This window comes from Gossypium arboreum, chromosome 9 (genome assembly GCF_025698485.1).
Source record: "Gossypium arboreum isolate Shixiya-1 chromosome 9, ASM2569848v2, whole genome shotgun sequence".
Lineage (NCBI taxonomy): Eukaryota > Viridiplantae > Streptophyta > Magnoliopsida > Malvales > Malvaceae > Gossypium > Gossypium arboreum.
This window is the reverse complement of record NC_069078.1, coordinates 4,816,221-4,888,309: the sequence shown is the minus strand read 5'-3', so window position 1 is coordinate 4,888,309 and position 72,089 is coordinate 4,816,221. Positions and strand designations below refer to the sequence as shown.

The 72,089-nt window shown below is 32.5% G+C and overlaps 2 protein-coding genes, 1 long non-coding RNA gene and 2 pseudogenes across 3 annotated transcripts; 1 reads left to right on the top strand and 4 right to left on the bottom strand.

Annotated features, from left to right (window-relative positions):
- The first annotated feature begins 10,653 nt into the window (after positions 1-10,653).
- LOC108459273 (wall-associated receptor kinase-like 6) lies at positions 10,654-17,163 on the top strand. The gene is made up of 4 exons (XM_053019248.1): positions 10,654-11,508; positions 13,066-13,818; positions 15,373-15,537; positions 15,819-17,163. Exons 1-4 carry the CDS (start codon positions 10,815-10,817, stop codon positions 17,018-17,020), a joined length of 2,814 nt encoding a protein of 937 aa, XP_052875208.1. The 5' UTR covers positions 10,654-10,814; the 3' UTR covers positions 17,021-17,163.
- A 5,804-nt stretch (positions 17,164-22,967) lies between these two features.
- LOC108459601 (uncharacterized) lies at positions 22,968-24,074 on the bottom strand. The gene is made up of 2 exons (XR_001867386.2): positions 23,743-24,074; positions 22,968-23,338 (listed from the first exon to the last, which is right to left on the bottom strand). It is a non-coding gene; the product is annotated as an uncharacterized LOC108459601 (long non-coding RNA).
- Positions 24,075-28,808: 4,734 nt separating this feature from the next.
- LOC108459272 (MDIS1-interacting receptor like kinase 2-like) lies at positions 28,809-29,817 on the bottom strand (annotated as a pseudogene).
- A 4,296-nt stretch (positions 29,818-34,113) lies between these two features.
- On the bottom strand, positions 34,114-57,366 carry LOC108459271 (MDIS1-interacting receptor like kinase 2-like; annotated as a pseudogene).
- A 524-nt stretch (positions 57,367-57,890) lies between these two features.
- Positions 57,891-58,658, bottom strand: LOC128280403 (probable leucine-rich repeat receptor-like protein kinase At1g35710). The gene has a single exon (XM_053018548.1). The coding sequence runs from the start codon at positions 58,644-58,646 to the stop codon at positions 57,891-57,893; it is 756 nt and encodes a 251-aa protein (XP_052874508.1). The 5' UTR covers positions 58,647-58,658.
- Between the last annotated feature and the right edge of the window lie 13,431 nt (positions 58,659-72,089).

Below are 72,089 nucleotides of genomic sequence, written 5' to 3'. Positions count from 1 at the left end.
AATTTGTGGACCATAACCCTAATATTTATAACATTGGCATATTAGTTCTAATCAAATTCTAATTAGCCCATCATTAATCAGAATTTGATTAGAATTTAATTACTAGAGTATCTGCACATATTTGACCCATACTTTATTTAATAATTAAATCCAATAAAATTTTAACCAAATTAGATCACTTTTAATTTGGGCTAACCTATTATGATAGTAAATAATAACATGTAATTACCCTTATTATATATGTGATGTCCATATTTTCCAACAGTTAAATGTAATGTTTTATAGCGGCGTTTTCCCAAATAAACGATGCGAAATTTAGTGGAGTTATCTATAACGGTGTTTTTTGCGACGCTTATAGAGCCAAAAAAAAAAGTGCCATTAAAAATCTATTTTCCTGTAGTGAAAAGTTTAAGAGAAAGAGAAGAACAAATTTGTGCCATTTCTAGGTTAGGGGTGGTGCCAGATGGCAGTGATAAGTGGGATAGTGACGAAGAAAAGAAATAGGGAAGAAGCATTTTAGAGTTTTGAAGGAAAAATAAATAAATAAAATCTCGAGTAAAAAGAAAAAGAAAACAAAAATATAGAAGATTGGTTATAATTGTTGTATAACTAATTATAAAGGAATAAAAATCCTAAGTAAAAGATTTTCAAATAGATTTATTATAATTTTTAATAAAAGTTTATAATTTTTTATAGTTTTAAATAATTGTTTTTATTTTTAAATATTTTAAATTTAAATAAATTTTAAAGTGATAACATGGCACAAATCTTAAAATGTATGTCAACATAATTTAATATTGATACTAAAATGAGCAAAATGTTACCTAAATTATAAGTTTAAGTACCAACTTAGATCCAAAAACATTAGGTATCAACTTAAGAAAAACAACTAAGTTTAAGGGTTAAAAAATGATTTATATTTTAATTTATATTAATTAATTTAATTTTTATAATATAAAAATAATATTTTATTTTTAAAATAATGTAAATAACTTAAAATTATATATATTTAAAAAATTATTGAATATTTTTATTTTAAAAATATTTATAAAAATAATTTGAAATTTTGTTAAATAATATTTAAAATTCATAAAATTAAAATAAGTGCCAAACTTAACCTTAGTATAAAAATAATAAACCAAAACGAATGAAATTATTAAAGACAATTTAAGAGTTTTAAACACCCAGAATAAAACTCAGGCCATGAGCATCAGTCCCTCCTTTCTAAATGGTTTGGCTTAGTTTTTTCTTTATGCAAATTGATGAAAGAGACATTGGTTTTTTTTAATTACATTAACAAGGTAAAATCTGAATAACCAACATGATTCAAATTTAGATTACTCCTGAGACTATGAATACCCTTAATCATCAGACCATCATATGGGGTTCTAAAAGAGACATTATTTTTATATTTGATAAGTTTACTTCACACATAAATATTGAATGTATTAAGCATAAATTACATATATTTAAGCTTTGAATTCAAAATTACGCACTTCTAAAATATCTTCCTTTTTCTTTGGACCAAATTGGAAATATACTATATGCAAATGTGGAACACCTTGTAAATAATGATTGTATGTGATGATTATTCAAATGTCAATTTTTCCACGAAAGGTTCTTAATTGGAAAACTTAGGCTCTGAAATTGTCCATAACATTTTTTTGTTCTTTCTTCGAAATTTCTAAGCATATAGTGGATTTGAAGAGATATAATGAGAGTCAGTGAACCCAATTTAATTAAATGAAGATATAAATTTACTAATATTAACTATTTAAATTAAAACTTTAGAATAGTTTAAAAATTATTTTGTAATTTTTTAAAGTTAAGTGACCAAAATATAAATTTACCAATAGTTTAATCACGAATTGCATATCCTCCCACCTTAATAAATTATGGTTTTTTGTCCCAACCTAGTGTCCGCATATTGCAACAAAATTACATCAAGAAAGGGAAAGGAGGACCAACACCATGGCTGACTGACTTTGTCATTCACGTTGCAGAAGGACCTAATGTTTGCTAGACCAAAGGAATTTGAAGAGCAGATTTTTTTCTAAAATTTCCCCTTAAATTTATGGTTCTGGTTCATATATGATTATTCTTACATTTCTGATGCAATATGGAAAACAAAATGGAGTTCAAAATTGTAGCTCATTCAACAATGTTGGGCGCAACCTCAATGTTGTTTTGTTTTGCTGGTTCTGGTTCCCAAATCTATATGCAACCTCAATGTCGGGCCCATCAGATAAGTTAATTTTGGTAATGCTTTCAGCAGTGTTGCAGGTTATAGCAGGACAGTGGCAACGTTGTTAAGTATTGCTGCTATGGTTACTCCACCACCCGCTTTCTAGCAGCGATATGGCTTTGGACTCCAATGGCGATGGATCTGCTATTGACACAGTTGTATCAAAGGAAATTAGAAGGATGGTAGCCTGCAGTATCCCTAGAATAAGGGAAATGGTTAAGGATGAGGCCATAGTTTCAGGACTAACGAATTTATACAAGTTGATTGTAGGACTAAAGTTGATGTTTTTCTTTCTTTCTTGTTCTTATTTTTAAAGAAGCAGAAAATTCATGGAAGAAACCAGGGCACATTGATTAATGTTCTTCCCATAGAAACAAAACACAATAGTGGATCAAATTGGAAATTCCTGTGTTAGTTTTTCTTGCTAAAGATATATACTTGAGTACCTGCCTTGCTAATTTCTTGCTTGTTTCTTTTAATACATAGAAAATCTCAGGCAACCATCTCACTGTTCAATGTTGCAACAGATGGGGGATTTTTTTTATATATAATTTTAATCTGAAATTGCAATTTGTCGTTAAATCAAAACTTTCATTCAAGAATCATTGGAAAATCATTAGTCGTAGAAACGGAACACCCCGAACATGGTGTAGGGGGTACTAAGTACTAATTTAAAAATAATTAGCAAAATTATCCATAATTAGAGTAGTAATTAATTAACAAAATTCCTTTAGAGTATAAAATAATAAGATGTTGATGTCTTGACAATGACGATTCCATCTTTAATTTGGTATAACATTTTAAATATGTTGTTTTAGTTGTGGCCCAAAGCCTTTTCTATCATTTCGTGGATATATTTTTCTATTGAGAATACCTTTCCACAAAAGAATAATACTTGGAAATTTTTTGTTCAGTTGTGTTGGAATTTCTTCTTGTACTTGTGATACTAATTCTCCTTACACGTTGAATGGCTATAAATAAAAATGTGGAACCTCTTGTCATTGGACAGGGTCAAGAGTGGCATTCTTGAAAATTTCTTCTCAAAGAACAATCACCTTTGCTATCACTCATTAGGGATAATGCCTTTTATTTTGGGCAAGAGGCTAACACCCTTTGCTATCTCCTACCTTCTAGCTTTATCCACAATCAAGATTGTATATACTTAGCAATTAATATAAATATACCTATATACCTATTTGATTGATTAAAAAATTAATTTAAATTAACAAGTATCTTCATCTATTGTATAATTTAAATTTAATTTTGTTCAATTAGACCTAAAATTTAGATAAAAATTTTTAATAAAGAAATTTAATTTTGCAGGTCAATATAAATACCTTTTATATATTATGGGTGAAATATTTGTTACGTTTAATTTAAGTCTAGATGATATTATTTTATTATCTCACATTTTCATTTTTTATTATAGAAAGAAAAGACATCACTTTTATATATTAGAAGTGAAAATAAAAAGTGCCATATGGCCACTCTTGTAAAATTAATTGTTTTAATTTGGTTTCAGTAAGTGATTGAGTTAGCATGACTTCAAACATGAGTATCATACCCTTTCACATTTATAAATGTTCAAAAAGAATTATTTTAAAATATATTAGTAAATTTTTAAGGAATTATTTTTATGCATCATCAATAAATTGGATAGACAGAATTTTCTTTCAAAACATTAATAAATACATGGGATGATTATTCTTTTTCAAAGTAAATAGTAAAATGAACATCTAAAATGGGTCGGGTGGGCACATGATGAACCAAAGGGTAGCCAATACAATCTTTGCTAAGCAATGGATAAGTTATATAATAATTCAATTTAAGCAGGTGGCGGACATATTCCAATCATTTTTAAAACATCGCCCGAGTTGTAAGGCTACACCATAGATAAAACAAAGTCATACGTATTCGATTCACTTTTTCATAGTTTACGGTTCCGACTTGTAATTCAATATTCTCAATAAATTCATTTTTGCAATTATTCTGGAGTGATTTGAACATGTTAAAATTGAGTGACCCGAATTATTATTTAAATAAAGTACAATGGTAAAATAAAATAAAAGTAAAATACCTATAGAACTACACTTCTTTTATTTTATTGTAGAATAAGGTTTTTTAAACCTTATTAAACTCCATCTATTTGATATTAATTAGAATAAGGTATTTCAATCTTAGTACACTCTTATTAGAATATGGTTTTACAAGCCTGTAAATAGACATAGTCTACTCCTCTTGTAATTATTCGAATTCGACATAGTGAATTTTCTTCTCCTCTGCTCATGGTTTTTTCTGAAAGGGTTTCCACATAAAAATATGTATGTTCTTTATTTTTTTATTTCTCTTTTATTCGCGATATATTGTCATTACCGATGTTCTGTTTTTACAAATTGGTATCAAAGCTTCTGGTTTTTCATCTTGATCACGGTAATGACGTTTTTGAAGTATGAAATTCCGCTGTTGGATCGCAACACCAGATTTGCGTTGTGGTAGATTAAGATGCAAGCAGTTCTTGCGCAGATGGATCTGGAGGATGCCCTGCTAGGGATAGATAAGATGCCTTCGACATTAACAAATAAAGAGAAGAAGCGTAAGGATCGAAAGGCGTTAACACAATTACATCTGCATTTGTCTAGCAAAATTTTGCAGGATGTGATGAAGGAGAAGACCACCGCTGCATTATAGAAGAGGTTGGAACAAATATGTATGTCGAAAACTCTAACCAGCAAGTTGCATATAAAGCAGCGTCTTTATGCTCATTGTTTGGAGGAAGGTGTTTCTGTGCACGAACACTTAACTGTGTTTAAAGAAATTCTCTCAATGTTGGAGGCCATGGAGGTTCAGTATGACAAGGAAGATCTAGGGTTGATTCTATTTTGTTCATTGCCTCCATCTTATTCAACCTCTAGAGATACGATTTTATATAGCCACGAGTCTTTCACAGTTGATGAGGTTTATGGTTCTTTGACCTCGTATGATATGATGAAGCATCTTATGGTTAAAATTAACTCTCAGAAAGGTTCTCATTGTTCATGGGAGACAAGAACGGAATGCTGATGATGATTGTGGAAGGACACAGGAACGGAATCCTCGTGGTAAATCTAAGGGTAGATCGAAGTCTTCAAAAAAAGGTAAAACTTGTAACTTCTGCAAGAAGAAAGGACATGCTAAATCTGAGTGCTATAAGATACAGAACAAGATCAAAAGAAAGGCTGCGAATGAAAAGGGAAAACAACCAAAAAATTCTGTTGAAGCTGATGTTGTAGAAGAATACAATGATGGTGAACTTCTAGTAGCTTCTGTCAACAATTCTAAAGTGAGCAAAGAGTGGATCCTTAATTCGGGCTGTACCTTTCATAGGAGTCCCAATCGGGATTGGTTTACAACTTACAAAACAATGTCTGAAGGTGTTGTTTTGATGGGAAATAATGCTTCGTGTAAAACTGCAAGTGTTGGAACGATTAAAGTTAAGATGTTTGACAGAGTTGTTAAAACACTTAGTGATGTACGACATGTTCTAGAATTAAAGAGAAATTTAATTTCGTTGAGTACTCTTGATTTAAAAGGGTATACATGCATACCTAAAAGTAGGGTTTTGAAAATTTCCAAGGGTTCCCTCGTTGTGATGAAAAGGCAAAGAAAGACTGTCAAGTTATATGTTTTGCAAGGTTTTACTGTTACTAGTGATGCAGTTGTCGCTTCCTCTTCCTTGTTAGATGATGATATTACTAAAATTTTTCATATGCGCCTAAGGCATATAAGTGAGAATGGCATGACAGAATTGAGCAAAAGAGGACTTCTTGATGGGCAAGGAATTTGCAAACTAAAGTTCTGTGAGCACTGCATTTTTGGGAAGCAAAAGAGAGTACAATTCACTAGAGTGATCCATAACTCGAAAAGAACGTTGGAGTATATTCATTCTGATCTGTAGGGACCATCCAGAGTGCCTTTGAGAGGTATAGCTAATTATATGCTAACTTTTATTGATGATTTTTCCAGAAAAGTTTAGGCGTTCTTCCTGAAGCAGAAAAGAGATGCGTTTTTTGCATTTAAGTCTTGGAAAACTATGACTGAAAAACATATAGGAAAACAAATAAAATACTTCCGTACAGACAATGGCTTAGATTTCTATTCTGATGAGTTTTATAAACTATGCAAGTCAGAAGGGATCGCGAGCACTTGACAGTTCGTCATACTCAATAGTAAAACGGCATTGTAGAATGAATGAACAGAACGATCATGGAGAAAGTTCAATGTATGTTGTCAAATGCCAACTTACCAAAGTTGTTTTGGGCCGAAGCAGCCTCTACTGCATGTTTTTTTATCAATCTATCTTCATCCGTTTCCATTGAGAAAAAGACTCCACAAGAGGTATGGTCTGGCAATCCTGCTGACTATTCTGATTCAAAGATCTTTGGGTGTCTTGCATATGCTCATGTTGATAATGGAAAATTGGAACTGAGATCCATTAAATGTGTTTTTCTTAGTTATAAAGCTGGTGTAAAAGGTATAAGTTATGGTGTCCTAAAAATTGAAAAGTTGTGATTAGCATAGATGTTGTTTTTTATGAAACTGCTATGCTACCTAACTTATCTCTTAAAAACTCTTCTAATAAAGAAAATCAAAAGTAGGTGGAGCATCAGATTAATCCAAAATCTACAACAGAGTTGACTCCTCAAGCTAATACAAAAATTCAGAATAGAGTTGCTTCTTTACCATAATGCTCTATCACCAAAAATAGAACTAGAAGAGAAATTAAACCTCCAAAGAAGTATGCCGAGACTGATTTAGTTACTTATACTTAAATTTGACTGAAGATATAGATGTAAACTAATAGCCATCTAATTATTCTGAGGCGGTTAGCTGTGAAGACTCAGAAAAGTGGATGAAATGGGAGATGGAATCACTCCATAAAAATAGAACATAGGATATTTTGAAACTTCCTAAAGGTTAAAAGGTTGTTCGTTGTAAATGGGTGTTTAAAAAGAAAGAATAGACTCCATGAGTTGAAGAACCCAAATATAAAGCAAGACTTGTTGCAAAAAGTTATAGTCAAATTGTGAGAGTGGACTTCACAGATGTGTTCTCCCCAATTGTGAAGCATAGGTCGATTTGAGCTTTGCTTGGTATTGTGGCCGTGCATGATTTGGAGCTTGAGTAGTTAGATGTAAAAATTGCATTTTTGCATGGAGAACTTGAGAAGGATGTTTACATGCAACAACCAGAGGGTTTTATAGTATCAGAAAAAAAGGACTATGTTTGCTTGTTGAGAAAGTCCCTTTTACGGTTTGAAATAGTCACCAAGACAGTGGTACAAGAGGTTTGATTCCTTTATGACTTCTCATGATTTCAAAAGAAGTAGTTTTGATTGTTGTGTTTACTTTAAGAAAAATAGTGATGGTTCTTTTGTGTATCTACTCCTTTATGTTGATGAGATAAGAAGGTCAAAGCCCAACTAAGTGAAGAATTTGAGATGAAAGATTTGGGACCAGCAAAGAAGATACTTGGTATGGAGATTCTCAGAGATAGAAAAGTAAGTAAATTGTACCTAAGTCAGAAAGGGTACATTGAAAAAGTTCTTTGCAGGTTCTATATACAGAGTGCTAAGCCTGTTAGTACTCCTTTAACAGCCCATTTCCAACTTTCATCAGCTTTGTCTCCACAATCAGATGATGAGATTGAGTACATGTCAAATGTTTCATACTCTAGTGCAGTGAGATCTCTCATGTATACTATGCTTTGTTCATGTCCAGATTTATCATATGCAGTCAATGCAGTTAGTAGATACATGGCAAATCTAGGTAAAGAACATTGGAAAGCAATTCAATGGATTTTAAGATACTTACGAGGTACTACTGATGTTTGCTTACAGTTTGGAAGAACTAGAGATGGAGTCATTGGGTATGTTGATGCTGATTTTGCTAGAGACCTTGATAGAAGATCTCTCACAGGTTATGTCTTTACAATCGGAGGTTGTGCAATTAGTTGGAAAGCCACTTTGCAAACTACTGTCGCTTTGTCTACCATTGAAGTTGAGTACATGGCGATTACTGTCTCGTAAAGAAGTTATTTGGTTGAAGGGACTCTTTAGTGAACTCAATAAAGACCTTCAAATCAATACAATATTTAGTGACAGTCAGAGTGCCATCTTCCTTACAAAAGATCAAATGTTTCATGAGAGAACAAAACACAATGATGTTTGGTATCATTTTGTTCATGAAATTATTGCTCGTGGTGATATTGTTGTGAGCAAAATTAGTACTCATGAAAATCCTGCAGATATGATGACTAAGTCACTTCCTATAACCAAGTTTGAGCATTGTTTAGACTTGGTTGGTGTTCATTGTTGAAGTTAAACCCTTAAGGGGTTTTATGGAAGAGGTGGAGAACTTGTTCATTGAGAGTTCGCAATAAAGAACTTGTTCATTGAAAATTCATGTCAATGTGGAGATTGTTAGAATTGAGTGACCCGAATTGTTATTTAAATAAAGTACAATGGTAAAATAAAATAAAAGTAAAATCCATATAGAACTACACTTCTTTTATTTTATTCTAGAATAAGGTTTTTTAAACTTTATTAAACTCCATCTATTTGATATTGATTAGAATAAGGTATTTCAACCTTACTACACTCCTATTAGAATATGGTTTTACAAGCCTATAAATAGACATAGTCTATTCCTCTTGTAATTATTCGAATTCGACATAGTGAATTTTCTTCTCCTCTGCCCGTAGTTTTTTCTTGAAAGAGTTTCCACGTAAAAATTTGTGTGCTTTATTTTTTTTATTTCTCTTTTCTTTACTATATATTGTCATAATCGACGTTCTATTTTTACAGAACAATATTAATTGTTAACATGGTTTACGAAATTCATGAGAAATTGACATATAATATGTATGTGAGATTCATAAGAAGTTATGTGAACGTATACTAATGTGGCATACCAAATTATCAAAAAATATTTTTGAATCCAAATTAATTATACAAATTTAAAGTAATTTCCTTTTCTTTGAACCGAATTCATATTGAAAAACCGGGAAATATACATAAAAGTGGAACACCATATAGATAAAAGATCCTAAATTGTTAAACTTTAGCTTGACTGTGACGAAATTGCCCATTAAGTTCAGATTGCATTTTCTCGTCTCCTATGCAAATTTCTTATGCATAAATATGATTTGGATATTAAGGATTTCAAGGGTTATCATTTCTTTTTCTATATGTTGGAGTTTTGTTTATACAAGGACGAAATTGAAGATGAACAAAGATGACTTTGGAGAGCAGATATTTCTAAAATGTTTATCTGGTTGTAGCATAAACGTTCTAGTTTCCAAACTGATGGATTTCTAGAGGAGTCAAGGTGTTTTTGCAATTGTTATAGGGGCCAATTGTTGTCATTGCTTCAGTGGATGTCATGGAACTTACTTTTTCATGGAAATTTCTATTTTGTTAGTATGAATAATATATAATAAAAGGAATGAATCTTCTTATGGTCCATATTTCTTGATAATGATACCTCCTTGGTTTTAATTTAATTTCCACAAAACAAATGCATGCATGTTGGCTGCTATTTTACTTTCTCACCAAAAACAAGATGAGCCAATCACCTTCTTGTTTTTATTTCCAAACAATTGCAAACAAAATTTATGAAATTATGATAATTTCAGAGGTTTAATTTAAGACAAAGACCATTCCCTCTTTAATTTGGTATAACAATTTAAAGATGTTGATTTAATTGTTGCCCAAAGCCTTTTCGATTATTTTGTTGATATATTTTTCCATTCCACAAAAGATTATGACTCGGAAATTTACATGATTTATGGAAGTCATGACAAGTTGGCATATGGTATGCCATGTGAAAGCATGTTGATGTGACATGTCAAATTATTAAAAATATTTTAAAAAATGTAAAATTTACTCAAGCTTATAAAAAATATAAAAAAATATTAACGATTATTAAAAAATTGAAAAAATTATAAAATATAACTTGACTTGAGAGTTTTATTTAGTATTTCACTTAAATGTCTAAAAATACCCATATATATGAGTAACATAAATAATTCTTAGACTTATGATACTATGTATGTTGAATGGCTATAAATAAAAATATGAAACCTCTAATCATAGGACCAGCATCAAAAGTGACATTCCTCGGAATTTATTCTCAAGTTGTTGTAAAAAAACAATCACCAATTTGCTATTACTCATTAAGGATAGTGCTCACCCTTTGTTATCTCCTCCCTTCTAGCTTTATAGACAACTAGGATTGTATAAACTTAATAATTAATATAAATATATCTATATAAAAATAAAGTACAAAATTAATTAAAATTGATTTTAATCACATATATCTTCATTTGATGACAGTTTAAATTAAGTTTTTTTTATCACTTCTTTCATCCACTTGGTAATATAATTAAATTAATGAATTAATCTCAAATCAAATGCACTTATACTGGAACTTCAAGGAAGGTGTGAGCAAATACTTTTCATTTGCTTCTCACTCAAACATCCTTTGTTTCTTTAAATCTTCATTCATTTCCCTCAAACAAAATAACAACGCAAATGGGTTTTCACTTACCACTTTACTCCATCCTCCTACTCCTCTTCCTGTTGTGCCCAGTATTACAAGCAGCAGAATCTCAAGAACCTGCCTGTGGAGAAGAAGTTTGTGGAAATATTACAATTCCATCCCCTTTTGGGATCCATAGAACCTGCTATACTAATCCTTGGTTTAGAGTGACTTGCAACCCAACCCTCAATGGGGTAAAGCCATTCATAAACGTAAATGGCATCGTTCTGGAGGTACTTGGAAAAGCCTCATATTCAAACGCCATTCTCATCAGCTATCCAGTTACTTACATTAATTGTGATCGTATAAACGAGGATAGTGTGAGGGTCAATCTCTCAGGCACTCCATTTTTCTTCTCAAGTGATATGAATTATTTCGGGTCAGTAGGTTGCGGAAATTTGGCTACTATTTTAAGTAACGAATCTGATTCACTTGGAGGCTGCATTCAATCAAGTTGTGACGATGGTGCTTCTGAATCTGGCTGCTTTACGCAAATTACTGCAAATCTCACTTCCTATACCGTAAACATGACAGCCATGTATCGTGACAGCAAAAGATGCGCATCTGCTTTCATCTTTAGCCAGTACTCTTTCCGTAGTGCTTACCCATTGCCCAGTGGCATCAATAATGGAACCACGCATGTTCCTGCGGTGCTCAACTGGAATTCCAGCTATTGCGGTGAGGGAGGTCAGTCACTTCAATTGCTTGGCTTTCATTTTTCTTCTTTTAATTCAGCTAATATAATGATGATTTTGCTAATTGTTTAAGGTCAGTGTTTAGGATCATTCATTTTGTATATTAATACTTTTGGCTTTCAAAAATTTATACCTAAAATTTTTGTATTCCAAAAACTTGAATTTATACTTAAATGAGATTAAATTAAATTAAATTAAATTATTAGAGGAGTTAAAATGTAATTATATATTTATTGAAGGGTTAAAGTGTTTATATTAAATTATTATTTCTTTTGAGAGGGGCAGAAAGGTGTAGTTTACTAATTTGTTCGACGAAGGACACCGCTGGCTTCATGCTCGTTTTATCCATTTTTATTTTTTTAGTACTTTTTATTATGTTTCCATTCTACACAAATTTGTTTTAAATGAAGTTCATTTATTTTAAAATTTGAATCATTAGTTAGTTCCATAAAAAATTTGAAATCATAAGTTCAATTATACACTACTATAAGAATTTAATATTTATAATATTATTATGTAAAAAGAGGATGGTGTAAAAAAATCCAGCAGTAAATATCTTCGGAATTTATTTATTTTTTAGGAAAAGGAGGTATTTTTAAAGTTTAAAGGTGTAAAAAGTATTTAAAACTTTTTCAAGAAAAGTAATTAAGTTTTTAAAATGTCAAAATGGATCAGAAAGGCCTTTTGACAGTTAACTTTAATCGTTGACCGTTAAAGTTAATAACCTCCAATTTTTTCTTTTTTTTCAGTTAAAACTATGATGTGTTACAACATGGCGTGACATGTGGCAAAAATGATAAAAAAATAAATATCAATAAAAGAAATAAAAACTATTAAAATTTAATGCTATAAAATCAAGATACAATAATTTTCATTATCTTTTTTAAATTTTATATTTCATTACATTTTATAATTTTCTTACGACTTTATAAAATTTTATAATTTTTCTATTTTCTATATATTTTATAATTTTTTTATAATTTTTATAAAATTGTACAATTTTTATAATTTTTTAACTTTTTCTAACTTTTAAATATTTTTATTAAAATTTAATAATTTTATATCTTTAATTAACTTTTATTTTTATCATTTTTGTCACATAACACGCCATGGTTGTGACACGTGATGGCTTTAATTGAAACAAAATTAGGGCGATTAACTTTAATGGTTAAAGGACATTTTGATGTATTTTGATAGTTCAAGTATCTAATTGAGTAAAAAAAAAGTAAAAGCTTAATTACTTTTTTTAAAAAGTTTGAGGGCTTTTACACCCTTAAACCTATTTTTAATTAGAAATATTGTATGGCATCAAATTCAACCATAAGATTTATATTGATAATAAGATAATCTTTATTGAATTTAATGTGACAAATAACACATAAACTTAATTAAAAATTTAGTTAAGAGTAACACTTTTCATATGTAACTTCTTTTTAGATAATTATATATATATATTTTGAATAACACATTGCTTTTATTTCCCACAAACATTGGATGTACATAAATTTAGTAGATTTTGCAATTTACTTCCTTTTTGCTAAGCCCGCAGGATGCGTATCTACCAACTTCTACACCTACAAGGTAGAGTCATGTGGGAATGTTACTTTTCACTACCCCTTTACAGTGAAGGGCCAAGATGATCCCAAAGACTGGTTTAAAGTAATTTGCGACAAAACCACCAATGGAAAAAAAGGGCCTTTCTTAAACATAAGTGGCACGAATCTAAAAATATTGAACTTTGATTTTTGGCACGGCACTGTCACAATCAACCATCCAATAATTCACTTTAACTGTCGCAAAAATCATTATAATGGGATGAGTCTCAACTTAACAGGCACCCGCTTTTACTACTCAAATTACTACAACAATTTTTGGTCTTCAGGTTGCGGTAATTTGGTTACTATTTTCGACAAAGGAACATATAATCTTATAGGAGGATGTTTGCAACCAAGTTGTAGGATTAATAACGAGACTTCCTCTATTGATGGTTGTCTTGTTAATATTCCTCAGGGTCTCAATTCTTTCTACGTAAACATGAGTAGTAGTGATTATAGGAGAAAAAGATCATGCGGGTTTGCTTCCATGATTTCTTATGACTATGATCTGAAGTTTGATATAAGTAATAGGGCGTATGTTCCAACACGACTGCAATGGGGCACACCAATATTTGGAGAGTGCCATTTGAATGATAGCTCGGACACTTATTGTACATCCGATGGTGAATATTGTTGGTCGAGGTTGAGCCCTAAGCATCTATGTATATGCTACAGCAATGATTACGGTTATTCGAGTTCATGCCAAGGTACGAATTAATGTTTTTTTAGGGAACTTTTTTTTATATCTATATTATCTTTGCTTATAGGTATATTTCAATCGAAAAATTATTAAAATATTTTTATATACAAATTAAGTTATATCATTTTAAGTGTATTCTATTTTTTATATATGTATTTTATATAAAATTCATAATGAATCTAACATGGTGACATTTGAATCTTTCACACAATAAATTTTAAAATTTAACTTTATCATTTCAATCAAGGATTCATTTGATTCTTATATAAGCTTTAATTCAATATGCTTATTACATAATGTTTTTCACTCACATCATGGGTGTGCCTTAAAATAGTACTATTCTTTAAAAGGTTAATTGAGTTAGTGTTACCCATCAATTGAGTCTCAACTCGATTGAGAAACTATGAAAATCCATTACTCTTATACAAAAACAAATATTATTATGAGAGTATTTTTGTCATTTTATACTTTATGTAAAATCTAGAAAAGTAAGTGTAATGAAATTTGAACAAAGGCACCATGATAGCTAATATCTTAACTTTACCATTTCAATCAAACTCCTATTTTTATATCATTTTTAATAAATAAATTGTTACATAATTTTTTAAAAACAACTTCAATTTTACAATCTTTCATATCTTTTTATACAATTAATATTTTAACAATCCAACCGTTGAGTTTCTCGATATAATTGTATTTGTCATGCATGTAAATTTTCGAACCTATCGATATCTCTATCATATTGATCTACAATACTCAATATATTTATAGACTGAATTTTATTTACATAAAACAAAAAGTTGGAAAATTTTAATTTACATCAAATTTGACATACACGATCTATATTAATAAAATATTAAATTCAACAGTTGAATTGTCAAAATATTAACCGTCAATATATATATATTAAAAATTATCCTTCCTCTTAAGCAAAACTACTATACTTATTTGTTTTATGTTTTTAATGTTACAATAATTAAGAGTAATGCTAATTCAACTAAATCTCAATCAACTAAATAATGGGTCTGTGTACATATTGCTAGAATACTCGTAAGCATAATTTGAACGAACAAAAGGAAAATGAAATTAGATATCAAAATAACTTCTATTTTGGCTTGCATTACTAAATTAATATCTATTGAATTATATGAATGTATGCGTACATGAGAGTCTCACTGCAGACTTAATTAAATTAATCCTTTTACTATTAAAATAAATAAATAAGGCTGAATGGAATATATTTAACATTTACTATTTAAAAATTTATTTACTTTTTAATATAGTTAATTATTTTAAAGTTTTTATAGTTTGTAAATGAAATATGTTGTTTGAAATTGAACAAAAATTGAAAAAAATAAATTTCAAGATTTTTTTAAAAATGTTAACGTTGTTATAATTTAAACTTATTTGATTCTTTTTAATGGTAAAGAAATTAAATTGATCTATTTAATTAATAATATAAAAACTAATTTAACTAAATCCGTATAGTATAAGGACCTCTCAAATACTTTAACGAATTATATGATTATAACCTTTTTTTTATTCAATTCATAAATGACAGATGGGAAATGTGAGAATTATAAGTATTGCCACATGCTTTGTTTGAATACTCCTAGTAAATATTGCTCCTCAAATTCTTGCCCTCCTCGTTATCAATTCAATAGTACGGGATTTCGTTGCGAACGACAGACTCAAAATAAGCATAGCTTGACAAGTATTATTGTAGGTGAGTATTTGTTTTTAAAGTGGAATCATTATGGTTATTGAATTATGTTAGTTTAAGTAATTATATATTTAGTTTTGAATGTGTGATGCAGTAATAGTTATTTATCATTAAATTTGTAAAAGTTCAATATCAAAACAATGGATGGTGCAATAAGGTTCATATTCATTGTTCATTGGGCTATCAAATATGAATAAAACTTTATCGAAACATTTTCATGGTTTTTTAACATGTACTTTATTTTTCAAATTTACCTTTTAACTATGTTTCTTATATCTACATAGGTTGCAGCACTAGTATTGGGACACTATTTCTACTACTCGCAACATGGAGTATGTACAAAGTCCTCAAAAGAAAACAAAAAATCATGCTGAAGCAGAAATACTTCAAAAGGAATGGAGGTTTGTTACTGCAACAACATTTGTCTAGCAATGAAGGTAATGTTGAAAAAATTAAGTTGTTTACTTCAAAAGAGATGGAAAAGGCAACCAATCATTATAATGATAATCGAATCCTTGGTCAAGGAGGCCAAGGGACTGTTTATAAAGGAATGCTAATAGATGGAAGCATTGTGGCTATTAAGAAATCCAAAATGGTGGAAGGAAAGAAATTTGATGAAAAGAAGGCTGAACAGTTCATTAACGAGGTGATAATTTTATCTCAAATTAATCACAGGAATGTCGTTAAGCTATTAGGGTGTTGTTTAGAAGCTGAAGTTCCTCTATTGGTGTATGAGTTCATCCCAAATGGTACATTATACGATCTCATTCATAACCAAAATGAAGAATTACCATTGACATGGGAAATGCGTTTACGAATTGCGATTGAAATTGCCAATGCCTTGTTCTATTTGCATTCAGCTGCTTCTGCTCCTATTTATCATCGAGACATCAAATCTAGTAACATACTTTTGGATGATAAATATAGGGCAAAAGTATCAGATTTTGGAACTTCAAGATCAGTTGCACTTGAACAAACACATCTAACCACTCGGGTGCAAGGAACTTTTGGATACATGGATCCGGAATATTTTCGATCAAGTCAATTTACGGAGAAGAGTGATGTTTATAGCTTTGGAGTTGTTCTTATTGAGCTTTTAACAGGACAAAAACCCATTTCTGCAGAACAATCAGAGCCAGTGAGGAGCTTGGTATCTTATTTTTTGCATTCAATGCAGGAGAATTCCTTATTTAACATTCTCGATCCAATGGTAGTAAAGGTTGGTCCAGAGCAGGAGATTATAGTTGTGGCTCTTCTAGCAAAAAGATGCTTGAATCTTAATGGAAAGAAAAGACCCACCATGAAACAAGTAGCAATGGAGCTAGACTTAATTAAAGCTTCAGGTGGAAATGTTATTGAAGACCATGGTGATGAAGAATATGAAATAGATGACATAATCCATTCATGGGAGACCAATCCTAGTTGTTCAAAGTCTAGGACAATTACAACCAACAGTGAAACTTTTCCATTAAATTCATCTTTCTAGTTTCCAACACCTCTGAAACTATTTCTCTTGATTGATAGCCTTTAGCTTCTCTATTTGTCACATTGGTGGTCTTGTGGTTGCCCAAGAATTCATACTTGTTTCACTCAATGCTATTTGACCTCTTGAAGGTATTTATTATACAAGTTCAGAGTTCTGGATATGTTTTTTTTTTTTTTTTCCTTTTGCTAAGAAAGGTAACCCTAATTATCCACATCTCGTTTTGCTCTTCTTCATCCTTCTTTTGTTGAACTTCTTCCTCTTCATATATCTGAAGATACCCTTATCGCCATTTTTCTCTGACGCCATTACTACTCTATCAACAACTCTCGAACCTTCAATTTCAACTCCTGTCGGAACCCCTCTGATTGATCACATTCTTTTTCAGATTTTCCCTACAAATAAACAAATTATTTGAAACATACAAAAACACAAATCCAATCAAGGCTGCATATTGACAGATAATTGAGCATCCATTACTTCCAGCATATATATATATAGAACTGTGTAACATTAACAAAAAATAATTTAAGAAATATATATATTTGTAATAAGTTAATATATTTTAATTATATCCAATAAATTAAATAAAAATGTTATTTTATGTTAATTAATGTAATTAAAAATAAAATTTTAAAAATTTAATTAAATATTAAATACATAAAATCACACGCAATACTTGTAACATTAAAAGTTAGTAATATCAAATACTAGAGTTATAAACTATTTGGATTTAGCTTAAATTAAGCAAGTGAATTCTAGAGCAGCAACATGAACAAGATTTTATGTAATTAGTTGGCTTGTCAGAAGTGGTAAACGGTTATCTAACACATCAATCAGCTTCATATTTACCAAATAAGTTGGTGCTGACAACTATGGTAACACTTCTTCAGGATGCTTTCCCATTAATGTTTCCAATGCGATTATTCTAAAACTATAGACATCGTATTTTTTGGTGATAACCATTGTATAGGTAAGTTTTGCATATGATGAACCAGATAAAAAGAAACCAATTATATATTCAATTAATTTTATAAATTCAAAAGAAAATATCAGTAAATAAAATCACCTTGAGCTACATACCCCCAATAATGGTCTGATTGGATGACTCAAGATCCATCATTTTAGCAGTTCCAAAGTCAGTAAATGAAGCAAATGATTTTATATTATCACGGCTTGGTGAATTTGTGAGTTAGACTTATCCTGTAGTTAATGGAATGTTTAAGAAAATTTAATAGAAATATTAAGTCCGCAGGATGAATTTGAATAAATGTTTATTTTGCTTTTATAAATAAGTAGACGGCAAGACCCACGTTATAAAATTTTGTAGTGATATTGGTGCTTTTTAAGAAGGATTAATGTTTTGTTTAAACATAAAAATTTTAAATTTTAAAGTAAATTTAACTCAAGGTCATTAAATTATTAATAAATTTTATTTTAATCACTCAACTTTAAAAGATTATAGAATGGTTATTAAACTATTTAAAAGTTTTACTTTAAGTTCTTGAAATATATTTTTTTTTATTTAAGTCATCGAACTATTAAGGTTTTTTCTTTAAAAAAAGTTCGGCTAGTGAGCTTTAAGCAACATTTTGACAATTGGTACCGAGGGTTAGTAACCATCAAAGAGTAGAAAACATATCTCAAATTCAAATCGATCTGACAGTCAATGTTGGATATCAAAGAAGAAAGCTATTTAGATTTTGATTCACAGATTTGTTGTATTTAAAGTTGTTTTATGAAAAAAATTAAATTGTAGAAGAGAAGGGGAATGAGAACTTTCAATTGGTGCCGCGGTGCGAACAAAGAAGGCCATACAACAATGTTTTTAACATCCCAATGACTTAAATGAAAACTTTTGAATAGTTCGTTGACTATTTGGTAACTTTTTGAGCTCAGTGACCAAAACGTAAACTTACTAATAATTTAATGACATTGAGTGTAGTTTACTCTAAATTCTATTTTAAAGAGAAAATTCACTAATTCATTCCATGAATAGGACCATACAATTCGGGTAAAAGAGAAAATGAAAAACACCTCTTGTCATCACTGAAGGACAAGCTCCATCAACACGACAAAGGCTTTAACCTCAGCATCAATAGAACATTATGGCACGCTGACAACCAACTTTTTCACAACTCAAACACGACATATCTAGAGTGACTGTAAGTAAATATCACGATAAGAAAATCAACCCCGGATAATCCAAAGCGGCGGGCAAAATCAACAAAAGAACCAAGCATCTACCAAACTGGAGAGGACGATGACAAAACCATCCCTAAGATCACTTGCAAAAGCAAGACTAAAAAACATGCTATAAAAGTAGACAAAAACTTCTAAAAGTGAATTCTTATCAAACAATGGAAAACAAACAAAAAAATATATAAAACTCAAGGCAATATAGGTCCAAACCAACTTGTGAAAGCATTTATTATTCTGAAATACTCTTAAAATAGAAATAAATTAAGAAACTGATAAAGAGTCACCTACTTTCCAAGAAAAACTGTTGATAGTCAATAGAGTTTTAGCGACAACAAGCATTGTCAACTGTCCATCACAATTTGTGAAGACAATAAAGATACCTACAAAATAAATTTGCAAATTGAAAGAGAAAGAAGGCACATGGAGTGAATGAGGAGAAAAAGAAAGAGAGGGTGAAAAAGGTAGGCGATAAAATCTAAGTGAATACAAAGTAACTAATTGAAAATAACTAATACAATCACAATAATCAAATTAATCGAAGATATGCTCTCCAAAACTAGCAACACTATCCTGATCAAGTCTCCATATTCCAATGACTGAATTTATTCACATGTATCCAATCCAATCTTCAAATGAGAAGGATTGATTTCTATAGATGAGATCAAAGTATCTTCAATAAAACAACATATCAACAATTCCAAATATTTTATTTATTAAATTGCCAAACCAAATATTTAACCGCCTCAGTGATGTCTATAGTTGACACGACCAATATCTAAAATTTAAAGTTGATTTGAGTATGATTTTTTTTTATTTCATATGCTGCCATTTAAAATTGACTTGTGGACGATTGTTGTCATTTTTTATTTGTTTTAAAGTATTAATGACTTAGAAAGTGCCCAAGTTGAAGCAACAAATATTTCGGTAATTTAAACCTTAGAAAACTTTTTGTTTAATATTAAGTAAATATAAGCTTATCTAACAATATGTAAATTTGTTTTTTCTTGTTGGAGAGGAGGAATCAACCAAAAAATGTTAGGTCAGCTTCCACAACTAAGCCTTCCACAAGTATGAAAACTCGAAGGTCACTAGGTTAGGCTTCTACACAAATATGAAAATTGGAGAGCAGACATTCTATGTAAGTTTTAATTTAGCAATATTTAACTTTTTGCTAATTTATAACTACTTACTTCGCTATAATTTTACAACTTTCAGTCTGGATTGAGATAAAATACAACACAGTCAGGTTGGGTGTAACGCCCCAAAAAAATTTGATTGTTAAACTAGAGAATTTTGTAGTAATTAAGTCTTTGTATTTGTGGCTTTATGCTCTATTTACACGTTAGAAGTCAAAGGTTTGAGTCATGTCTTTGGAAAATTTTTCTATTTTATTTTAAGTTAACCTCTATCATTCAACTATCGACTTAAGTTTAATTCTGTGTGAATTTATGTTAAGAACGAACTTATTGGTTCATTGGTAAAGCTTTTGTATGCTTCTCGATCCTGTGTCTGAGCCTTGATGTATACGTTAAGAAATATTTCTGATTGGTAGTTAAAATAAAAATTTAATGTTCTTCCTCTCCCTTTCTCTTTTACATTTTCCTTCTCTTCTTTTCTTCCTTTTTTTTCCTTTTTGTGTTCTCTTTTCCTCTTCTTTTCTTTTTCCACTTTATCGCCGCCTGATTCTCGTCCTTTTCTGCTGCTATTGTTGGATAAGCTCGTTTCTGTTAATTTCGTAAGTTCTGGTATTCAATTTACGTTATGTTCTTAGTTGTGTGTTTGGTCGAAAATCATCATCTAATTAAATTACTTATTTCTCTGCCTAAGCACTCAATTAATGCTCACTAGGAGGAAGTCTCGAAGAAATTATTTCCCTAACGCGTTAGGTTTGTGAATTGTTGCATCATATGGAGGTAATGGTTGTTTTAGTGTCGGGGGTTTTTGTCAAAGATTTGATTTAGTTAGTCGATTGTGGTTTTGAATGAATTGGTTCATAATTGTCATGTTTTGAACTTTTTTCTATCATTTTTAGTGTTTAGGATCGATTTCTGTCGTTCCTACTTCGAATAGCTGCTAGGTGCGTACCAAAAACCTGACTTTTTAAAAATTTTAGACGTTGGAAAACATGGTCATCAACACCTGTGTGCCAGGCTGTGTAACTCACTATTTACGAATTAGAGACACATAGGCTAGGGACACGTGCGTGTGCTTGGACCTCATGTGAGAATGTTTTATGCAAGATTCACGCGGGCCAAGGACACGGGCGTGTGTCCAGGCCGTGTAACTCACTGTTTGTAAATTAGGGCCACACGGGCAGGTGACACGGGCATCTGTTAGGCCGTGTGAAACACACGAGCTAAAACATAGGCGTGTGTCAGGCTGTGTGGAGCCACACAGACCAGCTATCCAGGTCGTGTGAAACCATACATGCGTGTAGACCAAAATTTGAAATTTTCTCCCTGGCCACAAGCATAGTTTGAAACGAGTATAGGCCTTTTGTAATGTTTGTATGAATTGAATTAATATGTATAATCTGCTATTTTAGGATCTGAAACTGAGTATTGAATATCTGTATGTGTATTGATTATCAAACTTGTTAGTGATATTAACATATGTCGTATGAGCATGGACTGTATCTAAAAGGTCATTTATGAACTGTATCTAAAAGGTCATATATGACTTTGTATTAACTATCAATTGAAATATGCATCTGCATGGGGTGGGAAATTGTGTAAAAGAGGAAATATTATGTTCTGAGGCAATGGCTAAACCATTAGTATCTGTAATATGATCTAGCAGCTAGTTTGCAACTATTGGAACGTGTCATATCGACACTATGTGGTGCGTATGGTTGGATGGATATTAAATACTTAAAATTGGTGTGTTGGGATGGTCAGAGATGGGGTGTAGTAGATAAGGGTAAGAAAATTACATCTGTTTTGTTCTATATTAGAGAATGATTCGATTCGTTATCTGTCAGACATGTTCTGACATGTTAAATTGTACTAACTATCGTTTGGATCTGGTTCCGAGTTTGAATTTGGGACTTTACAATTTTTATCTTAACTCTGTGGGAATATGTAAATATACCATCGTTGAATTATTAATTCTTTTGATTGTTGACTGAATTGTAGGTAGCCCACAGACTTGATCAGGTCAGCAGATCAAGAGCTCGGTTATGTTATTTTTATCACGTTATTGTTATTAGTAGTATTAGTTAATTTTTGTATTTTCAACTTTGTAAGATGATGAACCTCGAATTACTATTTATGTTCTTTTTAAATCCTTTGTGACTCTGGAAGATTTCCAAAGCTAAGTTTCGAAAGTTATGTTTTGAAAAATGTTCGATGTGATTCTCTAGACTTAACCTTATCAACTAGGTCGAGTTCGAGGTATTACATCGGACATTAGCTGCGATCTCTTTAGTGAAGTTGAAATCCCCATATAAGAAATGCTAGGTGGAGATCCTATAAGTACACAAGAATCAGTTGCAAAAAAGCAAGTGAAAAGCTTTGGTATTTTGTTTGTTTGATATTAGATATTTGATTTGGTTGGTGTTAGTACAGAGTTTTTGCTGGTATCGCCACTGTTTTGTTTTCGGTAAAGGCACTATTTTGGCGTTGGTTGATATTGATATAAGCACTTCGTTATAGTTGGGTTCTTTTTGCTTGTGCAAATGTTGGATTGGTTAATAAACGCCTACAATATTTCCACTCAATAAAAGACATATAAGGATTAATCATGGTACTTGTATAATTGACTTTGTGATAGGCCCAATTCGCCCGGCCTATTATAAATCAAAATAAATAAATAAAATACAATAAATAGCCCAAAACAATGTCCATTTACAAAATTCTGGGCCCAGAAAAGAACCCAAAACCAAAATAAAACAAAAAATAAAAAAACAATTCAATAAAAGGTTCATTAGTTTAAAATAGCCCATGACCAAACATTAAATCTAAATTCTAGCCCAAATAAACTAACACTCTAGTGGGCCCAATCCCGAAATTAATCCAAACTGTCCGGATGGTTGAAGACTCTGGAAATTCTAGGTCACTGAACTGCTACTCGCGCGCATCACAGCCTCCCCATGAATGGCCTTCCTCCGTACAGACGAACCTGCGAGAAGAAACGGATTCACAAAATATGCAGCAATTTACAGCAAAGCAATCGGATTTTTTTATTTATTTTATTCTCATTTTTAGGCTATAAAAGGCCACTGAATGTACCTTGTAAATTTACGCACACTAAAGAAAAAAGAGAGAATAAAAAATTATTAGAAGGTGATTTCTTATCTTGCTTGTTTTTTTTTTTTTGAAGTTATTTGCAATTTTTATTTTATTTTTTTTATTTTATATAAAAAATAAGAGGAATACCTGAAATGATGCCCATGAGAGCCCAAATATCTCAAAAATATTGAGATATGGGCGAGGATCAATTGTGTTCTTCAAGTTTTGCTACATTTTTCTTGAAAAATAGTATTAGATCTAAAGTTTTTTTTTAAAAAAGATAGAATAACTTACCAGATTTCTTTGAGCATGGCATTCGTCGGCAGAATCTAGTCGCCGTTGGGGCACCATCAAACACCAAATAAAATGGTGGATTCGACAGATGATAGAAACCCTCACAAATTGATTTTAGGGTTATTGTTTTCGCTAAAAGAGTAGCTGCATTTGGAAGGAAAAAAGACTTCACATTTATTAAAAAACGGCGCCATTTCACAGGGAAAGGGATCCGCGCCTAAGACCGATTCGCTGCCCGAAAATGGTCAATTTGCGCATGCGGTCCTTTCACTTTATTAACCCATTCAATCGCGCCTTAATGTCTTCTTTGATTCTTCTAAATTATCCCCGAAATCTGCGCGTTTACTCATTTTAGTCCGCATTTTAAACGTTTCGTTTGGAATATTGGTCTATTTTCATTTTAAATCCTCGATTGTTTGCATACGTTTAATTTTGGTCCTTGATTCTGTTGCAATAATTTGATTTATTTATAAATTATTATTTTAACTTTGTTTTTATTCCAATTAAGCTTTTTAGTTAATATCTTGTGTTCTTTATAAATTATGTGTTATTTTTTTTAATATGTTGTTCTTAATGTATTATTTTATTGATCTCACATTGTTTTAGTTTTTTATATGTTCTTTTGTATATTTTTGAATTGTTTTATGATATAATTCATTATGTTAAAATTTTCTCTATGTAATCTTATGTTTAGAAGGATTTATAATATTTATCCTCGTACATTGATATTTATATATACACATACATAATTTATATCGAATTATTTATTTAAATCCCTTTCAAACATGTTCATATACTTTTCTTTTAGTTTTATTTATATATTATTCATTTTTTAAATCCAATTATATATTTTATTTGATTTGATCTTACATATTTTATTAATTCCGTGTTATTTTTATGTTTCTAAATTTATCTATATATATATATATATATGATTTGTATGTCTATTATTGGTATAATTTATTTCCAAAGATTATATTTCATTAATATATTTGTACTATCTTTTCATATTTTCTATACATAATTTAAATTTCCTTTTATTGTATGTAAATTGTCAATTTTAAACCAATATTCTTTAATCTTATGTATTTATTTGATTTAAAATATTCATTTTATAGCTTATTTTAACTATTATGTAATGTCTCATTTAAATATTTTTGTGTATCATATAACATTTTAATGACTAAATCATTGTTCTAGAATTCATATTTTTGTTTATAAAATTAGTGTTTTGAAATTATTTTTATCATATTCTTTTAATATATTATATAGTATCTCATTTAAATATTTTTTTATATATCTGTACATTTATAACAAAATTAATTAAATCTTGTATGCACTTTTATGTTATTTTTATAAACAATTATTTCTATTCATATATACATGTTTTGTGAATTTATTATGTACATTATATCTTATCATGAATTTTAATTATTTTTCTCTTATATATTTTTAAGTTATCGTGTATATTGTCAATTTTAAATAAATTTGCGTTTAAAATATTTTGCATATAATTTGATTCAAACTTTTATTCTATAATATCTATTTCAATAATTATATGTCCATTTTATTTTGTGCATGTTTTGTGGATCTTTTTATATTGTGCCATATTTATTATTGTTGTATATTATTTAGTCATTGTTTCATCAATTGTTCTCCAACCATGGCTAAAAATTTGGTTACATTTCACTTAGAATAATTGTACTCAATTGTTGAATTATTAGTTGTGGTTTATTATACTTTATGTCTGCACATGATCTCATGTTTATTCATTTCTTTTTACAAATGTTTCCTTGTAGTACCTCAAATATTCCATCTCATTTTAAAACAAATAAATGTGTTTTAAGCTAATTCTTAATTACCCTTATCACTCAAAGATTTTAAAATAAGGCAATATTCGATATTTAGGAATTCGGGGAATCGTGCCCTACTGTGCTGGGTATGATTTTTTCGTCGGACTAGGTATTGGGATATCCTTTTATATTTTTTTGGCGAACAAGCTCTTAAAAGTCAAAAATCAATCGTATTTTTGAAGGTATAAAGGATCGTGTCCAATCATGCTGGATATGATACTGCATACTTTCAAAACGAGAGAATTTTGACGATTAATTTGAACTATTCCAATGTTTTAAAAAGAAGTAGTCATGTTTCAAAATATAGTTTTTTTTTTCCTTCCCTAGACTTAAGGATAACACTTGATCAATCTGGTACCAATTTTGGGCGTAGTGAGGGTGCTAACCCTTCCTCATATGCAACTGACTCCCGAACCCATTTTTGAACTCGCGTAGACCAAAATTGATTTAAATGTTTATTAGGTGCTCCAATCACACCTAAACAAAAAGATTGGTGGCGACTCCACATTTTGGTTTTAAAATGTCGATCCCCATTGTTTGTTTTAAAAAAAATAAAAATGGTTTCGACAGACTTATTAGCTCGATGTGGAAATATATGAATTAACCCATACTACTGATCATTACTATTGTATAATTGACATATTAGCACGATTTTATTGCTTTGAAGATGAAAATTGTTCTTCTGGAGATTATTAGTGATTTTTGAAAAAATTTCAATTGGACTTTTTTACCAAGTTAAAAATGTTGTTGCAATTGAATGTAATTACTGACGGATGATTAAGGCACATAGCATAAAATCGAACAAATACTCTTCAAGAAAAATATATAAATTTCTTTTTTCAAGCTTTTGATCTAAAATTAAGAAAAATATGCAATTTTGTTTTTCAGGCTTTTGATCTAAATGCTTAAATGAAAAGTTCAAATAAAATTGTTAGATAGAAAAAAGACCCCTATTTGTTTCTTTCTTCAAAAGTCCCTTTGCTATTATCCAACAGTAGAATTAGGGACAAATTCAGCTTGTTGGTCCATTATAGCCGACACAAAACACGTATGTGGCCAAATTCAAGGATAGAAAACAAGGTTTTACAGATTAACATGGGATTGCATCAAATTCATGAATCATGATGATACAAGATAAAAAAAAAAAAAAAGAACAAAAAGCTCTTGGGTATCCATATTGGAGAAATCAAAGAAGTCATCCGCATCGAAGCTGATATTCAACTCCTCAAATCCAGTACATGTACTCTCTTCTCTCACTTGTTCCTTGGCATTTGCGACCAATCGCTTTTGAGCAAACTTAATTCTATGCAGAAACTGAAAATTTTTATAATTTGGTGACAAAAAACAAAAACACACTACTAATTAAGTGATTAATACTATAGTTTACCTTGTTTTTATCATTTTTAGTTTTGCAAACATTTTGAATAGATAATGAAACAACTTTTTATTGTTTTCTATTTTTCACCTATATTTATTTTAATTTTCAAAAATCAATTTTAAAAATTTCACCAAATCAGATTTATGCATGGAATACCAATTTTCTTTCCCAATAAATTTATATGTATCAGACAATAACTTTATTTTCAAACATAAGTTTATAAGCAAGTTCTTCAACGTCAGGATAAGCATTGTGGCCAAGCAAAGGGAGTCCCTAAAAAGAAGATCTAGAAATCATCCTACTACTTTGAGTTGTTCTAACTCCACCCACTACTTTAACCTTATTCCTAAGTCTTTGATTTATCAAAATCTTTCATTAGATTCAAGTTTGTTACTCTTAGCACCAAACATTTTACTATTTTTAAGTTAACATTGTAGCTTTCCTTTAATGCTAATCTCCTCAATCATATTTTGAAGCTTTGTTAATAAATATCTTCCAACTATATCTTAAATTTTATATTAATCTTTAAAGTTTTTTTTTATTAGAAACGATATGGAAACTATAAATTTTATCCTAGTTTACTAAAAAACAATGTAAGCCAATAAAAACATGTCACATAACACACTTTTATTGGATGTTGTATACTGTTTAGGGTAAATTACTTAGTTGGAAGCCCAACTTTTAAGGCGTTTTTATTTTGGCCACCCAAATAAAATCCTTACAATTTGTCACCCAGCTTTTAAGTAACTTTCATTTTAGTCACCCAAGCATTAAATCTCTAACGTTAATTAATTGTGCATGTCATATCATGTTTAAAATTTTAAAATTTAACGTTTAGGTGAGTAAAATGAAAATGCCCTAAAAGTTGGGTGACCAACTATGTAATTTACCCTATTTTTTAAGCAAAATAAGAAAAATATAATTTATGTACCACTTTTGAAAAAAAAAACCCACATTAAAAACCAATTTAGAAATTCGAGTATAATTCAAAGATCAATTATCAATTATCAATATTATTTATTAAGTCTTTTATTAAGTTGGTGCTAATCATCAACTGGATCCCAATTAGGGAATTATAAAAAAAAATATTATATTTGCAAAGTATGTTATATGATTACGTGAGTATTTTTGTCTTTATATAATTTTATAAATCAATAAAATCTATCCATAATGATATTTGAACTAGTAACATTGTGCATATAAAATCAACAAACAAGACAGAGAGTGAGGATCATGAAAGATAGGCATGTATTGTATCATATAACATTATTTTTGAGGTCACGATTTCTTTTCCGAGTCAAATATCCTAGTACAAATTTGCAAAAAATCATATCAAATATCCTTCTTCTCGAGAATTTATTTTTATTGTTACTTTTATTTTATATATTATCTTTATGTTGTTTCGAAGAAGGAAAAATTTGATGTTGTATGAGGATTTGAATCAAATTACATAATTTATTTCTTCCGTAGCCACCAAATAAACAAGTGTATTGAACATTACAATTCATTACGTCATATATAACACAAGAGCTAGTTTAGAAACAAATCATGACAGCATGATAAATAATATCTAATAAGCGCATGGAATTTGAACATCACAATTTTCAGTTTTGCCTCCAATATAGATTTCACAGTTCACAAGTTGTAACAAAGAGATCATCCGAAGGGAAATTTCCAAGGATTTTTGGTCACAAAGAAACTCTTCACATTCTTCTTTCATTGTTGGTCAAGACTTCGGTCGCGAATTTAAGCAAGTGAATGTTGGTGTAGCAACGTGATCAAGATTTTGTGCAACTAGTTGGCTTGTCGGAAGTGATAAACGATTGTCTAACACATCAATCAGCTTCATATTTTCCAAATAAGTTCGTGATGACAACTATGGTAACACTTCTTCTAGATGCTTTCCCATTAATGTTTCCAATGCCACCATTCCAAAAACTATAGGCATCGTATTTTTCGGTGACAACATTTGTATAGGCAAGTTCTACATATGGCAAACTAGATAAAAAGAAAATTAATTATATATTCATTTAATTTTATAAATTCAAAATAAAATATCAGTAAATGAAGAAAAAAAAATCACCTAGAGCTACATAACTACATGTGCCCACAATAATGGTCTGATTGGATGAGTCAAGATCCAACATTTTAGTAGTTTCTAAAGTCAGCTACAAAGGCCTCAAAGCTCGAGTTTAAAACAACATTATTACTTGATATGTCTCGATGAACTATTGGAGGACTACAATCATAGTGCAAGTAAGACAAAGCATGTGCTACGCCTTTGATGATCGCCACTCTTTTCGTCCAATCCATTTCCATAGCTTCCACTTCGTATCTTAAATTGCAAAGCAAATTCCTTTTTTCCATGTATTCGTAGATCAAAAAAATAGACCGTCCGTGTAGACAAAGCCCATAAAGCTTTACCATGTTTTGATGTCGTATTTTTGTTAGAAACTTGATCTCATTCTTGAAACTCTTATCAAAAGTTGGATTCTCGGCTTCTAAATGATGAAGTTTCTTCAAAGCAACTTCTTTACCACAAGGGAGTTTTGCTCTGTAAACACTTCCATAACCACCAACTCCGATACAGTATCAGAAGTCAAAATCCTTCGTTGTTGCAACAATATCCTCATATGCTATCTTTCCATCATAGTTCCATGTGGAACACAAATCCCCATTCTTTGTTGGTTGTACATTGAGACAGTTGTTCTTGAGCTTAAACCGTGAAAATGTAAAACATCCCAAAATGGATAATGTGGATAAGATGGCAATAGGAAGGAATATTTTGATACAGTAAGGAATTTTACTATTGTTGGCTTTGTTGGTTACTGGCGAAGGACACATATAGGGTGATAAACCGCTATTACCTTCAAATGGATCAGGAGAAATCTTCTTACAACCATTTCCAGCATCGATAATGTAGAGACCAGTGGTAGACAAGATAGGGAAAGGACCTAGGAGTTGGTTGAAGCTAAGGTTTAGATATGATAGATCAAAAGGCTTGCCAATTTGATTGGAGAATAGGACCTTTTAATAGATTAGAACCAAGGCTTACGTATTGCATCTTTGATAAACTACCAATACAAGAAGGGATTGAACCAGTCAATTTGTTTTGAGAGAGGTACAGTGAAGTTAAATTTGCTATATTATAAATTTCTTTGGGAATAGGACCTTTTAATAGATTAGAACCAAGGCTTAAGTATTGCATCTTTGATAAACTACCAATATAAGAAGGGATTGAACCACTCAATTTGTTTTGGGAGAGGTACAATGAAGTCAAGTTGAATAAATTACCAATGCAAGAAGGGCCTGAACCACTTATTTGATTTTGGTCAAGATAGATTTCTTCCATAGTGGGCAAACGACATAAAGCTAGGGGAATATGACCAGTAAATCTATTATTAGTGATGCTTAAAAAGCTTTTTTTCTTGAAATTTTCAATATTTATAGAGATCGATCCTTCTAAGCAATTAAAGATTGCATATAATTTCTAAGGGTTCATATATAATCTCTACGTGCTCACGTTACAATCCCTATAGTGTTCGCATTATATTTCCTTCTAGGTTCGCATATTATACAATTCACATAACAACTCTTTTAATTTCTTAACACTATAATTAATCACACATAATGTTTTAAGTTTAGATCCCACACCTGATTTGAAGACTTAAAAACTTAGCTTTGGAGAGACTGATGATCTACTTGAGAAAATATGGATGATTTTGAAGATTTTAAATTCCTAAATTGAAAACTGATTTAACAATAGAAGAGAAAAGATAGAACGCAAGAATTTGAGAGAATTTTGCAGTATGAGTTTTGAGGGAAAAATAAAGAATAAATAGAAGGAAAAGAATAAATTCTATTAGGATTAGAAGATAAAAAATATGAATTTTTATTTCTATTTGAATTTATTAAAAAGATATAATTTTAAATTATAATAAAAATATTAAAATATATATCAAATTTTAATTCTATTAAAATTTTAAAATAGGATTTGAACTTAAGATCACAAGAGAATAGGAAAGAGTGCTTTACAACTTAAACCATACCTTATTTCTTGTTTATTTTAGTCAATTAATTGTACATATCTATTTTGGGCTCAACTTACCTATTCTCCATTAGTTTATATAATTACTTATATTTTTAATTTGTTAACTTATTTCACTATTATAGTTTTTTTAATACTCCCTATTTTAGTTCATATATAATTATTAATACACATAGCCGGACTCACTATTAATACTTTAATTCACTTTTACCTTTTTTTTTCCAATTACGTCTTAACTCAATTAAAACTCACTGTTTCTAAATTAAACCTCGTAATCAAAGTTTTGTTCTAATAAAACTTGATTATATTGTCTTATTAATTTGATTATTTTTTTTACCCTAATCTTAATATTTGTTTCAACCTCGTAATTTTGTAACCCAATTAATCTAACTCCCTATATTTTGGGATGTGACAACATGCACAAATTGGATCATTGTTATAACATTCTTTCAACAAATATTCACTAAGACGATTGTACCACATACATCCACTTTTTTTTAGTCTGATCAAACAATTTTCCCAAGAAACTCTATATCCTTCTAGGATTTTAAATCCTTCAGGGATTTTCATATAAATTTCACTATCAAGTGTACCATACAAATAATATGTAACAACATCCATTAGATGCATGTCAAGTTTTTCATGTACTACCAAACTAATATGGTATCTAAACATGATTGCATTCACCACAGAAGAATATGTTTCTTTGTAATCAATGTCGAGTCTTTGTGAAAATCCTTGTGCTATAAGTCATGCTTTATGTCTTACAACTTCATCAATTTCATTTCGTTTTCACACAAATACTCATTTATATCCTATCGGCTTTACATCTTTAGGTGTTTGGACTATATGTCCAAAAACCTCACATTTAGAAAGTGAATTCAGTTATGCTCAAATTGGATCTTTCCATTTGACCAATCTTTTCTATTTTTACATTCCTAAATAGATTTAGGCTCAGGATCCTCATTTTCTTTTGTTATTTCAATAGCAACATTATAACCAATTTTTTGTCGACAACTACTTTTTTTATCCTCTTTTTTTCTTGTATTGACATAACTTATTGAGATCTCTTTATTTTTATCATTTTCATTTTCACTTTTAGGTAGTTGAATCTCTTTTTGAGTTTTATAATTAGTTATGTCATGGATCTCTTTAAGAACCCCCGCCTCCCTATATGACCATCTTGAATGTTTGCTCATTTTCTTTTATGAGGATTTTTTTTGGAACCAACCGGTCTTCCATGCTTCAAGCATGGATTACTTTCTTTTGCACTAATAGTTTTCCTTATTAGTACATCAATTCGTATTGGAGCATTTTCAGCTTGTATGTGAGATTTAATGACTCTGGTAGTGGATTTGTAAAATGAATTATCTGTTGAACTTCTGGTTCACATTGCTTCGTACAAGGATCTTACACATTTATAATTCATTTCAAGTACTTTATTGATCCAAATTTTTATTCTCTCCCCCTAATGTTGGGAAATTTGACAACTCATGTTATAAAAGCCCTTTTTAGTTAAATCGGAACAGTAGTTTCGGGACCATAAATCCAATGTCATAAAATTATTTTAATATTATTGTAAGTGTTTATAGCATGATCGTATGCGTGTGTGAAAATTTCGTGAACCTTTTTGGGGAATTTTGACAACCTTCGGCTAGATTGGTTTAGTGGCTCATGATTTTTGGGAAAGAAATAAAAATAATGGAAAAGGGAATTTTTATTGAAGAAAATATGGAGAGAACAAAAGACAGAGTTTTTGGGAGAGGGAGTGTTTACAGAAAAAAAGAGATGTCAAATATGTGCCACTCCGTCCCCTATTTATAGTACTAGAAAACCTAGTCTATTTCTAATGAAATTCTAAAAGATAAATACAATAAATAAAAATAATTAAAGATAAATAAATATAAATGAAAATAAATCCTAAAATTTAAATCTAAATAAAAATCCTTAATAATTACCCTAATATAATTGAAATTAAAATAGAGTCTTGTGCTATAAAATCTCTTCTTTTGCATTTCAGTCCTTCGGTCTTCCATGTTTGCATTTTTGGTACCACTTCTCTCCTTCTTTGCATGTTGGCCCATTATATCTTCAAATTGGCACTTTTTACCCTTAAATTTCCTCCTGCCTCCAATTTAGTCACTAAAAGATAAAAGACCATAAAAAGCCCAAATTAGTAGCATTATACTCAAAATAAATATATAATTAGCACATAAAAATATGACGTTCTAGAGTATTATCAATAATTCAAACTGGATTCCAATTAGGGAATTAACAAAAAACCATTTTATTTGCAAAGTATGTTATACAACTATGTGAGTGTTTTTGTCTTTTTATATTTTTATAAATCAATAAAAATTTATCTATAATTAGATTTCAACTACAGAAACCATGCATATAAAATCAATAAACTAGGCAGAGAGTGAGTATCTTGAAAGCTAGGCATGTGTTGGACCATAATAACATTGTTTCTGAGGTCACAAAACAATTACAATCACGAATTCTTTTTTAGGTTAAAAATCCTAGTTCAAATTTGAAAAAAATCATATCAAATATCCTTCTTCTTCAGAATTTATTTTTATCATTACTTTTATTTTATATATTATCTTTATGTTGTTTGGAAGAAGAAAAAACTTGATGATGAATGAAGATTTGAATCAAATTGCAGAATTTATTTCTTCCATAGCCACCAAATAAACAAGTGTATTCAACATTACAATTCATTACATCATATATAGCACAAGAGCTAGTTTAGAAACAAATCATGATAGCAGGACAAATAGTATCTAACAAGCACAAGGACTTTGAACATCACAATTATCAGTTTTGCCTCTAATATGGATTTTATGGTTCAAAAGTTGTAACAAAGAGATCATCTGAAAGGGAATTCTCAAGGATTTTTGGTTACAAAGGAACTCTTCACACACTTATTTCATTGTTGGTCAAGACTTCGGTTGCAGATTTAAGCAAGTGAATGCTAGTGTAGCAACGTGAACAAGATTTTGTGCAACTAGTTGGCTTGTTGGAAGTGGTAAACGGTTGTCTAACACATCAATCAGCTTCATATTTAACAAATAAGTTGGTGATGACAATCATGGTAACACTTCTTCATGATGCTTTCCCATTAATGTTTCCAATGCCACCATTCCAAAATTATAGACATCGCATTTTTTGGTGACAATCATTGTATAGGCAAGTTCTGCAAATGGCAAACCAAATAAAAAGAAGATCAATTATATATTCAATTAATTCTATAAATTCAAAAGAAAATATCAGTAAATGAAGTAAAGAAAATCACCTGGAGCTAAATAACCACATGTGCCCACAATAATGGTCTGATATCACCTGGAGCTAAATAACCACATGTGCCCACAATAATGGTCTGATTGGATAAGTGCAGTTCCAACATTTTAGCAGTTACAAAGTCAGCTACAAAGGCCTCAAAGCTCGAGTTTAAAAGAACATTGTTACTTGATATGTCTATGTAACACCCCAAACCCGGCCTAGACGTTATGGCCAAATCTGGTGATGTCACATGATAGGGTGTTTGAAAAATTGTGTTGTCGCGATAAAACCATTTCTGTTTGTTTACTATTCTTTACCTCTTATTAGTTCCAAAAACCTTTTACTTATTTAATCAGTGGATTCAAAATGTAACTTGTTGAGGAAGCTTTAAAAAAAAACAGTTTAAGTAATCGTACGTTTTAGAGAAACGATTTGTTCTTTTGAAAATCGAGATTTCCTACGACTAGCAGTTACTAATCCATGAAGTAAGGAAAATAAAAACCAAAACAAATCCAAAAGTTCAAAAGTCCAAATTACAACAAAAAACTTAACCAAATAAAAAAAAGCTAATACTCATAGATTAAAACCATGAAAGTCAAAAATCGTGATCACTGCCGAGTCCTTCGCCGCTCTGATCCGTCCAGGTTTGGGGATTACCTGTGCACATTAAGCAGAGGGGGGTGAGTTTACGTAAACTTAGTGTGTAATCCTACAGAAAACAAACAACAGTAAACATAGTGCACAATTAAAAGCAGTCTGGGCCTAAGCCCCTTTCAGTATCAATAGCAATTTGACCTTAGCCTAATTTAGTATCAGTATCAGTAATGCACAAGGGCCTTAGCCTATCACAGTATCTGTGACAGCCCTAAATTGACCCTAGTCGAAAAGTGGTTTCGGGACCACGAAACTGAGTCTTATAAATAATTAATTGTTATATTCTATGTTTATGATGTTAGTAAATGCATGTATGAAAGTTTCATGCATTAATTTGATCATTTCTATGTGAATTTATAAAAATGGACTTATATGAAATATTGTAGAAATGTGATAGGTTAATCTATGAGGACCTATTAAAGCATGTAGTGAAAATAATGGTTTTGCATGTCAAATTAGCCAAATTGGAGCATGATGGCCGGCCATGCTATGGGTGGAAACATGTCTCCAACATGTTAGGCTAGTGATGTATGTAGGAAACAATAAAATAAGAAAGCTAGTATTAAAGAAATGGAAAAAGAAAATGATGATAACAAAAAAATAATATGTGTGGATGCCCCCCTTTTTGCCGTGACAAAAACAAAGAAAGAAAGAAAAAAAAAAGTGGTTGTTCATCATTTGGTTGTCTTGGCCGAATAGAAGAAATGGAAGAAGGGGGAAGAACTTGATAAAAATCGGCTATGGTGGTTGCTAGACTAAGGTATGTTTGATGATATTCCATGAGATGCATGCATGTTTTAGTTGTTAGTTTAAGTGCTACCTAGCCCATGGTTTAGATTTCTTTTGCTATTTGATGGAGATGAAATTCGGCCATGGATGTTGTCTTTCTTGGTTGGTGTTTTGATGTTGTTGTAATGAAGCATGAAGAGGAGTGAGTTCGAATGTTTAATAAAAGGAGATTTTTAGGTCATTGAGTTCTTGTTGTTGTGTGTGTATGTGCATGAGTATTCGGCCATGCTATAGAATTCATGTTGCAAAATGATAAATGCTTGGTACATTCGGCTATAATGGGCATTAAGAGGGTGAAGTTTGAATTAGTTAAATGTTCATATAGGTTGTCTTGATGAAAAGAGAAAGAGAAGAATTAGATATCATATTTGGTGCTAGTATGGTATATAAGGGTGTTGAACTTAAATAAGTAATATTCGGCTAGTATGATAAGTATGAAATATTAAGTAGATGAGATAATTGATGGTGAAGTGGCTAATAGGGACTTTTAATGAAATCTATGCTAAGGCCGAATGTATCAAATGCTAAATGTGCTTATGTATATTCGCCACCTAATTAAGCACATAGGTGGTGTTGAATTTAATCTTGCACATTCGGCCATATGGGTGTACACACTTGTGATACTATCCTTGATTAGGATAGTTGGCAATAGGGTGATAGCCTAAGGTTGTGAACCAAATAGTTCAAAAGCATGGGGTAGAAGGATAATAATTTGTCATGTGTATCCTATGAAATGAAATTTTAATGTGTGATACAAATATTTTACAAAGTGGTTGAATGGGTTAATTTAATTGTTTAAGCTCAAGATCCTAAAGGAGAGGCGTCCAACAAGGGGAAATCGAAGGTCATCGAGTAGCCGACTTGGGATTATTTACCCAACACAAGGTAAGTCATTAAGCATATATCTGGTATTGATTTAAATGATCATATTATCTATGCAACTGTGTTTAATGAGATGATATGTAAATGAAAATGTATGTGTATGGAATGATGACATTGTTGAATGTATAAAGGTAGTAAAATGCGTAGAGTGTTTGGTCTCGGCACTAAGTGTGCGGGCAATAAATGGGCACGGTGACAAGATTGGCACTAAGTGTGCAAGCTTGAAAAGTATGGCACTAAGTGTGCGAATTTAAATTATATGGCACTATGTGTGCGAGCTTAAATCACATGGCACTAAGTGTGCGTGATCGATTATTAAGCACTACGTGTGCGAATTTAATATATATGTTCGATCGGTTACTCACATGGAGGGTGTGACCTTATCGAGTTGATCATGGACAGCGGAAAGAGTAAGTACCTTGAGCTCATGGCGAATAGGCGCTATGTTCATGCTCGGGGTTGAGCTTGGTAAGCTTTAAATCTATGTGATGATTAAACTTGCAGTCACGTAAATAAGGTATCATGGGATAGATGAAAGTTCGTTTGTTTGCATGATTGTGGTGAAAATGAGTTGATATATGGAAATTGCCTCAAATATCTTATTGAATAGAATAAGAAATGTGAATGTATGACTTGGTATGAGATTGAACTAAAAGGTCTAAGGAACTATGGTATAGTTCGATATGGATGGAACACTTAACCTCGTTTCATTGTTTCACTTTGTGATAAATTTTGCTAATGGATAATTGTGGAGTGCTTATGACTTCTTGAGTTATAAACTCACTCGGTGTTTTCTTGTCACCCATTTTAGGTCTCTTGGACTCGTCTCTTTTTGTGTGCTCGGAACCATCAACGAAGTCATCACACCGGCTAGCAATCTTTTGGTATTGTCTTCTTAGTCGATCTAGGAGAACATTTGGCATGTATAGGCTCTTTTGTTTTGTTGAACTTTGGGTTGTAAACTTTAAGCCGTGCGAAAATGGCATAAACATTAAGTCAATTCGGCCTTGTGGTACTTAGTTATAAGTCTTAGAGAATTCGGTTCTGGTTGAGAAATAGTTGAGGTTTGATTGATCATTAGGCCATACGCCATGGCTGATTACTTTCGGTGCTAAATTCATGATATGGTAAAAATGTAGTAGGGAGATGCTCGGTGATGATTAGCCTTTGGCATGGCTAGTCATGGTCACAAATTGTGATATGCATGATGAAGTACTAGTCAGATAAAGGAGGAATCATGAAATAGGCATAATTTGTTTTAGTAATGATCTTGACAAAGAAGGTGGACGTGAGTTTTAAAAATCACTAAAAATAGTAGAGGTGGAATTAAATGGTGAATAAATTATGTAATTGAACCTTGATGAATCTATTTTCATATGGAAGAAACGAAACGGTCACATGAGTCGGATTTTAAGAGATATTCAAGTTTCCGCGAAACAGGCTAGAACGGTTTCGGATCCCTGTTCAATTTGAAAATTCACTATAAATTAACCGAGAGAATTAGAAGTTATGCTCTATATGTACAGATTTCTTTGTGAGTCTAGTTTCTTTAGAAACAAATGGTATAAGTGTTGGAGCCCTGTAATGCACAAAGGTCAAGTGTAGTGAACCACAAAGCAGGGGAGACTTTAACTAATAAACTTTACTAATTGGCTCAACCAAAAATTCTAGAAAAAAATGTGTAGATGGAATTATGAGTCTAGTTTCAGGAAAAATTTACGGAACTGGTTTTCAAGTTCTGAAACTCGAGATATGATTTTTAAGGTGACAATGACGCAGCTTAGCTAGCCCGCCAGAGCAGAAAAAAAAAAGGAGAAAGATAAAGGGGGAAATAAGTGAAGTAAGCCCGGTAACACCTCGTGTTCAACTCTGGTAACGGTCACGGGTTCGGGGTGTTACATTTTATTGGTATCAGAGCTATGGTTTAGTCGGTTCTAGGACTACCATAGCGCGTATGAGTCTAGCTATACATGCCAAAATGTTAGTGCTTAATAATGTGATGACTTCTGACGGTTAAAATTTTTGTTTAGCAAATGGAACCCGGGTTAGAGAGACCCTTAGCGGATGATGTTGAAAGTGTAGCGGCTGCTCCTGCGCAAGGGACACCGCCTGTTGAACCTCAGTCATCTGCGAATAATCAAGATGAAGGGGCGAAACAAGCCTTCTTCACCATGATGAATGAATGTGTCGCGCAATATGCCCGAACCAATCTGGCTGTCCAACCATTCCCGAATATAAATAATCCACCCCAAGAGCCCGTAATACCATCAGTTGCTGATCCTGTGAGGCTGAGTAAACCACCTGTGGACTTGATTAGGAAGCGCGGGGTCGAAGAGTTCAAGGCCATAGTTACTGATGATGCCGAAAGGGCCAAGTTCTGGCTTGATAACACCATTCGGGTGTTTGATGAACTGTCATGCACACCCGATGAATGTCTAAAGTGTGCTATATCCTTGTTGCGAGACTCAGCCTACTATTAGTAGAGGACCTTGATTTCCATAGTCCCAAAGGAACAAGTTACTTGGGATTTCTTTCAAACGGAATTTCGAAAGAAATATATGAGTCAACGGTTCATCGATCAAAAGCGTAAGGAATTCTTGGAGCTCAAGCAAGGCCGTATGACAGTATCTGAATACAAACATGAGTTCGTAAGTCTTAGTCGGTATGCTCGGGAGTGTGTGGCTGATGAGGTTGCTATGTGCAAAAGATTTGAAGAAGGATTGAATGAAGATTTAAAGCTACTGGTGGGTATTTTGGAGATAAAAGAATTTGTAACACTAGTTGAACTAGCCTGCAAGGCGGAAGAACTTGGAAGGGAGAAGAAGAGGCTGAATTTGAAGCTAGAGACTGTCGTAAAAGATTGATGGGTAAAGCTCCATTTTTGGCTGTAAAGAAATTCAGGGAGGACACAAATAAGTCAAGGACGACTGCGGGGATTTTCGTTAGAGCACGACCATCGATGGACTCACGAGCTACTTCAGTTGCTAGTGTGGGCAATAATCGTCAAGAAAAGCCTGAATGCCCCCAATGTGGAAGACGACACATAGGTGAATGTTGGGGTAAGTCTGCTAACAGAGCCTGTTACGGATGCGGTTCGAAAGACCACTTCATTAGAGATTGCACGGAGCTAGATGAGAAGAATAAGATGCAAGGTGCGAGACCTAGTGGAACAACGGCTAGAGGTAGACCCCCGAGAATTTCAGGAGGTAGGGGTGGTAATCGAGAGGGCCTCGATCGGGTTGTTCGATCCGAGACCCGTGCTCCTGCTAGAGCATATGCCATCCGCGCACGAGAGGAGGCATCCTCCCCTGACGTTATCACTGGTACTTTCACTCTCTTTGATACTAGCGTGATTGCATTGATTGACCCTGGCTCTACTCATTCATATGTATGTGAAACCTTAGCATCCAGTAAGACTCTACCTGTTGAGTCTACTGAGTTCGTAATTCGAGTGTCAAACCCTTTGGGTCAATACGTACTTGTTGATAAAGTGTGTAAGAGATGTCCCCTAATAATTCGAGAATCTTATTTTCCGGCCGATCTGATGCTTTTGCCGTTTGACGAATTTGATGTTATTCTTGGTATGGATTGGTGACAGTACATGAGGCAAGGTGAATGAACAAAAAAAAACCATTGATTTGAGGAGTGCAAATAATGAGATAGTCCGAGTTGAGTCTACCGATTTAAAGGGAGCGCCAGTGATAATATCTTCAATGACCGCCCAGAGATATGTGAAAAAGGGGTGTAAAACATACCTTGCGTATGTGTTTGATAGCAAAGAGACGGAAAGGAAACTTGAATCGCATCAGTGGTTTGTGAATATTCGGATGTTTTTCCCGAGGAGTTACCGAGATTGCCACCGGTTCGAGAAGTGGAATTCGCATCGGTTGTACACGGTACTACGCCAATCTCAATAGCCCGTATCGTATGGCATTAACGAATTAAAGGAATTGAAGGTTCAATTGCAAGAATTGACGGATAGAGGTTTCGCTCGATCGAGCTTTTCTCCATGGGCGCACCGGTGTTGTTTGTGAAGAAGAAGGATGGAACCATGAGATTGTGCATCGACTATCGTCCGCTTGAATAAAGTGACGATAAAGAATAAATATCCGTTGCCACGTATTGACGATTTGTTTGATCAATTAAAGGGAGCCTCAGTGTTTTCAAAGATAGATTTGAGATCGGGTTACTATCAGTTGAGGGTTCGAGACTCGGACATACCCAAAACTACTTTTAGAACGAGGTACGGTCACTACGAATTCTTAGTGATGCCATTTGGGCTCACTAATGCACCTGCAGTATTTATGGATTTAATGAATCGAGTTTTCAGCCATACTTGGATCGGTTTGTGGTCGTGTTTATTGATGACATTTTGGTCTATTCGAGAGATGAAACTGAACATGCTGAACACCTGAGATTAGTGCTGCAAATTTTACGAGATAAGCAGTTATACGCAAAATTCAGTAAATGTGAATTTTGGTTGAGAGAGGTTAGCTTTTTGGGGCACGTGGTGTCCGTATCAGGTGTCAGAGTGGACCCGAACAAAATTTTGTCCATAGTCGATTGGAACCCTCCAAGGAATGTTACTGAAGTTAGGAGCTTTTTGGGGCTTGCCGGATACTATCGGCGGTTTGTAAAGGGTTTTTCGATGATAGCTGCACCGTTGACAAAACTACTTCAAAAAGATGTTAAGTTCGAGTGGTCGGAACGCTGTAAAGAAAGTTTCGATCGACTACAAAAAAAAACCTGTTTAACCGAGGCCCCAGTGCTAGTACAACTGTGAGTCCCAGAAAGAGTTTGTCATTCTGATGGACGCATCCTTGCTTGGGCTAGGTTGTGTATTGATGCAAGAAGGTCGAGTTGTGGCTTACGCGTCGAGACAATTAAAGCCGCATGAGAGAAACTATCCGACCCATGACCTTGAATTAGTAGCCATAGTGTTCGCCTTGAAAATATGGCGACATTACTTGTTTGGAGAAAGGTGTCATATTTATTCGGACCACAAGAGTCTTAAATATTTGATGACTTAAAGAGATCTAAATCTGCGACAAAGACGTTGGCTTGAGTTGTTGAAAGACTATGAACTTGTCATTGATTATCACCCGGGAAAGGCCAACGTGGTGGCCGATGCTTTAAGTCGTAAAGCACTGTTTGCTTTGAGAGCGATGGATGCTCACCTATCCGTTTCACCCTATGAGGTGCTAGTAGTTGAATTAGAGGCCAAACCATTATTGATTCATCAAATACTTGAATCCCAGAAGATCGACGCTGAATTGGTCGCTAAACGAGCTGAATGTGTTTCGAATGAGGAATCGGAATTTCAGATTGACGACAATGATTGCTTGACGTTCAAAGGTCGATTATGTATTCCAAGAAATTCGGAACTTGTTTCGATGATTTTGGACGAGGCTCACAGTAGTCGAATGTCAGTCCACCCGGGTAGTACTAAAATGTACAATGACCTGAAACGCCAATTTTGGTGGCCCGGTATGAAACGAGACATTTCAGAATTTGTTTCAAAGTGTTTGATATGTCAACAAGTGAAAGCGGAACATCAAGTGTCATCGGGATTACTTCAGCCAATCATGATACCCTAATGGAAATGGGATCGAGTAACAATGGACTTTGTATCTGGGTTACCATTGACTCAGAATAAGAAAGACTCGGTCTGGGTCATTGTCGATAGACTGACCAAGTCTGCTCATTTTATCCCTGTCCGTACGGATTTTTCGCTCGATAAATTGGCAGAATTATACGTCTCCCAAATTGTTCGATTGCATGGGGTACCTATTTCTATCGTGTCGGATAGAGACCCAAGATTTACATCGCGGTTTTGGAAGAAATTACAAGAAGCATTGGGTACTAAGATGCATTTTAGCACCGCATTTCATCCCCAGACTGATGGCCAATCTGAACGAATAATTCAGATACTCGAGGATATGTTGAGATGTTGCGTCTTAGAGTTTTGTAGTTCTTGGGAAAAATATTTGCCTTTGATTGAATTTGCTTATAACAATAGCTTTCAGTCAAGCATTAAGATGGCACCTTACGAGGCTTTATACGGTCGTAAATGCCGTACCCTATTATTTTGGACTGAACTTAGTGAAAGTAAAATCTTTGGGGTTGATTTGATTAAGGATGCTGAGCAGAAAGTTCGAGTAATTCGTGAAAGTTTGAAAGCGGCTTCGGATCGCCAGAAGTCGTATGCGGATTTAAAGAGAAAAGACATTGAATATCAGGTTAGGGATAAGGTATTTCTCAAAGTCTCACCCTTGAGAAGGTGCTTAGATTTGGCCGTAAGGGCAAATTGAGTCCGAGGTTTATCGGTCCATACAAAGTATCCGAACGAGTTGGGCCAGTCGCATACCGGTTAATTTTACCCCCTGAGCTTGAAAGGATTCACAACGTTTTCCATGTCTCGCTGCTTCGACGATATAGGTCCGATCCATCGCACGTAATCACTCCATTTGAGATCGAGATTTAGCCTAATTTGAGTTATGAAGAAGAACCGGTTCGCATATTGATGCGTGAAGTAAAAGAGTTGCGGAATAAGAAAATCCCATTAGTTAAGGTGTTGTGGCATAAACACGGAATTTAAGAAGCCACTTGGGAACTTGAGGACTCTATGAAAGAGCGATACCCAAACCTATTTACCGATAAGATTTTCGGGGACGAAAATTTCTTAAGTGGGGGAGAGTTGTGACAGCCCTAAATTGACCCTAGTCGAAAAGTGGTTTCGGGACCACGAAACCGAGTCTTATAAATAATTAATTGTTATATTCTATGTTTATGATGTTAGTAAATGCATGTATGAAAGTTTCATGCATTAATTTGATCATTTCTATGTGAATTTACTAAAATGGACTTATATGAAACATTGTAGAAATGTTATAGGTTAATCTATGAGGACCTATTAAAGCATGTAGTGAAAATAATGGTTTTGCATGTCAAATTAGCCAAATTGGAGCATGATGGCCGGCCATGCTATGGGTGGAAACATGTCTCCAACATGTTAGGCTAGTGATGTATGTAGGAAACAATAAAATAAGAAAGCTAGTATTAAAGAAATGGAAAAAGAAAATGATGATAACAAAAAAATAATATGTGTGGATGCCCCCCTTTTTGCCGTGACAAAAACAAAGAAAGAAAGAAAAAAAAAGTGGTTGTTCATCCTTTGGTTGTCTTGGCCAAATAGAAGAAATGGAAGAAGGGGGAAGAACTTGATAAAAATCGGCTATGGTGGTTGCTAGACTAAGGTATGTTTGATGATATTCCATGAGATGCATGCATGTTTTAGTTGTTAGTTTAAGTTCTACCTAGCCCATGGTTTAGATTTCTTTTGCTATTTGATGGAGTTGAAATTCGGCCATGGATGTTGTCTTTCTTGGTTGGTGTTTTGATGTTGTTGTAATGAAGCATGAAGAGGAGTGACTTCGAATGTTTAATAAAAGGAGATTTTTAGGTCATTGAGTTCTTGTTGTTGTGTGTGTATGTGCATGAGTATTCAGCCATGCTATAGAATTCATGTTGCAAAATGATAAATGCTTGGTACATTCGGCTATAATGGGCATTAAGAGGGTGAAGTTTGAATTAGTTAAATGTTCATATAGGTTGTCTTGATGAAAAGAGAAAGAGAAGAATTATATATCATATTTGGTACTAGTATGGTATATAAGGGTGTTGAACTTAAATAAGTAATATTCGGCTAGTATGATAAGTATGAAATATTAAGTAGATGAGATAATTGATGGTGAAGTGGCTAATAGGGACTTTTAATGAAATCTATGCTAAGGCGAATGTATCAAATGCTAAATGTGCTTATGTATATTCGCCACCTAATTAAGCACATAGGTGGTGTTGAATTTAATCTTGCACATTCGGCCATATGGGTGTATCGCACTTGTGATACTATCCTTGATTAGGATAGTTGGCAATAGGGTGATAGCCTAAGGTTGTGAACCAAATAGTTCAAAAGCATGGGGTAGAAGGATAAGAATTTGTCATGTGTATCCTATGAAATGAAATTTTAATGTGTGATACAAATATTTTACAAAGTGGTTGAATGGGTTAATTTAATTGTTTAAGCTCAAGATCCTAAAGGAGAGCGTCCAACAAGGGAAATCGAAGGTCATCGAGTAGCCGACTTGGGATTATTTACCCAACACAAGGTAAGTCATTAAGCATATATCCGGTATTGATTTAAATGATCATATTATCTATGCAACTGTGTTTAATGAGATGATATGTAAATGAAAATGTATGTGTATGGAATGATGACATTGTTGAATGTATAAAGGTAGTAAAATGCGAGAGTGTTTGGTCTCGGCACTAAGTGTACGGGCAATAAATGGGCACGGTGACAAGATTGGCACTAAGTGTGCAAGCTTGAAAAGTATGGCACTAAGTGTGCGAATTTAAATTATATGGCACTATGTGTGCGAGCTTAAATCACATGGCACTAAGTGTGCGTGATCGATTATTAAGCACTACGTGTGCGAATTTAATATATATGTTCGATCGGTTACTCACATGGAGGTGTGACCTTATCGAGTTGATCATGGACAGCGGAAAGAGTAAGTACCTTGAGCTCATGGCGAATAGGCGCTATGTTCATGCTCGGGGTTGAGCTTGGTAAGCTTTAAATCTATGTGATGATTAAACTTGCAGTCACGTAAATAAGGTATCATGGGATAGATGAAAGTTCGTTTGTTTGCATGATTGTGGTGAAAATGAGTTGATATATGGAAATTGCCTCAAATATCTTATTGAATAGAATAAGAAATGTGAATGTATGACTTGGTATGAGATTGAACCAAAAGGTCTAAGGAACTATGGTATAGTTCGATATGGATGGAACACTTAACCTCGTTTCATTGTTTCACTTTGTGATAAATTTTGCTAATGGATAATTGTGGAGTGCTTATGACTTACTGAGTTATAAACTCACTCGGTGTTTTCTTGTCACCCATTTTAGGTCTCTTGGACTCGTCTCTTTTTGTGTGCTCGGAACCATCAACGAAGTCATCACACCGGCTAGCAATCTTTTGGTATTGTCTTCTTAGTCGATCTAGGAGAACATTTGGCATGTATAGGCTCTTTTGTTTTGTTGAACTTTGGGTTGTAAACTTTAAGCCGTGCGAAAATGGCATAAACATTAAGTCAATTCGGCCTTGTGGTACTTAGTTATAAGTCTTAGAGAATTCGGTTCTGGTTGAGAAATAGTTGAGGTTTGATTGATCATTAGGCCATACGCCATGGCTGATTACTTTCGGTGCTAAATTCATGATATGGTAAAAATGTAGTAGGGAGATGCTCGGTGATGATTAGCCTTTGGCATGGCTAGTCATGGTCACAAATTGTGATATGCATGATGAAGTACTAGTCAGATAAAGGAGGAATCATGAAATAGGCATAATTTGTTTTAGTAACAGATGCTGACAGCAGCAGTGACGTGAGTTTTAAAAATCACTAAAAATAGTAGAGGTGGAATTAAATGGTGAATAAATTATGTAATTGAACCTTGATGAATCTATTTTCATATGGAAGAAACGAAACGGTCACATGAGTCGGATTTTAAGAGATATTCAAGTTTTCGCGAAACAGGGCCAGAACGGTTTCTGGATCCCCTGTTCCGACTTTGAAAATTCACTATAAATTAACCAGAGAGAATTAGAAGTTATGCTCTATATGTACAGATTTCTTTGTGAGTCTAGTTTCTTTAGAAACAAATGGAATAAGTGTTTAAGCCCTGTACAGGAAGGTATCCAAGTCGTAATGCACAAAGGTCAGTGTAGTTGAACCCTGAAACAGGGGAGAACTTAACTAATAAACTGTACTAATTGGATTGACCAAAAATTCTAGAAAAAAATGTGTAGATGGAATTATGAGTCTAGTTTCAGGAAAAATTTACGGAACTGGTTTTCGAGTTCTGGAACTCGAGATATAATTTTTAAGGTGACAGTTATGCAGTTAGCTAGCCTGCCTGGAACAGAAAAAAAAAAGGAGAAAGATAAAGGGGGAAATAAGTGAAGTAAGCCCGGTAACACCTCGTGTTCAACTCTGGTAACGGTCACGGGTTCGGGGTGTTACAGTATCAGTAATAGATATACAGTATACAAAATCAAAGTCCTACCCAACCAGCCTCTACACACCATCTCCGTCCATCCCTACACTCTATGTGGGGTTCAAAACATCCACCCATCCCTACACTCCAAATAGCACTGAATGCGGCACATAAGTAGTAGTTTGTAGATGAGCTGCCAGATATTACGCTTACAAGCCTTTCAGTACACTTCCTCTAAATATCCATATCCCAACCCGATGCAATGCAACATATAGTAAATAACATGCTTATATGCAACTAATAGTAATCATACATAAATATATCAGTAAACAGGCATACATTATACATTCAGTTCACACATCTAGGGGTCAAAGTAGTGCTTCCCGACCCTACAGTAGGTTCACAGTCATCTTGGGCGACCCGTACAACCTTAAAACACATTTCAGTAAAATGGGCTCACATGCCCATGTGGCCTGCCCCAATTTGGCCTTGGCCATGTGATCCATTTTTAATGCAACCCATGCTAGCTAAATATTCTTATATGTTTTTCCTCCTCCTCCTCTCCATTCCACATTCTTAATAAAAATATATTTTTACTATTTACTTTTATGTTTATTCAAAGCTGTCTACTTGAGTCATTGTTACTAAATTATTTATATATTGAGCTACCGAATTCCAAATTAAGATCCACTTGATGTTTTTGAAACTAGAATAAAATATCTTTCTACCATAAAATTTTCAGAATTTATAGCTTATCAAATAAGTACAGTAAAATCTTCAAATTTATCCTTATTCTGCTATTTGACAGCTTCAACCTTTCCTTACTAAAAATTATTTATCTCTTAGTACGGAATTTGGATGATGTTTCCATTTATTTATCTTTAAAACAAACTCATTAAGGATTTAAAAATATAAATTTAAGCCCCTAATTATTTTTTTACAATTTTTGATGATTTTCCAAAATCAAAACAGGGGAACCTGAAATTAGTCTGACCTTATCTCACAAAATTTATTATATCTCATAATTTACAATTCCATTGCTTACATGTTTCTTCCATGAAAAACTAGACTCAATAAAATTTAATTTTATATTCTATTCAACCTCTAACTCAATTTCCACTATTTTTGATGATTTTTCAAAATTAGACTACCGTTGCTGTCTAAAACTATTTTAGTGCAAAATGGTGATTTCCAAGTTTATAACACCCTTATTTCCTTTCTCTACAATTTTTCGCATCATTTTCTCTTATTTCTATTATTTCTTGACAGCAAGCAATTTCGGCTTTTCTCTGAATCCCGTTTTCTGCGTTTCAGGTACACATCTATTACTGATTTGCTTTAAAAACACCTCTGAGCATTCCAAGACCTAAATATCGCCATACCAAAGCCCGATTTAGTGATACTAATGAAACTAAAATGAAGTTACCACGAGTTATATAACCTTTAGTCGTCAGAAATCTTACCCTCAATCGAGAACAGGAACTCCGCACGCTTAAGACATCGATGGATGATCAGCAACCCCTTGATTAACTCCTAAACACCAAGCGTAAAACCCCTCCTTAACCACTTCGCCAGAAACGTTAAGACTTAACAGAGATGAAAACTTACCGAACGTGCACCCAACGTTACACAGAAAAGACATTTGAAAAAAAGAATGATCAGTAAATAAAAGAAAACGAAAGGAAACGAAAAGAAAAGGTGAAGAAAGAGCAAAAATTCGGCAACAGGGAGAAAAGAAAAGAAAATGCCAATTTTTTTTTACAAGAATGAGAAACCCGAAATTTGGAAGAAAAACAAATAATATCAAGATAATTTGATAACCCACTAAAATCCCTTAATCCACTCCCCACACTTCCCACTACACATCCACTACTCGACATTTTAGTTCAGTTCAAACTCCTAAATAACTCCCTTGCATGCACAGGGTTCGAACTCAAGACCACCAGCATATTTACACTCCAATTAACCACTAGACTTGCAGGTCCATTCTGTTATATTTTTGCCAACAATTAAACTCAAGCCTACTAGACTCAATAAACTTTAATTTTGTATTTTATTCAACCTCTAACTCAATTTTCACTATTTTTGATGATTTTTCAAAATTAGACTACTGCTGCTGTCCAAAACTATTTTAGTGCAAAATGGTGATTTCCAAGTTTATAACACCCTTATTTCCTTTCTTTACAATTTTTCGCATCATTTTCTCTTATTTCTATTATTTCTTGATAGTAAGCAATTTCGACTTTTCTCCGAATCTCATTTTCTGCGTTTTGGGTACACATCTATTACTGATTTGCTAACACCTCTGAGTGTTCCAAGACGTAAATATCGCCATACCAAAGCCCAATTTAGTGATACTAACGAAACTAAAATAAAGTTACCACGAGTTATATAACCTTTAGTCGTTAAAAATCTTACCCTCGATGAGAACAGGAACTCCACACACTTAAGACATCGATGGACGATCAGCAACTGATTAACTCCTAAACACCAAGCGTAAAACCCCTCTTTAACCACTTTGCCAGAAACGTTAAGACTTAACAGAGATGAAAACTTACCGAATGTGCACCCAACGTTACACAGAAGAGACATTTGAAAAATAGAACGATCAGTAAATAAAAGAAAACGAAAGGAAATGAGAAGATAAGGTAAAGAAAGAGCAAAAATTCTACATGTAACATCCCAAACCCGGCCCAGACGTTATGACCAGATCCGACATGCCACATCGAAGCGTTCAAAACATTTTATATTGTTGATCCAGAAAAACTTACTTAGTGTTTTAAAAGATAATTTCATTATAGGTTAAAGTGAATGTTTAACGCCCCAAATTTCGGGAATTCTGTGAATGTTGGCAAAATTTCATGCTTTAATTTTGTCATTTGTGAGTGAAATTATGAAATAGGACCTATGTGAAAATGTTTGAAAATGCTATAGGCTAAATTGAAGTGGCCAAATAAATAGGAGTGCAAAATAGGAGGATTTGCATGACAAACCTCCCATTTTACATGAAGTGGCCAGCCATCATGTTGTTGTAGACAAAATGTACACTTGATATCCATAATTTATGGTACAAATTGATACAAATTGATAATAGGTTAGGTAAATGTTCCATGATAATAGGTTAGCTAAATGTTCCATGATAATGGGTTAGGTACATGTTTCATGATAATGGGTTAGGTAAATGTTTCATGATAAGAATTTCATGTCTTTTGTATTAAAGAATTAAATGGATGAAATATGAAGTTTATTAAAAGAAAAAGGGGTGAAAAGAACAAAGTTTTGTCCATCTTTGTTCATCATAGCTGAAAGTTAGAGAAGAGAAAGGAAATGAGAAAGCTCTTGAGTATTCGGTCATTAGGAGGAGGAAAATTGAAGGTAAGTTCTTGGTACCTTATATTGGAACCCACCCATTTGTTTGAAAAGTCAAAAAGGGTGGGCACCGAAAGTAGAAAGTAATATTGGTTGGCAAGTTGGGTTAAAAGTTGGCATGGGATAATTGCAATTTTGGTCCCTAATTGTATAGGGACATTGCAAGTTGATCCTTGAACCTCAACTATAAATAGGCCTAACCATTTCTTACTTTCTTCATCCCATAATTGCCATTCTCTACTTAAGGCATTATTCTCTCTCTCTATTTGTAAATTTCACTTGTAATTTTTGGAGTGAAATATATTTGGTAGTGCCCGAGGACGTAGGCAAAATTTGCTGAACCTCGTTAAAATTCTGGTGTTCTTTATTATTTATTTTGCATATTTTGTGAATGTGATTGTAGTGATTTATTGTGCTATTAAATTACGATAGAGGGATATTCTGGCTAGGAAAGACTTGGTATTTAAGTGATCTTCGTGATCTACCTCTCTTTCCTGGGAATTGAACTTAGTGTGATTTTTCAGTACAATAATTTTACTCTTTCACACGCTTCCGCACAACACCTTACTTCTATTTTGAGGTTCATGAGTTCTTCTTGATTCTACCTTAACTCTTGAAGCATATTTTGGTTTTTAGTTGTGTTGTGAGCATTTAGTCATGAATTAAAATGAAGGAAATCGTTGTTGTTTCATGTTCTTTTGATGAAAAATGGAAGATAGGTGAAGTTGAGCTAAACAAATGAGCATGCATGTGCCTTAGATGTTAAAGGGAAAAATCAGCTAACATGTTGTGCTTTAAAATGATGAAATGGAGATTATACTTAAGTAAAATCATAGATATGTGATGATTGATTGGTGATATACATGTTTAAATAACAAGCATGCAAGTTAGGTGTGAAAGAGTGATTTGGTAATAAATCTGCTTGGGACAGCAGCAGTAATGTGACTTTGGAAAATCACCATAAATTGTGGGAGATGAATTAGAAGCTGAATAAATTATGTAATTAAAGCTTATTGAGTCTAGTTTCTAATGAAATAAACAAGAACATATTTTGAATTCTGTACAATGAGAAATTTGATTCGTAATGAAGAGTGGTTAGATTAGTCAAACAGTGAAACATGGGAAACTTTGAGAAAAATCTGGTATTGATTGGCTAAACCAAAAATTCTAAAAATTTTATGGATAGAAGATATGTGAGTCTATTTTCAGGGAAAATTAACGGAACCTAATTTGGAGTTTCGTAGCTCCAGTTATAAATAATTTAGTGACAGTTGCTCAGGAAGATAGCTTGCAGTGAAATTATGATTGTGTGGTTAACATTGACAAAAATTTGTTAATGAGTTGCTTATTGATTTCTTATAAGCTTACTATGATCTGTAGGTGTGGTTGGCCGAATATTGTAAGGGGTTAATACGTAGTTTGTATTTGAATAGTTAGATTAACGTGTTAGTAATCCAATTGTAGGCGGTTCGTGTGTGGATCTCGTCGAGATATCATCGCAAAAGCAGTGTGTAACTAACACCATCTTTCTTAGTCTAGATCGGAAAAAGCCGAAAAGCCGAAATGTCGAAAACCGGTATTTTGTAGATTTGCGAGTGTACAAATGCTCGTAAGGTAAATCGATTAATGTTTTTGGTAAGCTGCAATGTTTGGACCGCAAAGTGCATGATTTACGTGCCTCGATATTTTTGGGCTTAATGGGCCAAAATTGGAATGATGGGCCAACGGCCCAATTCGTAAGAACCCTCGATGCGTGATTCTATTAGTACGTGAAAAGTAGGAATATGCATGAAAAACCCTAAAATAGATAAATTACTGAAATACCTTTAAAAGTGGAAAATTTACGCTTTACCCTAGTAGATAAATTACCAAATACCTCTAGGGTTAAATTGACCTAAATGCATGTTTGACTGTTGTTATTTACTGCATGCCATGTTGTTATTATCTGATGCATGAGATTGGGATATTGACGGAGGAAGTACTGAAAGTGGCTTGTCCACGTACTGGAGGCTTTGCCTCAATTTACTGTTAACTGAGCAGCAAGGCTGCAACTATGGAGTGTTGGGCTGGGGTGGGTTGAGTATTCCCCACATGGAGTGTAGGGCTGGTACGGGTGGAGTGTAGTGGTTGGTGGGTTGAGTAGTCTCCCAAATGGGCTTGCATATGTTGTTGATGTTGCATGTATTTTGAAATGGGCCTATGGGCCATATCATTATCTGAATAAGGGCTAAGGCCCGGTTTATTGTAATCTGAAAAGGGCTCGGCCAGATACCACTCATTACTGAATGGGCTTAGGCCCAATAGGCTTGAGTGACTTGGGCTTTGAATGGGTTTTCCTTACACTGAGTTTCCCCAAACTCACCCTTTTATTTTAAATCACGCAGAAATCCCCAACCATAGTGGGCTTGGAGTGTGAGGAATTCGGAGTGGCCACCCATTTTGAAAGTTTGATTTTCTTACGGTGAACTGGACATCATTTATTTACGTTTGAAGTTTTGGGTTTTTATATGTAATAAGGCCGCTTAATTATTTTTAATGGTTTTAATATGTATTACTAAGATAGGTATTACTTATTTTAACTGTTGAAATTGGATAGCTTTAGGGCGCGTTTTCAAAAACAACAATTGATTTCAAAATAACACGACAAAAAGCAAAGCTTCCACAATGAAAGTATTTTCCAAAATTAATCACTTTTCCTAAAAATGACTTAATCAAATCGGTTTCCTAGAAATATCCATGATGTTAAAGTGTGGCAATAGAGGTATGCATGTCTAGGATTGGATCCGAAGGGAGCTTGGTACTTAAGCAGTCCGATGGACTCACCACTTCTTTTCCGGTTTCCTACCTGGTGCACAGCTTCCATTCACTTTAACCTATAATGAAATTATCTTTTAAAACACTAAGTAAGTTTTTCTGGATCAACAATATAAAATGTTTTGAACGCTTCGATGTGGCATGTCGGATCCGACCATAACGTCTGGTCGGGTTCGGGTGCTTCTGAGAATGGAAGTCATGCACCGTAGGAAAGCGGAAAAGAGGTGGTGAGTCCATCTGATCGCTTATGCCAAGCTCCTTCGGATCCAATCCTAGACATGCATACCGCCATTGCCACACCTTAACGTCATGGATATTTCTAGGAAACCGATTTGATTAAGTCATTTTTAGGAAAAGTGATTAATTTTGGAAAATACTTTCATTGCGGAAGCTTTGCTTGTTGTCGTGTTATTTTGAAATCAATTGTTGTTGTTGAAAACGCACCTTAAACTTATCCAATTTCAACAGTTAAAATAAGTAATACCTATCTTAGTAATACATATTAAAACCATCAAAAATAATTAAGCGGCCTTATTACATTTAAAAATCCAAAACTTCAAACGTAAATAAAAGGATGTCCAGTTCACCGTAAGAAAATCAAACTTTCGAACGGTGGCCACTCAATTCCCTCACGACTCCAAGCCCACTATGGTTGGGGATTACTGCGTGGATGAAAATAAAAGGTGAGTTTGGGGAAACTCAAGTGTAAATTAACCCAACCATAGCCTATATCAGCTCAAACCATAGAAATAGAATAAGTTGGCCTTAGCCCAGAACAGAATTCAGAATAAAGCCCGTAGGCCCATAACAAAATAGAACATATATTACATGTTTATGCAGAAACCCAACCCAGATTCATCCATAACACCCCCGTACCAGCCTTACACCATGTGGGGAGACTACTTGACCCACCCAACCGCTACACACCACGTAAATCGTGGCGAGGTTGCGGATATTGTGACGAAGTCACCAGATCTGATATTGTGGCGAGCCACCGTATCAGATATATGTGGCAGAGCCACCAGATCAGATAATTGTGGCATAGCCACCAGGACAGATATATGTGGCAGAGCCACCAGATTAGATAAATTGTGGCATAGCCACCAGGACGCTTCCTCCATAGTATAACCCAAGTCCCCATGCAACAGATATATAATCATGGCATACATCATACAGAATCAGATCGTCATGCTTTTCAGTCAAAAGTAACCCTAGGGGTATAATGGTAATTTTACATACATAGGGATATTTAAGTAATTTAACTATTCTTAAGGTTTTCATAATAACATAGTCATTTACGTACGATCAGAAACACTTACCGCGTTTTCTTAACAATTTGGGCCCGTTGGCCCATTATCCCGTTTTTAGCCCATTAAGCCCAAAATATCGAAATGCATGTAATCGCACTCTGCGATCTTATCACTTTAATTTACCATATACATCAAACTATTAATCTCATGAGCATTCACACACTCGCAAGATCTCAAAATACCAACTTTTCAAGATTTCGCTTTTCGCATGCCGATCTAGTCTATAAGAGGGTGTTAGTTACACACCAGTATGCGATTTATATGTCGACGAGATCCACACACGAACCGCCTACAATTGGATTACTAACACGTTAATATAACTATTCAAATACAAACTACGATTAACCCCTTACAATATTCGCCAACCACACCTACAGATCAGAGTAAGCTTATAAGAAATCAATAAGCAACTCATTAACAAATTTTTGTCAGTGTTTACCACATAATCATAATTTCACTGCAAGCTGTCTTCATGAGCAACAGTCACTAAATCATTTATAATTGGAGCTACGAAACTCTAAATTAAGTGCCGTTAATTTTTCCTGAAAATAGACTCATATATCTTCTATCCATAAAATTTTCAGAATTTTTGGTTTAGCCAATCAATACCAGATTTTTCTCAAAGTTTCCCATGTTTCACTCTTTGACTAATCTGACCACTCTTCATTACGAATCCAATTTCTCATTGTACAGAATTAAAAATATGTTCTTGTTTATTTCATTTGAAACTAGACTCAATAAGCTTTAATTATATAATTTATTCATCTTCTAATTCATCTCCCACAATTTATGGTGATTTTCCAAAGTCACGTTACTGCTGCTGTCCCAAGCAGATTTATTACCAAATCACTCTTTCACACATACCTTGCATGCATGTTATTTAAACATGTATATCACCAATCAATCATCACATATCTATGATTTTATTTAAGTATAATCTCCATTTCATCATTTTAAAGCACAACATGTTAGCCGATTTTTCCCTTTAGCATCTAAGGCACATGCATGCTCATTTGTTTGGCTCAACTTCACCTATCTTCCATTTTTCATCAAAAGAACATGAAACAACAACCATTTCCTTCATTTTAATTCATGACTAAATGCTCACAACACAACTAAAAACCAAAATATGCTTCAAGAGTTAAGGTAGAATCAAGAAGAACTCATGAACCTCAAAATAGAAGCAAGGTGCCAAGAACTTACCTTCAATTTTCCTCCTCCTAATGACCGAATACTCAAGAGCTTTCTCCTATCTTTTCTCTTCTCTAACTTTCGTCTATGATGAACAAAGATGGACAAAACTTTGTTCTTTTCATCCTTTTGTTATTTTATTACCCAACATTTTATGACACAAAATAACCTATATTATTTGTGCCATACTTATGCCATAATGTCAATAAAAAAAAGCCCATAATGCTTATCATGCCCATCATGGAACATTTACCTAATCCATTATCAATTTTTTTTATCAATTTGTACTGTAAATTATGGATATCAAGTACACATATTGTCTTCAACAACATGATGGCCGGCCACTTCTTGTAAAATGGGAGGTTTGACATACAAATCCTTCTATTTTGCACTACTATTTATTTGGCCACTACAAATTAGCCTATAGCATTTTCAAACATTTTCACATAGGTCCTATTTCATAATTTCACTCACAAATGACAAAATCAAAGAATGAAATTTTGCCAACATTCACAGAATTCCCGAAAATTGGAGCGTTACACTACAACAGGGGTAAAAGAAAAGTACATGCCAATTTATTTTGCAAGAAGGAGAAACCCGAAATTTGGAAGAAAAACAAATAATATCAAAATAATTTGATAACCCACTAAAATTCCTTAATCCACTCCCCACTACACAACCACTACTCGACATTTAGTTCAGTTCAAACTCTTAAATAACTCCCTTACATGCACAAGGATTCGAACTCAAGACCACCAACATATTTACACTCCACTTAACCACCAGACTTGCAGGCTCATTCTGTTATATTTTTGCCAAAAATTAAACTTAAGCCTACTAAGCAGGGTTAGGGCTTTATTTAGAAAATTTTCAAAATTTGCCAAAGGCATGGCTTGAACTTTGGACCTCCCACACACACTTAGACACTTAACCACTAAAGCAAATAAATATTTTATGTTAAATTTATCAAAAACCGAAATTAAAATTTTGGGGCGTTATAGTCTCGATGAACTATTGCAGGGTTGTAATCATAGTGTAAGTAAGACAAAGCATGTGCTACGCCTTTGATGATCTTCACTCTTTTTGTCCAATCCATTTCCACAGTTTCCACTTCATCGCTTAAGTTGCAGAACAAACTCCCCTTTTTCCATGTATTCGTAGATCAAAAACATAGACCGTTGGTGTAGACAAAACCCATGAAGCTTCATTATGTTTCGATGTCGTATTTCTGTTAGAAACTTGATCTCATTCCTGAAACTATTGTTAAAAGTTGGATTCACGGCTTCTAAATGATGAAGTTTCTTCAAAGCAACTACTTTACCGCAAGGGAGTTTTGCTTTGTAAAAACTTCCTTAACCACCAACTCCGATACAGTATCGGAAGTCGAAATCCTCCGTTGCTGCAACAATATCTTCGTATGCTATCTTTCCATCATAGTTCCATATGGAACACAAATAAACATTTTTCGTTGCTTGTACACTGACACGGTTATTCTTGAGCTTAAACCGTGAAAATAGAAAACATTCCAAAATGGAGAATGTGGATAAGATGGCAATAGGGAAGAATATTTTGATACAGTAAGGAATTTTACTACTGTTGGCTTTGTTGGTTACTAGAGGACTCATATAGGGTGATAAACCGCTATTGCCTTCAAATGGATTGGGAGAAATCTTGTTACAACCATTTCCAGCATCGACAATGTAGATACCACTGGCAGACAAGATAGGGACAGGACCTAAGAGTTCGTTGAAGCTATGGTTTAGATATGATAGATCAAAAAGCTTGCCAATTTCTTTTGGGATAGGACCTTTTAATAGATTTGAATCAAGTTCTAAGGTATCCAAATTGGATAAATTGGCAATACAAGATGGGATTGAACCCCTCAATTTGTTTTGGGAGAGGTACAATGAAGTTAAATTTTCTAAATTACAAATTTCTTGGGGAATATGACCTTTTAATAGATTAGAACCAAGGCTTAAGTACCGCATCTTTGATAAACTACCAATATAAGAAGGGATTAAACCACTCAATTTGTTTTGGAAGAGGTACAATGAGTTAAATTTGCTAAATTACAAAATTTTTGGGGAATAGGACCTTCTAATAGATTTGAATAAAGTGGTAAGGTATCCAATTTGGACAATTTACCAAGACAAGAAGGGATTGAACCATTCAATTTATTTTGGTAGAGGCTTAATGAAGTTAAATTTGCTAAGTCACAAATTTCTTCAGGAATAGGACCTTCTAATAGATTTGAATCAAGTCTTAAGGTATGCAATTTGGACAACTTACCAAGACGCGAAGGGATTGAACCATTTAATAGATTTGAATCTAGCTCCAAGATTTCCAAGTTGTATAAATTATCAATGCAAGAAGGGACTGAACCACTTATATGATTTTGGTCAAGATAGATTTCTTCCACAGTGGACAAACGACACAAAGCTAGAGGAATATGACCAGTAAATCTATTATTAGTGATGCTTAAAAAGCTTATTTTCTTGAAATTTTCAATATTTTAAGAGATCGATCTTTCAAGGTAGTTATTATCAATGAACAGATGTTCCAAATCTGTCATATGGTACAAGGGAAATGGTATTGGACCAAAAAGCTTGTTGCTATAAAGACCCAAATAAGCCAAATTTGATAAAAATCCTAATTCAGAAGGAATCTTCCCAGTAAGACTGTTGGAACCCAAGTTTAAACTGACAAGGTTCACTAGATTTCCTAGTTGTGGAGGGATGGAACCATTAATATTACAATTATAGGAAATGTCAAGGTACTCTAATTGGGTTAGGTTTCCTAGAGAAAGAGGTAACTTACCGGATAAAGCACAAAAGGACAAGTCAAGGTGCTTCAATGCTGATAGATATCCTATCTGATGCGGAATTTTTCCACCAAGTGGACAATGACTAAGATCAAGAAGGACAAGATTTGGAAATGAAGAGAAATTCAACTTCCCAAATCTATCTCCAACCTCAATATTGGGCGCATCAGAAATGTTAATTTTGGTGATGCTTCCAGCACTATTACATGATATACCTGCCCACTTGCAATGTTGTGGAGTATCATTGCTATAGCTAATCCACCAACCACTCCTTATCAACGCTTTGGCTTCGGACTCATATGGTGATTGGTCTGCTGCCAACATCATTGTAGCAAAGGAAAGAAGGATGGTAGCCCATAATACCCCTAGAATAACAGAAATGGTTAAAGATGAGAACATGTTTAATTCGCTAAGCTTAATCATCGTGTAAAGGTTCAGTAGTAGCATATATATGTTATAGTTTACAAACCGAAGAATTCAAGGAAACTCATTATAGTAGTCAAGGTCTTGTTGCAATTGTTGTCATTGCTTCAGTCGATGTCATGGAACTGACCTCTTCACGCGCAATGCTTTTTCTTCATTGAAAATTTCTGCGTTGCTAGTATTTCTTGATAATGATACCTCCCTGATTCCTAATTTTCAACAAAACAAATGCATGCAAATGGGCTGGTATTATAATTTCTCATGGAAAACTAGATGACCCAATCAACAGGTTGTTTCTATTTCCGAAAAAAAAAATGAAATTAAGCAAATTTTAGAGGCTTAATTTAATTTGCTCAGTGTCAGAGCCAATTGTCTAAGCAATAAACCGGATTAGATTTTGGTGTTCTCATACTTTCTTATGGACGGGAAAATGTCATATATAATGTTAAGAGTCTTTCAAATTGCTTCAAAAACTGGAATGCAGGTGTACTAAGTGCTAATTTAAAATTAATTAGCAAAATTGTCGGTAATTAAAGAAGTAGTAATTAATTAAAAAAATTATTATTCATACATACTAACATGATTATAAATTGGCGTTGGATTCAAGTTATTCCATATATAGTATAAGTAACAAGATAATGATCCCATGACAATGACGATTCCATCTTTAATTTGATTTAACAATTTAAAGATTTGATTTGATTGTGGCCCCAAGACTTTTCTATTATTTTGTGGATGTACTTTTCCATAGTTGGGCTTTTAACGTGGCCTTTACTTTCAATAACGTGTTGAGCTTCTATCTACGAAATTTCTCATCAGATCATATTAAATCAGGAAAAGAGATTGTATGAATAGTAATGCAGCGTTATGTATATTCATTTTTTAAAAATTTGATGCGACATTAATATTTTTATTTTGAATTTTAGTAATTTTATCTTGAAAAAAATTAAAATCAAATGAAAACTTTGAAATTTAGGATGAAATTGTTGATGTGGCATTAAATTATCGAAAAAGAATAATATCCCTACTTCATACAGTCCTTTCTCATTAAATCAAGTCCCCAAAAGGGACCTTCAAACAAATTAACAATGTTCTCTTTATTGTCATTTTAATGAAGTTATATCTATATTTATATTAAGGTCAATATTTGGTACATAGGTAGCATTCTTTTTAGTCTATAAGCATACACTTGCCAATCCTCTTGACCTTGCTTTTGGAGTCTAAAAATTTTATTGCAGTGTATTAATTAATTTCTTTTTATATTATATATTTTATTGAGTTTTTGTTACAAGTTAACTCAATATCAATTCCATAAAAAATATTTAAATTTTAATAAAGTAATTAATATTAAAATCAGTTTTAATATATTTATATAATATATTTTATTAATTTCATTCATGTTTGAGAGTAAATTTTTCGATAATTTCCCCAATATTTATTGTACTGGTTCATATATAATTACTCTCAAATTTCTGATGCAATATGTAAAACAAAAATCAGTCCAAAATTGTATCTCATTTTGTTGATACACAGTTTCAACAAAATAAAAACGGAGAGGGGGTTTTGTGAAGTTGAGAGGAAGAACTAGAAAATGGTTGTTCGGAGTCCCCCTCAAATGGAGCATTTTAGGGTTATTTAAACCATGGGTTCACCATGGGTTTTTGGTTCGGATCATCGGGTCAAATCCGGGTCGATTTGTTACTTATTTTATTATAATTGTATAACAATTTATCTTCCACCAGGTCAAAAGAGAGTTATAAAGTGACTTTTCTCAGACAATCTGACATTTATGAAGTGTGTGTAATTTGGGGCTTATCATATAGGTTTTAACTTGAAGCTTTATTGAGCAAGTTTTGATATTTGATAGTGTGATACAATAGTAAAAAATTATATTGCAGAATACTGTGAACTGTATTTTCTGTAAAAAAGAAATTGTTTGTAAATTAATAGACTTAGAGAAAATTGTTCGATACCTGTTGTGACCTTAATCAATGAGCTGTTTGGGAGTTGCAATCTTAAATCAGCTAACTCAAAAGAACTTAGGTTGCAAGCTTAACTCAGCTAACCTTTAATCATCAATTGGGAACATAGATTAGTGACTGTTTCGGAGTCGTGAGCTTAACTCAACTAACTTAAATAACTGGAGGTTGCGAGCTTAGCTCAGCTAACCTTTAATCATCAGCTAGGAATGTAGGTCCACGAGCTCTTACAGAGTTACAAGCTTAACTCAACTAACTCAAATAACTAGAGGTTGCGAGCTTAACTCGGCTAACTCAAATAACTGGAGGTTGCAAGCTGATTGCAGTCGTAAACTAACTAAAAATCTAACTAAGACAAGTGCACCTATCAATTAATAGTATAGCTACGATAAGAAAAGATATTATTCCCTCGAGGACTAAAAGTACTAGTAATTACTGTCATTCTATTATTTAACTAGAAAATTGGAGAGATTAATTAAAATTAAAATTAACTAAATTAATTATCTAAAAACACGACAAAGAACAAATTAGGAAAACAAACGATTAATGTAATATCCCTAAATCAAGTCTAGTAGTTTTGGGTATATTTTTCGGGTTTTGAGCGTGAATTTAGGAATTTATCGGGTTAATAGTATTTTTTTAATTTAATTTATGAGGTCAATTTCATCTAAAATCGATTAAACAATAATTCGGAAAAATAATTTTAAAGTAATTAAATAATTATTAGTGAAAATAATTAATTTGAGTCGAAAAAGAATTTTAAAATAAATTTTGTTAGGGTTAATTTGAGTTAAATTTAAATATTAATTAAACTAGATTTAGATGTAAAATAAGAGAAATTTTGGAGTATTTATTTGGCAAATAAACCTTTAAATTCGAAATTTTGGAGGGAAACGATCAATCGGTAAAGTAAGGGAAATGTGGGAGGCCATTGGACAAATTTTCCAATTTTTTAATTTCTAGTGGGTTTTTCAGTTTTAAAAAATATGCATCTAACCTACTTTCACACCATTTACATCTGATTAAAGAGCTATAAAATTCGTTTTCTTTGCATGGTTTTAAAGATCTATCATCAGAGAATAGATTCAACAAATTTTCTTCTCAAAATACTCTCTCTTTTTACCTAAAATTATTCCCAAAAGTAGCCAAAAATATTCCGAAATTTCTCAAGATTCTTGAATCAAGATTTTCAATCAAAGGATTTAGAATGAATCAAAGGTAATTATTGTTTCTAAACTTATTTTTATGATGATTAGAAGCATATTTACATGATTTAGTGATAATTACATGATTTTTTTTATCAATGTCATCTTCTTCAAAAGCTTAAGGTGCTTTAATGGTGAATCTTGAATTTCGTGAGGAAATTCACAAATCAATGGATGTTCCAACTTAAAATGGATCTATTAGAAGATTTTTGATCTTATTTATCAAGATTAAACATGTTTTCTAAGGTAATTTAAAGAAATTTGAATTTCATCTTCTTCTTGAAAAGATTTTTTGGATTTTTGTGAAATTGATTTAAATGTGAAATTGATGCTTAGATATGTTTATTTGGTCTAGTATTGATGTTTGGAAGTGATTAGGAGGGCTGGAGTGATCGATTTTGTGATGAATCAAGTTTTCGACTTGATGATACAAATCCTGTAAGGTAACTTTGAGTGAGAATTTTGTGTAGCCTAGTTGATGAAAATTTGTATTTATTATATCTTTTGAAAGGTGGTAAAATCTATTTTAATTCTGTTGAAGCTCTGAATCTTGAAGAGGATTGAGCTATTTGAATTTGAAGCTTGGATTTCCTTGGTTGATCACTTGGTTGTGGTTGATTTAGTTGTGTGGTGAGTGTTATTAAATGGTGATTTGTTAAATTGACCCTCACTTATGCTTATTTTGATGATTAATTACTGATTGCAAATATTTAATTGAGTTTTGGTTGGTTAATTTTTAAAGATTATTGATGTATGTTCAAGTGATGAATTTTTTGTTAGGTGTTGGTAAGTGAGCATCTAGTGATTTTATGTGCTTGATTTGATTGATTATAATGGTGAACTAAGCAAGCATGCTTGAATTATTGGTTCATGGTATGTTGCTATTTCAATTTGTAAATGAACACTAATAATAGGTAATTGGTATGCTAGATTTAATTTGATGTTAAAATGGCTATGTTACATGATTCACATATGCATTTTTACACTTTAAATTGAGCACATTATTGACTGAAATTATGTTATGATTGATTGGTTATATTGGTATTATATCATGGTGGTTCCATTAAATATAGTTGGCATGCCAGAGGATTTGTGAGTACTCACCATACTGATATGTTATTTTTGAGCAATGAGGCTCTAGGTGGACTAATTTGGAGTAGATAATAGAGTGTTGAGCTTGTGTCTCCACTCAATGAGATTGATTTGAGGGGATATAAGGGAGCATGTGGCCTCGGCCCACTCAATCTCCTCAATCATATTTTGAAGCTTTGTTAATAAATTTCTTTCAACTATACCTTAAATTTTAGATTAATCTTTAAAGTTTTTTTTATTAGAAATGACATGGAAACTATAAATTTTATTCTAGTTTACTAAAAAAACAATGTAAGCTAATAAAAACATGTCACATGTAGCACTTTTATTGGATGTTGTATACTTTTTAGGGTAAATTACTTTGGTCATCTAATTTTTAAGGTGCTTTCATGTTGGTCACTTAAAATGAAATCTTTGCAATTTGGTCACTCAACTTTTAGTCCACTTTCATTTTATTCACCTAAGTATTAAATCTTTAACGGTAGTTAACTATACATGTCATATCATGTTTACAATTTTAAAATTTAACGCTTGGGTGACAAAAATAAAAAGCGCGTTAAAAATTAGGTGACCAACTAAGTAATTTACACTAATTTTTAAGTAAAATGAGAAAATTATCATTTATGTACCACTTTTGAAACAAAAAAGCACCTTTAAAAACAATTTAGAAATTGGAGTATAATTCAAACTGGATTCCAATTAGGGAATTAACAAAAAACCATTTTATTTGCAAAGTATGTTATACAATTATATGGGTGTTTTTGTCTTTTTATATTTTTATAAATCAATAAAAATTAATCTATAATTAGATTTCAACTACGAAAACCCTGCATATAAAATCAATAAACTAGGCAGAGAGTGAGGATAATGAAAGCTAGGCGTGTGTTGGATCATAATAACATTGTTTCTGAGGTCACAAAACAATTACAATCACGGTTTCTTTTCTAGGTCAAATATCCTAGTTCAAAATTGAAAAAAATCATATCAAATATCCTTCTTCTCCAGAATTTATTTTTATCGTTACTTTTATTTTATATAGTAGCTACAGAGGCCTCAAAGCTCGAGTTTAAAAGAACATTCACTACACCAAAATAGGTTTTTAGCGGCATTTGAATGAAAAACGCCACTAAAGAATGAGCATTAGCGGCGCCTTTCAAAAACGCCGCTAAAGATCGAGTATTAGAGGCGTTTTTTTAAGAAATGCCGCTATAAGTACATCTTTGCGGCGCTTTTTAAAAAACGTCACTAATGCTTGATTTTTAGTGGCGTTTTTCATAAAACGCCGCAAAAGAATTTTGCAAAATGACGTAGTTTTGTATTGAGCTTTTAGTGGCTTTAGCGGGACTTTTCAAAAACTCCGCTATAAGTACACCTTTAGCGGCGTTTTTTTAAAAACACAGCTAATGCTTGATCTTTAGTGGCGTTTTTCAAAAAACGTCGCAAAAGAAAATTTCAAAACGACGTCTTTTAGTGGCTTTAGCTGCGCTTTTCAAAAACGCCGCTAAAGATTGAGTATTAGCGGCACTTTTTTAAGAAACGCCACTATAAGTACACCTTTAGCGGCGCTTTTTAAAAAACGCTGCTAATACTTGATCTTTAGTGGTGCTTTTCAAAAAACGCCGCAAAAGAATTTTGCAAAACTCCATCGTTTTGTATTGAGCTTTTAGTGGCTTTAGCGGCGCTTTTTGAAAAACGCCACAAGAAATGAAAAAATTAAAATACTATTATTTAAAATAATTTTAAAGATTTTTGGTATATGACTAATTGTTTTTTAATTTATATGTTAAATATTTTCTTATATAATTGTAAAAGAGATATTATTAATTTTAAAATATTGAATTAATTATCATTATAGTTTAGGGTTTACGATATATAGTCAAGGGTTTAATGTTTATGAGTTACTATTTTAAGGTTTTTGGATTATGGGTTTAGGGATTATGGTTTAAAGGTGGTTTAAGGGCTGGGGTTTAAGGTTTAGGTGTTAGGGGTTAGGAGTTAAGGGTGAGGGTGAAGGGTTCATGGTTCAGGGTTTATGTTTTAGGATTTATAATTTAGGGTTTAGGGATTAGGAGTTTAGAGTTTAGATTAGTTAGTGTTTTTAATTATATGATAAATATTTTCTTATATAATTATAAAAGAGATAGTATTAATTTTAAAATATTGAATTAATTATCATTATAGTTTAGGGTTTATGGTTTAGGGTTTAAAGTGTATGAGTTATTATTTTAAGGTTTATGGATTATGAGTTTAGGGATTATGGTTTATGGTTATGTAAGAGATAATTTCCCCTTTTTCCCTAATCTGAATCTTTAAAATAATCACCCCTTTTTCCCCAATTCGAAATCCAAAATCCCAGGTAAATGTTTCTTTTTCTAACAATGGTTTAGTGTGCAATTGTATACATGAATTTTAATTTAATCCAGTTCTTGTAAATTATTAACACAATTATTGATATAACATCATTTTATATTTATATATTGCATACATGAATATTTATATTTATCCAATAGAAAAATATATTGATGTATTGATTTTTAAAATTTGTATGATTAAATCAAAATTAAAGTTTTAACTATACATTTAAACCATAATTAGAATTTCACGTCCACAATTACACATTAAACCGAAATTCATATATAATTCTAAGATGTATCTCTATCAAAATTTAGGTGTATACATATAATTAAATGCTATTTATATAAAAATCTAAACAACTAATGCGGACCATACTTAAAAGAATAATGCTTGTATTATTGTGTCATTTTGTATTTTTTAATTCATCGATTTCATTTTATTTCATTAAAGTTTCCTTTTGTATTTTATATGATAATTTAAAATTATCAAAATCTTCAAAAAATTTTAAAATTTAAAATTAAAATTAAAAATAAAAAATTAAAATTAAAAATTAAAATTAAAAATAAAAAATAAAAATGAAAAACTTAAAAATTTAATATTTAATATTTTAGTTCATATTTCAGTTAAAAAGTTCAATATTCAAAATTTAAAAAATTCTAAAAATGATAATGTCAGCACAAAAAATTTATAAAAAATAGAAAAAATATGTTAAAAATGAAAAAAATCAAAATTGAGTAATAGTGGCGTTTTTGGGTAAAATGCCACAAAAAAATTAAACTATAGTGGCGTTTTTATTAAAAACGCCATAAAAAATTGAGCTATAATGGCGTTTTTATCAAAAACACCACAAAAAAACCATTATTTTTTTATCCCGTTTCAAAATCCCGCTCACAACCAAAAAATAATATTTGGTTACCCGCTTCTCATCTTCTTTCTCATCTCCTTTTACTCTCAAAATTTGCCCCCAAATTTCCCATTTCCAGCAACACCAAGTCAATACATCACCAATCATACTTCTTTTTCCTTTTCATTTCACTGCACTAAATTCACCCACCATAGCTACTCCTTTTCTTTTTTTGCACTGAATTCACTTTCCCACTCTTTGATTTAGAGCTTTCAATCAAAATCACGTAAAGAAAAAGCCAAATTTCGTATCCCTAATTTAAAGAAAAATTTTAATTATTTGCTTAAAAAAAAGTATAGCCTCCGCCATCGAATCTTGTTTGTGATTCATTGAAGGTATATTATTTCTATATACTCACATTCTTTGATTACAAGCTCTAGGGTTTTCTTTTTTTTTTTAAATTGTTCACTGTTTTTTTTTTAAATTTTGTTTGGTTAAAATTTCAGTTTATTTTATGATATTCATCTTGTTTTAGTTTTTAGGGTTTTTCTGCGATTTTTTTTCTAATTGTTGTGGTTCAATTAATGAAGTATGATTGAGATGTAAAATCGTGGAGTTTAGAGGATTCGATTTTGAATTTCTTTGTTGTTAGTTTAGAGTGGCTTTTACTGTGTAAGATAAAGCATTTTTCGTTTGATGAAGCTGGGTTTTGTTGATTAGTTGAATAATGAAGCTTATCCCTAACATTATATTTTGGAAATGTTATTGTTATATTCTGGTGTTAATCGAAGTGTTTTCTGCCATACATGTTAGATTATCCAATGAAGTTGCTCAGATGTCTCCTAAGGATGCCGATGTATGAATTGTCCTTAGTGTTCTGCATAATTTGTCGAGAGAATATGATGAGGCCATTGCATCTTTCAAACCTGCTTTGAAACTTAAACCTAATTATTATTCTCTTTGGAACAAGCTTAGTGCAACACAACCCAACAGTGTGCAGAGTGTTGATGCAATATTAGCTCATCAACAGGTAGCCTCTTCATGATTCCCCCTTGAATAGTGGTGGCCTATCTGTATACTTCCTGATTTGTTAATTTCATAATTATTTTTTTTATAATTACAAATTTATTTTTGCTTCTATACAAAAAAGTGTGCCTAGGACTTGGCTTATGCTTAATCAATTGAAAGGATGGCATAAAGAAATGCAAAACATGTGATAACCCAACATGTCAATCTTCTATGTGCCAAACTCATATGAGTTGCATCATCTTTTCCTCTATTTCTCTTCTTTCTTATCTTTCAATGGTGAAGTGATGCATTGGTGTGTTATACACTCTTATAGGGTTGAATTATTTACTTGCTCCATCTTTGTAACCTTAGGCTGCTAAAAAGATTCTCCAAATATCATGTTGCACCTAGTTAGACCTTAGAAGACAAATTAGCTCTTCTATTAAGCTCCATGTAATTAGTTATTTGATTCGTTGAAGCTATTGGTTAATTTAGATGATTTGATTATGCACTTCCTCAATTTACATATACCCTTGATTATCTCTTTCAAAAATGCCTCTTTTAATGCATTCAGATCTTGCATATGTAGTTTGATTTGTTTAGCCTCTGTTACTGAGATTGTCCATTTAAAATTATTTGATGATAAACTTCCCTTTGCCTGTGGTGGCTATATTTTCAGCACTATTGAATTTAGTCTTTTGGTCTGTGGTGGCTATATTTTCAGCACTATTGAATTTAGTCTTTTGGTCTATGTCTGGATCTTTAGGCACTAGATTTGAAGCCAAACTATGTGCGTGCTTGCGCAAACATGGGTATCAATTACGCCAACCAGGTTTGTTAAATCCTGCAATGTTCTCTCATTGTCTTGGCATTCATGAAAAGGGAACTGCATTTCTTAGTTTATTATCTTCATTTCCTTTTGCATATTTCTGAGATGCTCAATCCTTCTAAATGAAAATTTACTAGCATACTTAGGTTCCACAAATTTACTATGGCACACTAAAAGGGGAAAAATAAATCTTCAGTAATTAGTTCTTTGGAAAATATGCTCTGCAAGAAATATTTGTTTTGTATGAACCCTGGTTCTTGGTTTGAGTTTTGAAGTGCTGCATGGGATTGAATGGGTTCAGGTAATGTAATACCCCCTACCCATATTCCGAGCCTAGAATAGGGAACGAGGCATTACCAAACTTAATATGATCAATTATGTAAAAAAAATCAGCCATAAAATTTCTTCTAAGTTATAAACTTTCATACATATGTTTAATGTCCCTTATATGAGCCTACGGGGCCCAAAACATACATTTAGGGTGGTTCGAGACCAAACCGTAAACATATGAAACTTTTGCAACACTTAGAAAATTTTCACACTTTGGAGAGTTACACGCTCGTGTTTTCAACCTGTGTAACTCTCTGTTTATAACTTCATCACCCTTGTCAGTCGTACACTTCATATAAATAACAAGAAACATGTATGGGCTTAATTCTCATTAAATTTCTCATATATATACACAATTTCACGTTATGTAATCATACAACATATATCAGCCATATCTTTGTAATTTAAATATATTTTCATAACAACTTATCTTGATTTCATACTATTTCATATTTAAGCTTAAATAACCAAAGTATTTGAAATATCATCTTTATGCAAATAGTACACATGAGGTATATAATTCTATAATTATGAATAAACACATTTATCAAACATTTTCCATATTCATATATTAATGTCTCATGTCTCCATATATCAATAACCGCCATTTTCATGAATTCTGAGTTCAATTTCATAATTATTTGTCTTGTGTTCAATTTATTCCATATCGGAATTTTATTCATTAAAACATTTGAATTACCAATACATATGGACAGTACATTCAAGATGAACAATTATATAATCACAAATGAATTCATTTATCAACCAAGTTCTATACTCGTATCTTATCAACTCGTACTTCCTTGTATCACATAATTCCAATAACACTTACCAAACTTTGTCAAATCAGTGAACGTCTTACGGAATTGAGTACTTCATTTTCTCAATGCCATAATTCAACTATGGTCTTACACATCTTCACATAATGATGCCATAGCCCAGCTATGGTCTTACACGAATCACATATCTCACTGATGCCATATCCCAGATATGGTCTAATACAATAGCATATATCACACCGATGCCATATCCCAGATATGGTCTTATACGGAAATCAATTGTCACTTATCACTTGTCACTTGTCACTTGTAGCCGAAGCTACCACTATTCATCGATCGTAGCCGAGCTACCATTTTCATCGATCGTAGCCGAGCTACCAATTTTAACTGATCAGGTAGCCGGAGCTACCACTTTTCACGGATCAGGTAGCAGAAGCTACCACTTTTCACTTGTCATTTGTCATTGATCAGATAAGTGTAGCCAAAGCTATCACTTATCACTTTCACTTGTCCTTGATCAGATAAGTGTAGCCAAAGCTATTACTTATCACTTTCATTTGTCCTTGATCAGATAAGTGTAGCCGAAGCTATCACTTATCACTTGTTGCCACGGTCCAACCATGGTCTTTTCCTTCAATACATCTTGTCACTGAACTGAAATGCTCAATTTAATCATTTATTCAATTTTCATGCTTTTACATTATTCACGATTTTATCATCAATACATATGAAATAACGCATCATGAAATTCATAAAATTAACAAATAATCACTAAAATTTAGCCATATAAACTCACAAGTTCAATTTTTGTATTATAACTATAACCATAATTTCATAATAAATATTCCAAATAAAATATTATATCATTTCTAATTCAACACTTATCGATTATAATCGGGCATGTGATCAATTTATACTCGATTCATTCATATATTTTTGTATATTTTCCTCCTCCTCCTCCCCATCCACATCCTTAGTATAAACAACACACTTGTAGGTAACATTATCCATAATTTTCACTATCTACTTATGTGAATATTCAAGCTGTCTATCTGTGTCATAGTCACCAAATTATTTTTATCTTGAGCTACAGAACTCAAAATTAAGATCCATAAATTTTCCTAGAAACTAGACTCATATTCCTTCTTACCATAAAAGTTTCATAATTTTTGGTTGGGCCAATTAATACAGTTTATTCATTGAAGTCTCCCCTGTTTTGCTGTCTGATAGTTCCGACCCTTCTTCACTAAAAATTAATTATCTTCTCGTACAAGATTCGAATGATGTCCTCATTTGTTTCTTTTGAAAATAGACTCATTCAGGATTCCAAATATATAACTTTAAGCCTCTAATTATTTTTATCCAATTTTTTATGATTTTCCAAATTCAGAACAGGGGAACCCGAAATCACTCTGACCTTGTCTCACAAAAGTTATTGTATCTCATGATTTACAATTCCATTGCTTACATAATTTCTTTTCATATTTTATTCATTATCTAATTCAATTTCTACAATTTTTAGTGATTTTTCAAAGTTAAACTACTACTGCTGCCCAAAACAGTTTTAGTGCAAAATGTTGATTTCCATTTTACCCTAAATTTTACAATTCATACAATTCAGTCCTTACTCAATTAACCCCTCAATTAAGATAATTTTCTCAATTAATACTTTTTCTAGACTTTATAAGTTATTTCATAACTATTGAAATTTAGAATTTTCACATAAAACTCTAACTTCAATCTCTTTTACAATTAGGTCCCAAACATTCACTTTCTATTCAATTCTTTCAATAAAATCAGAATATAAACAATTTAAAGCTCTAATTCTATGCCAAATCGTCATATACTTCCAGCACTCATCTATAACAACTTCAAAAATTAGACATGGAATCAAAAACTAATGAAATAGTAAGTTGGACCCAATTGTAAAAGTCCAAAAACATAAAAATTTCAATGAGAAAGCAAGAATTAAACTTACATGAAGCTAGAGTATGAAAACCAGCTTGAACCCTTCTTCATGGCTATTTTTCAGCTGATGAATATGAAGAGAAATGAAGAGAATTCTAGATATTCTAATTTAGTCTCATTTTTATTTAGCTAATTTTGACAATTTTCCAAATTTGCCCTTATTTCACCCATTTCCTAATTTTTCTCAGCTATTGCCGCCCAAAATATCTCCTTTGGGCTTATTTTGACAATTGAGCTATTTAATCCTTTTAGAAACTTTTACACCCTTTTCAATTTAGTCCTTTTTATTTAATTAACCACCCAAACATCAAAATTTTCTGACTAAATTTTATTACTACCTCACCAACACTCCATAAATATTTCTAAAAATATTTATGGCTCGATTTATGAAGTCGAGGTCTTGATACCTCATTCTCGACCCAATTTACCTAATTAATTCTTGTAAATCACCAAATTCACTAATTCAAAAATGCTTTTATATTCACATTTGACTCATAGGTATTAATTTATTAAATTTTCAACTCACCCGTTGGATTTAGTGATCTCAAATCTCTATTCCCGATACCACTGAAAATTAGGCTGTGACAGGAAATCTATAAATGTTTTGTATATTTTATTTATGTCTCAACACCATGAAGTATGTAATTTTGTTAAACGGGGTATGGGATGGTTGATAGCGAAGGATAATGTTTGTTAGGTTAGAGGAAAACAGGGAAAGTTAACCGAGATTAGTGTTATTGAAAACAAGGTGGTTTAATTACTGAACACATTAGCAAAAAGAATTCGTTCAAAATAACACTAATCTCGATGGAGAGATAAAAGCTTATTTGATTGGTCAGTAATAAATTTTTATGGTCTAAAATGAACTTGTAAATGTGAAAAGTTTCTTTTAATGATACCAATAGTCAAATGTTCAAATATTAAAAGTACTGCTACTTTTACATCTGGAACTACTGCTCTTGCGATGGAAACGTCTGTTGCTGGGAATGCATCACTTGAAAGTTGCTGTTTGGACTACCACTGTTGCTGCGATAAAAGATGTAAGTTGTTCAAATCCACTTGAACACTCATCATAGTT

What these genes read in the sequence shown, in the direction of transcription:
- LOC128280403 (XM_053018548.1), bottom strand. Translation starts at nt 58,646, where the DNA reads ATGCTACTACTGAACCTTTACACGATGATTAAGCTTAGCGAATTAAAC.
- LOC108459273 (XM_053019248.1), top strand. Translation starts at nt 10,815, where the DNA reads ATGGGTTTTCACTTACCACTTTACTCCATCCTCCTACTCCTCTTCCTG. An exon ending in CAGCTATTGCGGTGAGGGAG is followed by an intron (nt 11,509 to 13,065) that starts GTCAGTCACTTC and finishes CTAAGCCCGCAG; the next exon opens with GATGCGTATCTACCAACTTC. An exon ending in TTATTCGAGTTCATGCCAAG is followed by an intron (nt 13,819 to 15,372) that starts GTACGAATTAAT and finishes CATAAATGACAG; the next exon opens with ATGGGAAATGTGAGAATTAT.